Source organism: Sus scrofa, chromosome 12, assembly GCF_000003025.6.
Source record: "Sus scrofa isolate TJ Tabasco breed Duroc chromosome 12, Sscrofa11.1, whole genome shotgun sequence".
NCBI lineage: Eukaryota > Metazoa > Chordata > Mammalia > Artiodactyla > Suidae > Sus > Sus scrofa.
Window position 1 is genome coordinate 21,302,461 of NC_010454.4, and position 70,698 is coordinate 21,373,158.

The 70,698-nt window shown below is 44.2% G+C and overlaps 7 protein-coding genes across 8 annotated transcripts; 5 read left to right on the plus strand and 2 right to left on the minus strand.

The window, feature by feature from the left end:
* LOC100517674 (keratin-associated protein 9-7) lies at positions 1,899-15,203 on the minus strand. Of its 2 annotated transcripts, XM_021067005.1 has the most exons (2): positions 14,533-15,190; positions 1,899-2,898 (listed from the first exon to the last, which is right to left on the minus strand). In XM_021067005.1, the coding sequence occupies exons 1-2, from the start codon at positions 15,154-15,156 to the stop codon at positions 2,404-2,406; spliced, it is 1,119 nt and encodes a 372-aa protein (XP_020922664.1). In that variant the 5' UTR covers positions 15,157-15,190; the 3' UTR covers positions 1,899-2,403. The 2 variants fall into 2 exon arrangements, with proteins under 2 accessions (XP_020922664.1, XP_020922663.1); XM_021067004.1 differs by lacking the exon at positions 1,899-2,898 and having other exon boundaries at positions 13,863-15,203.
* LOC100518576 (keratin-associated protein 9-2) lies at positions 20,947-22,025 on the plus strand. Its single transcript, XM_005668843.2, has one exon. It carries the CDS (start codon positions 20,994-20,996, stop codon positions 21,552-21,554), a length of 561 nt encoding a protein of 186 aa, XP_005668900.1. The 5' UTR covers positions 20,947-20,993; the 3' UTR covers positions 21,555-22,025.
* On the minus strand, positions 28,445-29,777 carry LOC100517492 (keratin-associated protein 9-4). The gene has a single exon (XM_003482988.2). The coding sequence runs from the start codon at positions 29,729-29,731 to the stop codon at positions 28,940-28,942; it is 792 nt and encodes a 263-aa protein (XP_003483036.1). The 5' UTR covers positions 29,732-29,777; the 3' UTR covers positions 28,445-28,939.
* LOC100522892 (keratin-associated protein 4-12-like) lies at positions 35,133-41,791 on the plus strand. The gene is made up of 2 exons (XM_021067006.1): positions 35,133-35,453; positions 41,020-41,791. Exons 1-2 carry the CDS (start codon positions 35,187-35,189, stop codon positions 41,509-41,511), a joined length of 759 nt encoding a protein of 252 aa, XP_020922665.1. The 5' UTR covers positions 35,133-35,186; the 3' UTR covers positions 41,512-41,791.
* Positions 48,385-49,293, plus strand: LOC100517119 (keratin-associated protein 4-9). Its single transcript, XM_013980973.1, has one exon. It carries the CDS (start codon positions 48,432-48,434, stop codon positions 49,029-49,031), a length of 600 nt encoding a protein of 199 aa, XP_013836427.1. The 5' UTR covers positions 48,385-48,431; the 3' UTR covers positions 49,032-49,293.
* Positions 55,848-56,834, plus strand: LOC100522699 (keratin-associated protein 4-8). The gene has a single exon (XM_003131475.4). It carries the CDS (start codon positions 55,915-55,917, stop codon positions 56,425-56,427), a length of 513 nt encoding a protein of 170 aa, XP_003131523.2. The 5' UTR covers positions 55,848-55,914; the 3' UTR covers positions 56,428-56,834.
* LOC100516932 (keratin-associated protein 4-6-like) lies at positions 65,388-66,383 on the plus strand. The gene has a single exon (XM_013980972.2). It carries the CDS (start codon positions 65,425-65,427, stop codon positions 66,088-66,090), a length of 666 nt encoding a protein of 221 aa, XP_013836426.1. The 5' UTR covers positions 65,388-65,424; the 3' UTR covers positions 66,091-66,383.

Sequence of the window (70,698 nt, forward strand, 5' to 3'; positions counted from 1 at the left end):
GTTTGTGGGCAATACTGCTGTTTTCCCGTAATTTCTTAAGCTGAGGTATTCAATGCATTAATTCTGAGGTCTTCCTCTTCTCTGATCCAAAGATTTCAACATATAAATTGTCCTCAAGACTTTGCTTTTGTTGCATCCGATGAGTTTGGATGTCATGCTTTATAATTCTCTAATTCCGTGCATTTGACAATTCCACTATAGATTCCATTCTTGCATATTGACAATTTATCTACCCCTTCCCCCACCGCCACCTTAGCTTCATATGACACAACAAGGAAGGGAGGCTACTGGCACCTAGAGGCCAGGATGTTGCTTCTCCCATGCTCACTGCACGGCCCCTCCACCCTGCCAACAAAGAATCATCTGGCCCCAAATGTCAACAGTCCAAGCTTGAGATTTAGATGAACTTGTCGTAGTAATTAACAGATACTCTTACCTCACCCTGTCTCCTTCCCCTGTTATGAACTAGGCAGTGTCTTCAGGGAATCCCAGACACGTCTGAATTTGATTCATGATTCAGTTTCATGTCATAAACCTCAGGATGATGTTTTATAGAGACTGGATGGCTCAATGGCAGAATTCCCATGGTGTGGTTGGCTCAATTCCCAGTTCCCCGTCCAGCCGTAATTTCCTTGATAGTATTCTGGTTTAGAGAAAAAAAAAAAAAAAAGAACTGAAGTTTAGAGGTACCTGATGAGCGTGTGTTTCACTTGATTCTTTTTTTTTTTTTTAGTTTTTTTGCTATTTCTTTGGGGCCGCTCCCACGGCATATGGAGTTTCCCAGGCTAGGGGTCGAATCGGAGCTGTAGCCACCGGCCTACGCCAGAGCCACAGCAACACAGGATCCCAGCCATGTCTGCAACCTACACCACAGCTCACGGCAATGCCGGATCCTTAACCCACTGAGCAAGGGCAAGGATCGAACCCGCAACCTCATGTTTCCTAGTCAGATTCGTTAACCACTGCGCCACCACGGGAGCTCCCACTTGATTCTTTTTTTATTTTTTCAAATGATTTTTATTTTTCCATTATAGCTGGTTTGCAGAGTTCTGTCAATTTTCGACTGGGCAGCAAAGTGACCCAGTCACCCATACATATGTATGTTCTTTTTCTCACATTATCTTCCATCATGCTCCATCATAAGTGATTAGATATAGTTCCCAGTGCTATATAGCAGGCTCTCATTGCTTATCTATTCCAAAGGCAATAGTTTGCATCTATTAACCCCAGATTCCTAGTCCATCTCACTCCCTCCCCCTCCCCCTTGGCAACCACAAGTCTGTTCTCCAAGTCTATGAGTTTCTTTTCTGTGGAAAAGTTCATTTGTGCCATATATTAGATTCCAGATTACAAGTGATAACTTGATTCATTTTTAATATCCCACACTCTAAGTATCCAGATGAAAGAACAGGTGTCTTGAGATGAGCTTCTGGCTTAAACATGCCAGCACAGTGCCAGAAATACAACTGATGCTTCAACACTGTGGATGGCTTTTAAAACCAGGCTATTGGCCTTATGCGTGCAAGTAGTCATTGAAGTTTTGGAAATCGGTGGGAGAAAACATGTTTAAACAGAAAAACAATCAGCATATGGAAACGTTTAGAATCAGTGGTACACAGGCAATCCAAAGGGCACGTTTCCCCAGTGCTCAGACCACTGTTTTCCTTGTGCTTGTAGTAAGATGTTACTGTATGACTCTGGAGCCAGAACCAGAGGCCCTAGCCCTTAGCTAAATTCTATCCCTGAGTAACCAAGCGAACCTTATTGGTTAATAAGAGGGAGGCAATCATTTTGGTGCTGCCAGTTGAAGGGTCCTGGCCAGACTCAGAACGGGTCGTACTTGTGAAAGGAAATATGAACGCGAGGCCTTAAAAGGAAATGCTGCCCAAAACTTCAAATCGCATTATATAGTGGAAGACAAAAAAGGCTTTATTGGGAAGGAATCAGAGAAGCTTGTTCACAGCTGGGAAGGTAACACAGGGTAATTAACAAGACGAGGAAGTAAAACAGAAGAATCAGGACTCCATTAGAGAAAAAAATGATAAGGAAACAGTAAACCTGGAAGAAACCTAAGAAAACTATCCCAAGGATGCATTTAGATTACTCAGGACAAGGGGTGATCATTTTCGCAAGGATAACACAATGACTGTAGGTCGAGGAGACCAAAGACTTGCTGGTAGCACAGAGGTCAACAGCAACTAAAGACAAAGAAAGTCAGGCTCGGGTTGCTTGAATGTTACCACGCCATCTCACAGAGCCTTGTAATCAGGCATATGACTAATAGAAAGATGGTGGCGACATGCTGGAGCCTAGTAAAGCCTAGGGATGAAGCTTGCGGCTGGAGCAGTCACAGGTTAGTTGTCTAAAGGTTGTTCTCTGTCCCCTGATTCCATGGTGGGAGGATCAGCAGCAGGAGGGCTGGCAGCAGGTGGACACACAGCGAGGGCGGCAGCAGGGGGTCTGACAGCAGACAGGGCGGCAGCAAGGCTGGCAGCAGCTGGACTCACAGCTCTGGGCTAGGCAGCCCGGCAGGCAGAAGCACGTGGGGTGGTAGCAGGTTCTGCGGCAGTACACAGCGGCACTGCAAGCCGGCTGGTAGCGGGGCTGGCAGCAGGGCTGGCAGCAGCTGGACCCACTGCAGGTTTGTCCACAGCTGCTGGACTCACAGCACGTGGGCTGGCAGCAGGTGGTCACACAAGTCGGTTTGCAGCAAGTGGTCCTGCAGCAGGTGGTTGGACAGCGAAGGGGCTGGCAGCAGGGCTGGCAGCAGCTGGACTCACAGCAGGTGGGCTGGCAGCAGGTGGTCACACAAGTCGGTTTGCGGCAGGTGGTCCTACAGCAAGTCGTTTGGGTGGCCTCATAGCAGACTGGGGGGCAGCAAGGCCGGCAGCAGCTGGACTCACAGCACGTGGGCTGGCAGCAAGGAGAGCAGCAAGAGTGGGTCATGGTAGCAGTGGTGGAGGGCGAGCCTCTGTTTAGTGTTGAGTTTTGCAGAATCTGATGACTCTTTCTGTTCTGGACTTTTTATACAGGTGGACCTCAAAGTTGGGGCCAATGAGCAGAACTTTCCTTGTTGTTGTTTACATTGTTCTTCGTAGTCACTGAGGGAATTTGAAAAAGAGGAAGTCATCTCCTATATGCTATGAGTCTTTAGACAATAAGTGTTTAGCGTGTTTCTTAATTGACAATAATTCATTGAAACTTTCAGGAAAAAGAAGGAAGTCCCATCGTCAGCATAACTTTTTGTTTTTTCTCTCCATCAGGATTGTTTTTGCTTTGATCGTGATCTCATCACATGATGTAGCTCCTGAGGGCATCATGAAAGTCATGTGTGGGTCTCTCCTCAAATGTATTCCTTTGGTCGTATTAGGACGTATCTCTGGGCTGAGGGACATGATGCTGATACTTCACAGTGACAAACTGGATCCCTGTGTGAGTCTAAGTCTGTTTTCCCACAAACATCTAATTCAAGACTACTACAGGTAGCCCTAGGTATCACCCTACCTGCCCTGTGTATCCCAGTTCTAACAAAGACACTTGGGATGAGGTGTGGGGCCCATGTCTTTCAAAGGGCAAAGAAGAACCAGAGCAGGTCGGTAGAGGTAGAAGCGGTGACTGGGAATAAGAAAGCATCAGTCAATTGACAACCTGGGGTGACCAGTAGTCCTAATGGTCCCAGGACTGTGGGTTTTACCAGGATGAGAGACTTTCAAGTGATACAACTAGGGAAGTTTGGGATAATCAGGAAGAGCCAGTGACTCTGGTTCTTACCTTGTTTATCAGCCAAGACAGTGACCTCATGTGATTGAACGTATATATACATATATATATTTTAAAATTATAGTTGATTTACAATGTCGTGCCAATGTCTGTTGTACATCAAGTGACTCATGTTGTACATCAAAGTGACTCAGTCAAATATATATTCATATATATATTCATATATGTAAATGAATATACACATTCTTTTTTAAAGTATTATTTTCCATCGTGGTTGATCCCAGGAGATTGGATGTAGTGGTGTGCAGTTGGACCTTATTTTCTATCATTCTAAATGTAAGAGTTTGCATCTATTAACCCCCAACTCCCAGTCTATTCCACTTCGCCCTCCCCCACTTGGCCACCACAGGTCCATTCTCCACGTCTGTGTGTCTCTTTCTGTTTTGTGGATAGGGTCATTTGTGCCATGTTTTAGATTCCATGTATAAGTGATATCATATGGTATTTGTCCTTCTCTTTCTGACTTACTTCACTTATGATAATCTCTAGTTGCATCCAGGTTGCTGCAAATGGCATTATTTTGTTCTTTTGTTGGCTGAGTAGTACTGCATCTTTAATCCATCACGTGTTGATGGGCATGTATGTTGTTTCCATGTCTTGGCTGTTGAGAATAATACTTCTATGCACCTAGGAGTGCATGTATCCTTTTCCAGTATAGTTTTCTCTGGGTATATGCTCAGGAGTAGAATTGTTTGATCATAGGCAGTTCTATATTTAGTTTTCTGAGGAACCTTGATCCTCTTCTCCATGGTGGTTGTACCAATTTACATTCCCACCAACAGTGTAGGAGGGTTCCCTTTTCTGCACACCTTCTCTAGCATTGGTTATTTGTAGACTTATTAATGATGGTGATTCTGACCAGTGTGTGGTGGTACCTCATTGTCGTTTTGATTTGCATTTCTCTAATAATTTGTAATGTTAAGTACATTTTTCACATGCCTACTGGCTATTCATATGTCTTCTTTGAAGAAATGTCTATTTAGGTCTTCCGTCCTTTTTTGATTAGGTTATTATTATTATTATTATTATTTTTGATATTGAGTTTTAAGAGTTGTTTGTATATTTAGGAGATTAAGCCCTTGTTGGTTGCATCATTTACAACTATTTTCTCCCATTCTGTAGGTTGTCCTTTTTTTTTTTTTAATGCTTTCATTACTGTGCAAAAGCTTGTAAATTTGATTAGGTCTCATTGGTTTCATTTGTTTTTATTTCTATTGCCTTGGGAGACTTACCTAAGAAAGTCTAGTTGATGTCAGAGAATGTTTTGCCTATGTTCTCTTCTAGGAGTTTTATGATGTCTTGTATTATGTTTAAGCCTTTAAGCTGTTTTGAGTTTATTTTTGTGCATGGTGTGAGGGTGTGTTCTAGTTTAATTGACTTAATATGCAGCTGTCCATTTTTCCCAGCACCCTTTATTGAAGAGATTGTCTTATTTTATTTTATATTATTGCTTCCTTTATTGATGATTAATTGACTGTAGGTGTCTGGATTTATTTCTGGGCACTCTATTTTTTTCCATTGATCCATATATCTGTTTTTGTACCAATATCACACTGTTTTGATTACTGTAACTTTGTCATATTTTCTGAAATCTGGGAGAGTTATACCTCCTGCTTTGTTTTTTTTTCCCCCTCAGGATTTTTTTTGGCAATTCTGGGTCTTTTATGTTTCCATATACATTTTTTATTATTTTTTTCTACTTCTGTGAAAAATGTCATGGGTAATTTGATAGGAATGGCATTAAATCTGCAGATTGCTTTGGGTAGTATGGCCATTCTAACAATTTTAATTCTTCTGATCCAGGATCATGGGATATCTTTCCATTTCTTTGAGTCTTCTTTAATTTCCTTGATTAATGTTTTATAGTTCTCAGCGTATAAGTCTTTCACCTCTTGGTCAGGTTTATTCCTAGGTACGTATTAGGCTGTTTCCCCTCCCTCCCTCCCTTTCTTTTTTTCTTCTTCTGTCATAACTTCCTCTTTCCTCTCTCTTCCCTCTTTCCTCATCCCTCCTCCTTCTCCATCTCTTTCCTCTTCCTCTAGTATTTGTCTGTCCATCACGTCAAATTAGCAGATACTGGAGTGGTAAATTTTGTACATTGCATATGATGTTTTAAATATCCTATGCATCTATGTGGATCATAGTGTGTCAGGCCAATTTCCATCTGCCTGATCTATATCTATACCTAAGGACTCTTTTCACCAAACTGCAGAAAGTCACACTGCCTCTGTTGCCACATTGAAAAAAACAAATGTCGGTGAGAATATGGAGAAAAGGGAACATTTGTGTGCTATTGCTGGGGGTGTAAATTGGTGCAGCCACTGTGAAAAATATTATGCGTTTTCCTCAAAAACTAAAAGCAGAACTACCGTAGGATCCAGCAATTCTACTTCCAGGTATTTACCTGAGGAAAACAAAGCACTAACTCAAAAAGATATATACATCCCCATATTCATTGCAGCATTATTTACGATTGGCAGGATATGGAAACAACCCAAGTGTCAACCAATGAATGACAGAACAAAATGTGATGGAACCTTAATAGGTTGATACTGATACTGTTATTCTGCTTTGGGGCTGATTTTCATCTGAAAAACATTGTGCAAACCATCATCTAGCTCAATGTCTCTGCTAAAATTGGGAAATAGTTGAGAAAGTTTCCATGGAGAGACATATGTACCATAGTCTTGAACCAGACTTTCTTTTTTCTTTTCCCTTTCTTTCTTTCATTCTCTTCTCTTTCTTTTCCTCTTTCTTTCTTTCTTTCTTCCTTTCTTTCTTTCTTTCTTTCTTTCTTTCTTTCTTTCTTTCTTTCTTTCTTTCTTTCTTTCTTTCTTTCTCTCTCTCTCTCTCTCTTTCTTCCTCTCTTTTTCTTTCTTTCTGGCTGCAACCACAGTACATCGAAGTTCCCAGGCTAGGGGTCAAATTGAAACTGCAGCCGCTGGACTAAGCCATACCCACAGCAACGACAGACCCAAGCCACGTCTGCGACCTACACTATAGCTCATGGCAGGCAACGCTGGATCCTTAGCCCACTGAGTGAGACCAGGGATCAAACCTGTGTCCTCACCTATTCAAGTTGGGTTCATTACTGCTGAGCCATGACAGGAACTCTTTGAACCACACTTTCTAGGGGATCAGCCATGGATGCAAGCAGGGCTGCCATCATCACGGAGGGCATCAGCATCCTGACCCTCTCCGCGCACTGCCCATCTAAGGACGGCCAGAGGAACAAAGCCGAGAAGGGAGAGCTAGACTGACTTCCACAGAGCCAGCCAGAGCCAGGAGCTCTATCCCAGGACCACATGATGTCACAGGACCAGATGATCCCTGACTCTCTCGCCTCTGAAACCGGTTCCTAGGAGGCAGCCCCAATTAAGGAAAAGATCAAAGGGCCATTGACAGAGGAGGATGTCCTCCTGGACCATTTCCCCATGCCTACACAAACAACCCACACGGCAAGGAAAGTCCTGCTCATTGGTCCGAAGAGTGGGGGTCCAGGGTATAAAAGGCCCAGAACGGAAGGAGTGATCCACATCTGAGAAACGCCCCTGGGAACAGGAATCCAGCCTCCACCGCTGACACCATGACCCAGTCGTGCTGCTCCCCTTGCTGCCAGCCCACGTGCTGTGAGTCCAGCTGCTGCCAGCCCTGCTGCCAGCCCCTTCGCTGTCAAACCACCTGCTGCAGGACCACCTGCCTCAAACCCACCTGTGTGACCCCCTGCTGCCAGCCCACGTGCTGTGAGTCCAGCAGCTGTGGGCAAACCTGTGGCGGGTCCAGCTGTGGCCAGCCCTGCTGCCAGCCGGCTTGCGGTGCCGCCGTGTACTGCCGCAGAACCTGCTACCACCCCACGTGCTTCTGCCTGCCGGGCTGCCTAGCCCAGAGCTGTGAGTCCAGCTGCTGCCAGCCTTGCTGCCGCCCTGTCTGCTGTCAGACCCCCTGCTGCCGCCCTCGCTGTGTGTCCACCTGCTGCCAGCCCTCCTGCTGCTGATCCCCTGGCCTAAGAACCCCTCTCTCACAAACCAACCTTCTCATCACCTGCCTTGGCAGTTGAGACAAGTTTCACTTCCACACGTTGCTGAAAGCCTGCGTTCCATCACCCAGTTTTTGGTTATTCGTCTGCCTCTTTGGAAGCTTGTGAATCAGCTTGATGGCGTGTGAGGACCCCTCATCCTCTTCTTCCTGTGTGTGGGGGTCATGCGCCAGCTTCCTGCATCTTTGATAGGAAGCGTTGGTCTCTGCCTTGAAATCACAAGCTTCCCCTTCTCGCTCTCTGGGTAACTTAGGAAAGCAAATCCTCTTGACTTCTTCTCTCGGTGCTGCTACTTCTCTTCATAAAAATCTTCATAATCATGTTTCTTCCTCAATGTCCTCATCGTTCTTGCGTCCTGCTTTCTTCCTTTCATGGTCACTGTGAGCTGTTGACATAGAGAAAGGGAGTCTTACCCCCATTTCTAAATAAATCTTGTGCCATCATTCATCTCATATGGTGTCTTGTGTTTTGTACAGCATTTACGATGCAGGGATTTATACACACGGCACATGACAGGCATTTTCACTCTGAGCTTTATAGTCACCCTCAGGCTATTAGCTTGGCGTTCCCATCGTGGCTCAGTGGTTAATGAACCTGACTAGGAACCATGGGGTTGCGGGTTTGATCCTGGCCCTCGCTCAGTGGGTTAAGGATCCGGCATTGCCGTGAGCTGTGGTATAGGTTGCAGATGTGGCTCGGATCCTGTGTTTGCTGTGGCTGTGGCGTAGGCCAGCAGCTACAGCTCCACTTGAACCCCTAGCCTGGGAACCTCCATATGCCACAGGAGCGGCCGTAGAAAAGGCCAAAAGACCAAAAAAAAAAAAAAAAAAAAAAAAAAAAGAAAAAGAAAAAGAAAAAAGAAAATGTCCAACTTGGTAGATTATCTCAAAGTGAACCCACCCATGTCACTATCACTGGGCTAAGAAATAGAACCTGAAGGGGTTCCCGTCGTGGCCCAGCAGAAACGAATCTGACTAGCATCCATGAGGACAAGGTTTTGATCCCTGGCGTCGATCAGTGGTTAAGCATCTGGTGTTGCTGTGGGCTGTGGTGGTTGCAGATGTGGCTTGGACCCTGTGTTGCTGTGGTATAGGCTGGCGGCTACAGCTCCAATTCCACCCCAGCCTGGGAACTTCCCTATGCTGCGGGTGTGGCATTAAAGGTAAAAATATAAAAAATAAAATAAAATAAAACTTCTCTGGCTTATATGGTTGTTTAAAAAAAAATAAAAGAAAGAAAGAAATAGTGGAGTTCCCATCATGGCTCATCGGAAACGATTCTGACTAGCATCCATGAGGCCGCGGGTTTGAGCCCTGGCCTCACTCAGGGGGTTAAGGATCCTGTGTTGCTGCAAGCTGTGGTGTAGGTCCCAGATGCGGCTCAAATCCTGAGTTGCTGTGGCTGTGGTGTAGGCCGGTGGCTACAGCTTCAATTCGACCCCTCGCCTGGGAACTTCCACATGCCCTGAGTGTGGCCCTAAAGAAAGACAACAACAACAACAACAACAACAACAAAAAAAAAAAAAAAAAAAAAGGAGAGAAAGAAAGAAATAGAACTTGCTGTCAAACCCTTCCAATTATATCTCTCACTGATTGCCAAAGGGAGGCAAGCTTGGGCTCTTTCAAAACTTGATGTAAATGAGAAACAATAGAACGGACCACTTTCTCTTTATGATTGTGGGACTCGACCATGTGATTATCTGTAGTTCGTTCATTCTCCTTGCTGTAATATCTTCCACTGAATGACTATGACACATTTTATTTATTTACTGTTGATATACCTCTGGCTTGTTTGCAGTTTGGGGCTAATAAAAATACTGCTGTTATGAATGTTTTTGGTACACTTAAGAAATATCTCTGTTGGATAAAAATCTACAAGTAGAATTACTTGATCAAAATGTTTATACTGTCCTCTGTAGAGATCTCCCCCCCCGTTTTTTTTTTGGTCTTTTTGTCTTTTCTAGGGCCATACCCACAGCATATGGAAGTTCCCAGGCTAGGGAGACAATCGGAACTATAGTGCCAGCCTACACCACAGCCACAGCAACGTGGGATCCGAGCAGAGTCTGCGACCTATACCATAGCTCACGGCAACGCCAGATCCTTAACCCACTGGGCGAGGCCAGGGATCGAACCCACAACCTCACCGTTCCTAGTCGGATTCATTAACCTCTGAGCCACGATGAGAATTCCTCTTTCCCATTCTTATTAGATTTATTTCTAGATATTTTATGTCTTATGCTATTCTAGGTTACCACTTAAAATTTTAATTTCTCAACATTTCTGACATTCTGAAAGTCACATTGATGTATGTTGATCTGATAAGCAAACTCTCTTATTATTTCTAAGAGTTTATCAACAGGCAGCTTTGGGGTAGGATCCTGTTTACATAGTCATAGGCAAACTGGATTGCCTTTCTAGGTTAAACTTATAGATACAAAACTAGAACCCATTTAAGCAAAGTCACAAAGTGTGATATCAGGAAGAGCACAATCTCCTCTAGCCTAAATGAGGATTTGAAAAATCAACGTGTGTTTCTTAAATGGGGTTGGGGTAGTCAGCCATGGAAGTTCCGGGTCAGAGGAGGCACAAGTGCCAAGGTTGGCACATAAGACAGGGACAAGGCACATGGGACTTCTAGTCCCTTAGGAAAGACCACATGTTTGACATGAATGCATGAGATGTCACTCAACAAATACTTCTTCTCACTCTTGGCTCACAGAATAACCTGATTATTGCTTAACTTCTATTTTAGGTATTCATGCATGGAGGAATGACTATGAAACCATAGTTATCACAATTATACTTGTGATTAATAAATTGACATATTAGTTTATGGAATGGATAAAATTGTCATTCCCCAAGAGAGGGGCTAATCCTTTATATGTATAGAGGTATAGATTCCTGAGTCTGCAAGTATCCATTCAGGCACTCGTAGAATTGTCAAAATAATCAAGATCAATTTGAAAGCATTTCGAGGGAGAACTTCTTTTGCCAAATACGATGGATAGCATAATTTCATGGTGCTATGTATTTTGAATGTTATGCCTTCGAGTAGTTGCAGGCTTCAGTGAATCACAGCAATGTCAGCCATCCGTCATGTAGAGTGCTTGAACAAGACAGAGAATTTAGGGACCTCGAAGCTATTCCGTGGTGGATAGGACACTTACAATCCTCTGATAGTAGTCACTCACAGAGGCTGCGCATCAAAGATACAATGTCCAGTCTGCTGTTTCGTTGTCTTTGGTACCTTCAGGCACGTGACTTCCCATTTCATTTTTGGGCATCTCCCTATGTAGACAACTATTCCCTCCAGGTCTCCCGAATATTTTTCTCATTGGGATCACTTATTAGAGAATTAGAAGAGCATTGCCGAGCAGTTCCTCTTCCCAGGAGAAGGTGTCCATGCTACAAAATCACATTCATTTCACTCTAATCCCTGACATGTACATTCCCACCCGGTGGGATCCTGTGCACAGCATTTCCCTATCGACTGAAAAATTTTAAGAGGCTCATTTCCCCCCGGAGGCTCCTGTCACTAACTTTCCAGCCAGATCTGCCTGGTTAAGATTGTGGCAAAATAGTTGCTCTAACTATGTGAGATGTTACTGGATTCTGGTCTAATGGGATGAAATATATAGACACATGGATAAAATGTATGTACATAGGTTATCATTCTTATTACTTGTATCTATGCCAGTTTTGTAAGATGCTTCTAGTTTGCATTATCCATTTTCTGCACTGAGCTCCCTCATAGAGTATGCATGTATTTATCTCCAATTTTGTCTTTGACCATCAGGTCTCTATGGTGGAAGAAGATAAGAGTGCTTAGTTATGGGTATTAAAATCTTATGGCAGAGTATTCAAATTCTAGTTCTATCACTCATAGCGTTGATTAGGAGAACATACAGACTATTTTTCAGTCACCCCAGGAATCATTCTCATATATAAAGTGTTATCATCCTTTAAATATCTATTTTCCCACCGCTTTCTTCCATATTATGTCCACTTATGGATCTAGAAATGTTTCTTTCTCCCCCACTTCTTTAATAGGATTGGCCAGTCTATACACAGATATCCTTTGAAAGGATCACAAGTCTTATATTTTTAAGGATAGCACGGAAACAAATCTATTCGTCATCCTTATGTGCAGAGAATTTTTTTGTTTCCCTCATTGTTTCACAATCATCTATGATTTTGTCTTGTTTGTTTATCTCTGTGATGATTAACACAAGCTAATTTCACATTTACTAATTATAGATTTCCAAGCCAAGGCATTACTGGGAAGCTATAGCAGATCCATGGAGAACAGCAGAATTTAGTACTGCCCTCAATGACTAAAGAATCCATGCGTAATAATTACCAGTACAATTCGATTCCTGCACAATCAAACTGATTATAATACATGAGCATGCAACACCTTAATCTTCATCAATCAGCAGCCCCAACAGACTCTTTTATGCCTGATGGAGAATTTTGACTACAATGGATAACATGTCTGTTATCCAAAGGCAGTGGAGAGAGAAAATAGAATGAACAGGGAGCAATAATACATGGCCATTATATCTATTTCTTTTCGGAGAAAAAGTGGCCTGAGGACATGAGGTTCGTTGGCTATTTGCAAGTGATGGAAGTCCTTTCTGATTAGATTAAGCCATGGGAGGAACAAGATTGGAACATAAGGAGATTTGGAGAAGAATTATTTGGATGGATATAGGTATGTGGCAGAAAGGGTTTCTTCCTTCCACTGACCACCAGAAAGGGCCCACCCCTCAGGAGGCACTGGGCAACTACAAGTCAGGGATAAGTCATCTCATCTTCCGAAGCATCAGTCCTTGCAGAAGAGAGCATGAACAAAGTGGCCATGGTGGCAGGGATAGAGGATTCGTGTGGACCCAGCAGCACAGGCTCCCTCTCACCATGGCTGCCTCTGCTGTCTGTGCTGTAAGAAGCAGAAATGTTGAGCCCTACTGGGAGTAAATCTATACATCCCACGTGAAGACAACTTTTCCTCTCAGATGATTCACACATGGAAAAGGAAGCAGTTTTTTATTAAAATTGCACATTCTAAATACGGATTCGTCTTCCCTATTGGCAGTAATATCCAGCCACTTAGAGTGTTATTGTCATCACTTTGGACCAAGGGACCACTTTATAATGAACAAGGTCAACAACATGGAACATAAGCATGGGATCTACTTATTCTCCCATCCATCACATGACAGAGACGGCTGCTCCCAAGGAAAACCAGAATGGTCTGTTATACGTGCAGCAAAGACACCAACGTGGAGGTGGCAGCCTGAGGCACTGAAACAGAGTCTTACGGTGTGGTGTATACCCTGACCCAAGAGCCGTTAAATGATTCACGCGTAGGTAGCAGCACATATACCCACAAGAGGTAGTATGTGTGGTTTCAGAACGGGATGGGTGGATGCACACAGGACTGAAGCCTCTCACTTGAACTCTCAGGGACATGCTTTGGAATCGGTGCTGCTCATCTCCCTGGATGAAGGCACTCCTGGACGAAAGGGTTTGGGCCTATGAAAGCCACAGTTCTGTCAGGGGGCACAGTCTAGTTTTACAAGCTCCCTCTGGTGGGTTTAGACGCCTCGTGTCAGGACATCAGCAGGAAACAGGGCAGTGACTCTTTAGGAAGGGATAGCTATCACGAAGGGAGAGGGACGGGGGAAGCACATCTGATCACAGGCTCTCCCTGGAGTGTCTCACGGTGTGTCCGTGCCCAGCGGTGCCCACACGAGCAATGGCCGCCGCCACATCTTGCCAAGGGCACAGTCACGGAGGCTCAGACATCTATGTCCTTGGGACGTAGATGTAGGTGCCTGGGAGCCGGCACAGAAGACTCATCCGGGCTGAGTCTGCTTGCGATTAGCTACATGACATCCCCCAACAAAATGGTTTTCTGAAAACGGGGATAACACTTAGGTTCTGGGGCCACTATGCTGCTCAGAATGGACAACGCAGAGAGGAGGTAACATGGATACAAAATCCCTATTTCAGGAATGACGTGCAATAGACCAGACCCAATATGAGATGAGTTGGACAGAATTTATTGAGGAGCACAAAGGTAAGACTCTCTTTCTCTATGTCGACAGCTCACAGTGACCATGAAAGGAAGAAAGCAGGACGCAAGAACGATGAGGACATTGAGGAAGAAACATGATTATGAAGATTTTTATGAAGAGAAGTAGCAGCACCGAGAGAAGAAGTCGAGAGGATTTGCTTTCCTAAGTTACCCAGAGAGCGAGAAGGGGAAGCTTGTGATTTCAAGGCAGAGACCAACGCTTCCTATCAAAGATGCAGGAAGCTGGCGCATGACCCCCACACACAGGAAGAAGAGGATGAGGGGTCCTCACACGCCATCAAGCTGATTCACAAGCTTCCAAAGAGGCAGACGAATAACCAAAAACTGGGTGATGGAACGCAGGCTTTCAGCAACGTGTGGAAGTGAAACTTGTCTCAACTGCCAAGGCAGGTGATGAGAAGGTTGGTTTGTGAGAGAGGGGTTCTTAGGCCAGGGGATCAGCAGCAGGAGGGCTGGCAGCAGGTGGACACACAGCGAGGGCGGCAGCAGGGGGTCTGACAGCAGACAGGGCGGCAGCAAGGCTGGCAGCAGCTGGAGCCACAGTTCTGGGCTAGGCAGCCCGGCAGGCAGAAGCACGTGGGGTGGTAGCAGGTTCTGCGGCAGTACACGGCGGCACCGCAAGCCGGCTGGCAGCAGGGCTGGCCACAGCTGGACCCGCCGCAGGTTTGCCCACAGCTGCTGGACTCACAGCACGTGGGCTGGCAGCAGGGGGTCACACAGGTGGGTTTGAGGCAGGTGGTCCTGCAGCAGGTGGTTTGACAGCGAACGGGCTGGCAGCAGCTGGACTCACAGCAGGTGGGCTGGCAGCAGGTGGTCACACAAGTCGGTTTGCAGCAAGTGGTCCTGCAGCAGGTGGTTGGACAGCGAAGGGGCTGGCAGCAGGGCTGGCAGCAGGGCTGGCAGCAGGGCTGTCCGCAGCTGGACCCGCAGCAGGTTTGTCCACAGCTGCTGGACTCACAGCACGTGGGCTGGCAGCAGGGGGTCACACAGGTGGGTTTGAGGCAGGTGGTCCTGCAGCAGGTGGTTTGACAGCGAACAGGCTGGCAGCAGGGCTGGCAGCAGCTGGACTCACAGCACGTGGGCTGGCAGCAGGTGGTCACACAAGTCGGTTTGCGGCAGGTGGTCCTACAGCAAGTCGTTTGGGTGGCCTCATAGCAAACTGGGGGGCAGCAAGGCCGGCAGCAGCTGGACTCACAGCACGTGGGCTGGCAGCAAGGGGAGCAGCACGACTGGGTCATGGTGTCAGCGGTGGAGGCTGGATTCCTGTTCCCAGGGGCGTTTCTCAGATGTGGATCACTCCTTCCGTTCTGGGCCTTTTATACCCTGGACCCCCACTCTTCGGACCAATGAGCAGGACTTTCCTTGCCGTGTGGGTTGTTTGTGTAGGCATGGGGAAATGGTCCAGGAGGACATCCTCCTCCGTCAATGGCCCTTTGATCTTTTCCTTAATTGGGGCTGCCTCCTAGGAACCGGTTTCAGAGGCGAGAGAGTCAGGGATCATCTGGTCCTGTGACATCATCTGGTCCTGGGATAGAGCTCCTGGCTCTGGCTGGCTCTGTGGAAGTCAGTCTAGCTCTCCCTTCTCGGCTTTGTTCCTCTGGCCGTCCTTAGATGGGCAGTGCGCGGAGAGGGTCAGGATGCTGATGCCCTCTGTGATGATGGCAGCCCTGCTTGCATCCACGGCTGATCCCCTAGAAAGCTGATTCAAGCCTACCTTCTTTCCTGCGTCTACTCTCTGGCAAGGCACTTGAAAAATGTCCTAGTTTTGTCGGATACATTTAGGTAGGGGATGCTGGGCACATTGTTTTTCACTAGCAAATCACCACCAAAGCTGGACTATAAGCCGAAGCTGTACCCTGTTTACAGACAACATCGACTCATTGATGTCCCATTAATTTCACTAATCTCATAGGGAAAGCCTATGGTCAACAGCTGTAGAAAGAATAAAATGGTGTTTCCATATTTCACTACAGTCATGTCATCTGCTCTCCCTGATATTGTGAGACTTCTGAATTTTACTGGTGTGTATCTATCATTTTTCTCTAAAATCAAATTATCATTGACATACCGTTGTATTATTTATGTGTTCAGCATAATAATTTGATATTCATAGATACAGCAATATAATTGCTGCAAAAAGTCTAGTCAATATGTCTCTCAATTCCTACTGTGCTAAGGAGGCGGGTTCTCTCAATTCCTAGTTACAAAATCTTTTTTCTTGTAATGAGCACTTTTAATATCTACTCTCTTAGCAAGAAATGTGTGACAGTAATATGAACTATTGTCACCATGCTGTACATCACCCATGACATTTATTTATAACTGGAATTGTGTACTTTTTGATCATATTTATCCGTTACCCTCACCCCTCACCTCTGACAGCCATTGATGTATTGTCTGTATCTATGTGATCTGCTTTTAAATATATATATATTTTTAGATTTCACACGTTAAGTGAGATCATAGGGTATTTGTTCCTATGATTTGTGTTGCTCTGTCTAACTTATTTCATTGAGCCTAACATCTTCACGGTCCATTCACTTTGTCACAAGTGGGACTATATCCTTCTATTTATAGCTGAATAATTTTTCATTGTGCAATATATACCATGTTTTCTTTCTTTTTTCTTTGTTTAAAGTCTTTTTTTTTTTTTTTTTTTCTAGGGCCACACCCACAGCATATGGAGGGTCCCAGGCTAGGGGTTGAATCGGAGCTGCAGTGGCTGGCCTACAACACCACAGCTGCAGCAACTCGGGATCTGAGCTGTGTCTGCGACCTACACCACAGCTCACGGCAACGCCAGATCCTTAACCCACTGAGAGAGGCCAGGGATCGAATCCGCCACCTCACGGTTACTAGTCAGATTTGTTTCCACTGTGCCAAGATGGGAACTCCAGTGCCACATTTTTTTATCCATTCCTCCACTGATGGACACTTTGGTGGTTACCATATCTTGGCTGTTGTTAAAATGCTATAATGAACATATGGTTGCATATTTCTTTTTGAGTTAGTTTTTTTCTTTTCTTTCAATAAATTCCCAGAAGTGGAATTGTCGGATCATAGAGCGGTTCAATTTTTAATTTTTGAGGATGTTCCGTAATGTTTTTCATAGTGGCTGCACCAATTCACTCTTCAACTAACAGCACCCATGCGTTTCTTTCCTCTATAGTCTCACCAACACTTGTGATATCCAGTCTTCTAAAAAATTTTTTTATTTTATGATTTTTATTTTTCCGTTATAGTTGATTTACAGTGTTCTGTCAATTTCTACTGTACAGAAAAGTGACCCAGTCATACACACACACACATACACACACACAGGTGAATATATATAAGAATATTTATATGTATACATATACATTCTTTTTCTCACATTATCCTCCATCATGTTCCATCACAAGTGACTGGATATAGTTCTCTGTGCTTTACAGCAGGATCTCATTGCTTATCCACTCCAAATGCAATAGTTTGCATCTGTTAACCCCAGACTCACCGTCCATCCCACTCCCTCCTGCTTCACCTTGGCAACCACCAACCTGTTCTCCGAGTCCGTGAGTTTCTTTTCTGTGGAAAGGTTCATTTATGCCATATATTAGATTTCAGATAAAAATGATATCCTATGGTATTTGTCTCTTTCTGACTTACTTCTCTCAGTGTGAGAGTCTCTAGTTCCACCCATGTTGCTGCAAGTGGCATTATTTTGTTCTTTTTATTGGCTGAGAAGTATTCCAATTTTTTTCCTTATAGTCGTGCTAAACCGGTATGAACGGATATCTCATGGTTTTGATTTGCATCCCTGTTGATTAGTGATACCAAATACCTTTCCTTGCACCTGTCGACTATTTGTACGTCTCCTTTGGAAAAATACTATTCAAAGCCTCCGCCCACTTTAAAAGAGATTGTTTTTTTGCTATCGAATCATATGAATTGTGTAGGTATTTTGTGTAGCAACTCCTTAGGCAATATGATTTACAAACATTCTTCCCAATTTCGTAGATTTCCTTTTCATTTTTTGATGATTTCCTTTGATGTGCAGAAGCTGTGTATTTTTCAATCTCGTAACCTTATTTTATTATTTTTATCTTAAGCTCTATTAGAGAATAGTTGCCTTACACTTTCGTGGTAGTTTCAGGTGTACGGCAGAGTGAATCAGTTATACATATACATATATCCATCCCTTTCCAGATTCTTTTCCTATGTGGGTCACTACCGAGTGTTGAGTAGATTTGCCCGTTCTGCACGGCAGGTCTCGTTGCTCATCCGTTCCATGTATAGTGTGTGTGTCAGTCCCAACGTCCCATTTTATCCCTTCCCCCAACATTTCCCTTTCGGTAACCATAAGGTTTGTTTCGAAATATTTGAGTCTGTTTCTTCTTTGTGAACAAGTTCCCTGTGTATTTTTCTTTATTAGATTCACATATTAGTGACGTCATATGATATTTGTCTTTTTCTCTCTGACTTACTTCACTCAATATGATAATCTCTAGGTCTACCCATGCTGCTGCAAATGGCATTATTTTGTTCTCTGAGTAATAATAGTCCGTGGTACATATGCACGATATCTTCTTTATCCATTGCTCTGTCAATGGACATTTAGGTTGTAAATCGTTCTGCAATGAACGACTGGGGTGCATGTATCTTTTCAAATTATGGTTTTCTTGGGATATATATCCAGAAATGGCATTTCTGGGTCATGAAGTAATTCTATATTTAGTTTTTTTAAGGAATCTCCATACTGTTCTCCATAGTGGCTGCACCAGTTTACATTCCACCAACAGTGCAGGAGGGTTCCCTTTTCTCCAAACCCTCTCTAGCATTTATTGTTTATAGACTTTTTGGTGATGGCCATTCTGAATAATGTGAAGTGATACGTCATTGTAGTTTTGATTTACATTTCTCTAATAATTAATGACTTTGAGCATTTTTTCACATGTTTTTGACCATCTGTCTTCTTTAGAGATATGTTTATTTAGATTGACCATTTTCTGATTGGGTTGTAGTGGTTGGGTTTTGCTTTGTTTTGGTTTGGTTTGGTTTGGTTGTTTGTTTTTGAGCTGCAAAAGCTGTTTGTATATTTTGGAGATTAATCCCTTGTCAGTTGCTCTGTTTGCAAAGATCTTCTCCCATTCTGTGGGCTGTCTTTTTATTTTATTTGTGGTTTCCTTTGTTATTCAAAAGCTTTTAAGTTTAATTAGGGTCCATTGTTTGTTTGTTTGTTTGTTTTTATTTTCATTACTCTAGGAGGTGGATCCAAACATACATGACTGAAGTTTATGTCTGAGAGTATTCTACCTCTGTTTTCCTCTAGGAGTTTTATAGTGTCCAGCCTTATGTTTAGGTTTTTAATACATTTTGAGTTTATTTTTTTTGTATGGTATAAGAGAATGTTCTAATTTCATTTTTTTGCCTGTAGCTCTCCAGCACCACGTATTGAAGAGGCTGCCTTTTCTCCATCATATGTTCATGCTTCCTTCGTCATAGTTTAATTGTGTGCATGGGTTTATCTCTGGGCTTCCTATTCCTGTTGCACTGATCTAGATTTCTGTTTTTGTTCCAGGACCATACTATTTTCATCATTATGGACAAGCTGTTTATTTTTCAGTAGTCCCACTTTTAAATTTTGTTGGCTTTGCTTTTGGTGGCAAATCCAAAAAATCAACATTAAGGCCAATGTCAAGGACATTACTGCCTATTTTTTCCTTCTAGGAGTTTTATAGTTTCAGGTCTCATGTTCAAGTCCTTCATGCATTTTAAGTTAATTTTTCTGTATGGTGTGACATAGGAGTCTAGTTTTATTCTTGTGCACGTGGCTGCCCGGTTTTCCCTACATCATTTATTAAAAAGACTGTCATTTCCTAGTGGTATACTCTTGGTTCCTTTGTAGTAAATTAATTAACTATGTAATGTGTAGGTTGATTTCTGGGCTTTCTATTCGATTGATCTATGTGTCTGTGTTTTTTTCCCAATCCATACTATTTTGTTTAATACAGCTTTGTAATATAATTTGATGTCAGGGATCATGATGCCTCAAGCTTTGTTGTTCTTTTTCAATATTGCTTTCGCTATCAGGGTATTTTGTGGTTCTACACAAATTTCAGAATTTTTTTCTTATTTCTGTCATTAAAATTATAATAGGGAATTATAATATTGTTTTCTTCTCTCTACTGCTGCTAACTGTATGTTTCCAATGACATGGCAATTACACTCTTAACTATGTACCTAAAAGAGAGAGAGAATGGGGCAGAGAAAAACTTTTAGAAATTCTGGCTGACACCCTCAAATTTGTTGAAACATAAAAATTTACAAACTCAAATATACCTTACTGTCCTCTCATCTAACCTATTTGTCACCATATATAAAGGAAAGTGGGTGTAAGTTAGGATGTCTCACCAGAGATCACAGACCCAGCTGGAAAACAGCAAAGGAATATTAATGAATTGATGCTGTCTGTAAACAGGGTACAGCTTCTGCTTCTAGTCCAGCTTTGGTGGTGATTTGCTAGTGAAAAACAATGTGCCCAGCATCCCCTACCTAAATATATGCGACAAAACTAGGACATTTTTCAAGTGCCTTGCCAGAGAGTAGACGCAGGAAAGAAGGTAGACTTGAATCAGCTTTCCAGGGAATCAGCCGTGGATGCAAGCACGGCTGCCATCATCGCAGAGGGCATCAGCATCCTGACCCTCTCCGCGCACTGCCCATCTAAGGACGGCCAGAGGGACAAAGCCGAGAAGGGAGAGCTAGACTGACTTCCACAGAGCCAGCCAGAGTCAGGAGCTCTATCCCAGGACCAGATGATGTCACAGGACCAGATGATCCCTGACTCTCTCGCCTCTGAAACCGGTTCCTAGGAGGCAGCCCCAATTAAGGAAAAGATCAAAGGGCCATTGACAGAGGAGGATGTCCTCCTGGACCATTTCCCCGTGCCTACACAAACAACCCACACGGCAAGGAAAGCCCTGCTCATTGGTCCGAAGAGTGGGGGTCCAGGGTACAAAAGGCCCAGAACGGAAGGAGTGATCCACATCTGAGAAACGCCCCTGGGAACAGGAATCCACCCTCCACCGCTGACACCATGACCCAGTCGTGCTGCTCCCCTTGCTGCCAGCCCACGTGCTGTGAGTCCAGCTGCTGCCGGCCTTGCTGCCCCCCAGTTTGCTATGAGGCCACCCAAACGACTTGCTGTAGGACCACCTGCCGCAAACCGACTTGTGTGACCACCTGCTGCCAGCCCACCTGCTGTGAGTCTAGCAGCTGTGGACAAACCTGCAGCGGGTCCAGCTGCGGACAGCCCTGCTGCCAGCCCGTTCGCTGTCAAACCACCTGCTGCAGGACCACCTGCCTCAAACCCACCTGTGTGACCCCCTGCTGCCAGCCCACATGCTGTGAGTCCAGCAGCTGTGGGCAAACCTGCGGCGGGTCCAGCTGTGGCCAGCCCTGCTGCCAGCCGGCTTGTGGTGCTGCCGTGTACTGCCGCAGAACCTGCTACCACCCCACGTGCTTCTGCCTGCCGGGCTGCCTAGCCCAGAGCTGTGGCTCCAGCTGCTGCCAGCCTTGCTGCCGCCCTGTCTGCTGTCAGACCCCCTGCTGCCGCCCTCGCTGTGTGTCCACCTGCTGCCAGCCCTCCTGCTGCTGATCCCCTGGCCTAAGAACCCCCAGCCTCACATAACACCTGTGGGTAATGGACTTGCCACCTGGAGGACAAAATCACTTCGGAGACTTTGCCGACAACCACCATGCTCTACCAAATTTCTGCCTGTTGCACAGCCTGTGAGTCAGCCTGATGGAGTGCAGAGAACTCCCCGCAGTTCTCATCCTCTCATGTAGGAGGATCATGTGCCAGCTTCACGCAGCCTTGATAGGGAGTTTTGTCTTGGCTTTGACTCTGAAGATAGGACTGGCCTCCTCGTACCGCTAAGGACCTCAGGAAAACAGATGTTCATTACCTGCTCATAGGTTTCTGCAGCTGATCCTAAGCTTCCTGATCTGATGTCCTCTATCCATAGACTCAGATTTCTGTACCCAGCTTTCCTCTTGTGGGATCACCTGGAGTTATCTTCCAGGATGCGGGAGTTGCTCCTCAATAAATTCTGTCCAACTCATCTCATATTGGGTCTGGTCTATTGCACGTCATTCCTGAAATAGGGATTTTGTATCCATGTTACCTCCTCTCTGCGTTGTCCATTCTGAGCAGCATAGTGGTCCCAGAACCTAAGTGTTACCCCCATTTTCAGAAAACCATTTTGTTGGGGGATGTCATGTAGCTAATCGCAAGCAGACTCAGCCCGGATGAGTCTTCTGTGCCGGCTCCCAGGCACCTACATCTACGTCCCAAGGACATAGATGTCTGAGCCTCCGTGACTGTGCCCTTGGCAAGATGTGGCGGCGGCCATTGCTCGTGTGGGCACCGCTGGGCACGGACACACCGTGAGATACTCCAGGGAGAGCCTGTGATCAGATGTGCTTCCCCCGTCCCTCTCCCTTCGTGATAGCTATCCCTTACTAAAGAGTCACTGCCCTGTTTCCTGCTGATGTCCTGACACGAGGCGTCTAAACCCACCAGAGGGAGCTTGTAAAACTAGACTGTGCCCCCTGACAGAACTGTGGCTTTCATAGGCCCAAACCCTTTCGTCCGGGAGTGCCTCCATCCAGGGAGATGAGCAGCACCGCTTCCAAAGCATGTCCCTGAGAGTTCAAGTGAGAGGCTTCAGTCCTGTGTGCATCCACCCATCCCGTTCTGAAACCACACATACTACCTCTTGTGGGTATGTGTGCTGCTACCTACGCGTGAATCATTTAACGGCTCTTGGGTCAGGGTATACACCACACCGTAAAACTCTGTTTCAGTGCCTCAGGCTGCCGCCTCCACTTTGGTGTCTTTGCTGCACGTGTAACAGACCATTCTGGCTTTCCTTGGGACCAGCCGTCTCTGCCATGTGATGGATGGGAGAACAAGTAGATCCCATGGTCGTGTGCCTCATCTTGACCTTGCTCATCGTAAATTTGGTCTCTTGTTTCAAAGTGATGTTATTTGGCATCTTGTGACAATGATACTATAAGTTTCTGGAGGGTTCGCTAACAAGGAAGATAAAGCCATATTTAAAATATCCAACCCCAGTTAAGATGAGCTGTTGCCTTTCCATGTGTGAGTCGTCTGAGAGGAAGACTTGTCTTCACGTGGGATGTTTAGGTTTCATGAGTCATCATACTGGTTAGGGCTCAATGGCTAATGTCACAGACAGCAGAGGCAGCCGTGGTGAGAGGGAGCCTGTGCTGCTGGGTCCACACAAATCCTCTACCCCTGCCACCACGGCCACTTTGTTCATGCTCTCTCGTGCAAATACTGATGCACCCAAGGAGGGAAATGAGGTGAGTTATCCCAAACTCATGCTTGGCTGGTGCCTCCCAAGTTGTGGGCACGCCGGGGGGCACTGATGTGGGGCACAAGGACGAAACACTTCCTGCCCCACCCCTGTCTCCATCTATGTAATTTTTCTCCAAAGTTTTTATTTTCCAATATTATTTCTCTAAGCTCAGCCTAATCAGTCAATCTTCCACCACTTGCAAATGGATATCATTTCCTCTGATTAGTTTTTTCTCCAAAAAAAAGGGGGTGGGTGGTTTACAATGTGTGTGGCTCACAGATTTTTTTTTTCTTTTTTTTGGTATCTTTCTCTTTTCTAGTATTTTCTAATATGCCGTGAGACCAGAAACTCTTGATCTGTTGTAGTAAACATTCTAACTGGCATAATTTTCAGGAACTTGAATGGACTTGGAAGGCATTATGCTAAGTGACAGAAGTCATAGAATGACAAACACCATATGACATCATTCATTTGTGTAATCTTAAAAATATAACAAAATAGTGAATAAAACAAACAAAAAAAAAGCACACTCATAGGTATAGAGGACAAACTAGTAGTTACCAGTGGGGAGAGGAAATGGGCAGAGGGCAATACAGGGTTAGGGGAAAAAGGGTTATTATGGAATTACGTGAAATCATCTGTGTGAAATGTTGAAAATAGGGAAGCACTATAGAATTTAAAGAACCTTTTGTTTAATAAAAAATTAATTTAAAAATATTCTATTTGGCATAAAAGATGCTATTGGCGTGAAATTTAAAGCATTCCATGTTTGTGTATTATATAGGTTTTTGCAGGAAGCAAATGGAATTGTGGTGGGAATTATCACTCGTCTTTTTTTTTTTTTTTTTTTGTCTTTTTGCTATTTCTTGGGCCGCTCTGGCGGCATATAGAGGTTCCCAGGCTAGGGGTCAAATCGGAGCTGTAGCCGCAGGCCTATGCCAGAGCCATAGCAACGCAGGATCCGAGCCTCGTCTGCAACCTACACCACAGCTCACGGCAATGCCAGATTGTTAACCCACTGAGCAAGGGCAGGGACCGAACCCACAACCTCATGGTTCCTAGTCGGATTCGTTAACCACTGCGCCACGACGGGAACTCCATCACTCAAGTCTCCTTTAGTCAATGTGGTCAGTGCTAAAGCCACTGTTATCCACAAACATGCTGTAGCTTTTTATCAGTACCTTGCTTTAGATATTTATAATTTGTATATTCAAGTTTTATTTGTGCTAATTCAGCCATACAGAGGTAAACAATAGAGAAAATCTTAGATTATCGAGGAAAAAGAAAGGGAAAAGAAACAATTCTCTATTAAAAATAAAAGTGAAAAAAAGATGTGTTTCTGTGATATTCTTTAATAATATATGAAAACACCCATCTGAAAAGATGTATGCACCCTTATATGGTATTATTACAATAACCAAATAGGGAAACAACCTAAGTGCCCATCTATGGCTAAATGGATAAAGCAGATGTGTCTCTCTATATTCCATTATATATATATTATATTTGTAATGTATATTTATATATTATATGTCATATGTAATGTAATTAATAATTATATAATTACATATTTTATGTGAACATATAATGATAATATAATATGTATAATGGAATATTACTCAACCATACTGAAAGATGAAATCCTGCCATTTGCAACATGTATGAAGCTTAAGGGTAGTTTTCTAAGTGAAATACATCAGATGAGGAAAGAAAAATCTCTTATGACTTCACTCATATGTGGAATATAAAGAACTATGATATACATAAGTCAATAAACTAAACCAAACTGAACTAAAACAAACACGTGGATACAAAGAAGACAGTGATGGTTATCAGAGGAGGGGGTGATGGGGAGGAGGGCAAAATGGGTAAAGAGGATTAACTTGGTGGTGACCAATGGAAACCAAAGTTTTGGTGACGAGCACATTGCAGGTGTACAGGATACGATCAGGTTGTACACACGACAAAAAAGAATCGTGGCCTTTTCAAGAGGGTATCTGCTTGTAGAGTGGCTCACCCAGGAAAAGAGTGGAAAAAAGAGAGAGAAAACACTTTCAGATGACTCCATGGATGGACATGGTGTGGAAGATAGTAGTGGGAAAATAAAGAAATCTTTAAGGATGAAGAACCAATATATATGAGAAGCAAAGTATACTCCCCCAATCAATAGCTGGTGACTAGCAGAACTGGAATTTGAATAATCTTGTATATGATTTTATTTTATTTTATTATTTTGTCTTTTTAGGGCTGCATATCGAGGTTCCCAGGCTAGGGATCAAATATGAGCTGTAGCTGCCGGCCTACGCCACAGCCACAGCAATATGGGATCTGAGCTGCATCTGCGACCTACACCACAACTCCTGGCAAGGCCGGATCCTTAACCCAGTGAGTAAGGCTGGGTAATGAACCTGCGTCCTCATGGATACTAGTCAGATTCATTTCAATGAACCACAAAGGGAACTCCTTGCTTATAATTTTAATTCCCATAACTAAGATCCATTGTCTTCTTCCACCATGGAGAGTGTGTGGTCGAAGATAAAAGCAGAAAAGAATAGATGCACACTCTATGAGAGGGCTCAGGGCAGAAAGGGGAAGATGCAAACTAGAGGCATCTTCCTAAACTGGCACAGATACAAGGAATAAATGATAACAAATGCCCATACATTTCAAGGTTATTTCATTCCACCAAATCAGAACCTGGAAACATCTAGAATATTTAGAGAGAGCACTCTGAATTTAATCTGAAGGATAAAGATCTAGTTGTCCTTGCCAGGGGCTTTGGGAAAAATAAGCATCTTAAATTTCAGGCCATCAATAAACAGCAAGATCCTACTGTATAGCTAGGATATATAGCACAGGGAACTATATTCAAAATCCTGTGATAAACTGAAAAAAAAAACAAGAAAAAGAATGTTATATATGCATGTACATTTTGCTGTATGGCAGAAATTAACACAACTATATTTCAATAAAATAAATTTTAAAAAATTAAATTTAATGCAGTCAACAGAGAAATACTGTGCATAGTCAGAAGTACATCCAATGAAGTGGAAAAACCCTTTCCAAGGGTTAGAGTGAAATGAATATGATTTTGCAGCATGGAATATTAGAAGACAAGATTTCTAATGAGAGGAGGAACTGCTCAGAAATGCCAGTCTGATTGTCTAACCACAAGTGACCCTCAGCAGGAAAAGATGCTAGAGATGCAGGGTAGACATCTCTTCACATAATCGACCTCTACTTATGGGAGATACCTGAAAACGGAGTGGGCTGCCACATCACCTGGGGTGTTGAAGCAGCTGGCAGATGGGATGCTGTATCGTTTGTGTGTGTGTGCGTGTGTCTTTTTAGGGCCACACTATGGCATATGGAGGTTGCCAAGCTAGGGATCCAGTCGGAGCTGGAGCTGCTGGTCTACGCCACAGCCACAGCAATGCAGGATCTGAGACACATCTGCGACCTACACCACAGCTCACAGCAACGCCGGATCCTTAACCCGGGATCGAACCTACATCCTCATGGATACTACTTGGGCTCGTTACAGCTGAGCCTCTGAGCTCCGGTGGCAACTCCGGGATGCTCTGTCTTTGATTTTCAGCCTCTGTGTGTGAATTCTCCCAGCGGCTTTGGAGAAGCCTTCCATTACCGAGCCTTTCTGAGGTCCCTAAATTTTCAGTTTTGTTCAAGCTCGTCTTGATATGTGATTTTCTCTAAAGTATCTTTGCATAAATTGGTTCTGCTCCTATTTATGCCCTCTAAGTTAGACCTGGGAAGGGCAATGCCATCAACTTAGTTGATATGACTGTTCATGCAAATTAAAAAAAAAAATCTATTGACAGCCACATGTCTGTTCTCTGTGAGCCTGTTTCTGTTCTGTAGATGGGTTCATTTGTGCCATATTTTAGAGTCCACATATAAGTGAATATTCATATGTATTTGTCTTCCTCTTTCTGACTTACTTCACTTAATATGATAATCTCTAGTTGCATCCATGTTGCTGCAAATGGCATTACTTAGTTTTTTTATGGCTGAGTAGTATTCCACTGTATATATGTACCACATCTTAATCCATTCATCTACTAATGGACATTTAGAATGTTTCCATGTCTTGGCTAATGTGAATAGTGCTGCAATGAATATAAGGGTGCATTGGGAGTTTGGGGTCAGTAGATACAAACTATTTTTATTTTATGGCCTCCCCTATGGCATTTGGAAGTTTGAATTGAAGCTGCAGCTGCCAGCCTACACCACAGCCACAGCAACACCAGAACCAAGCTGCATCTGCAAACTTCACCGCAGCTTGTGGCAATGTCCATTGAATCCTTAACCCACTGAGAGAGGCAGGGATTGAACCCACATCTTCACAGACACTATTGGGGGTTCTTAACCTGCTGAGCTACAGTGGGAACTCCCAAACTATTACATATAGAATAGATAAGCAATGAGATCCCACTGTATAGCACAGGGCACTATATCCAATCTCTTGGGATAGAACATGATGGAAGATGAGAAAAATACAGAGTTCCCTTTGTGGCTCAGTGGTTAATGAACCTGAATAAGATCCATGAGGATGAGGGTTCGATCCCTGGCCTCAACCCTTGGGTTAAGGATCCAGCGTTGCCATGAGCTCTAGTGTAGGTCGCAGGTGAGGTTCGGATCCCGTGTTGCTGTGGCCGTGGCGTAGGTTGGCAGCTACAGCTATGATTAGACCCCTGTCCTGGGAACTTCCTTATGCTGCAGGTGTGGCCCTAAAAGCCAAAAAAAAAAAAAAAAAAAAAAAAAAAGAGAGCGAGAGAGAAATGATGTGTGTGTGTATATATGACTGTGTCACTTTGCTGTACAGCAGGAATTGACACAACATTATAAATTAACTATACTTTAATAAAAATCTGTTGAATAACTACTAGAAATAGTAAGGGAGTTTGATTACAAGCTCTATATGTAAAAGAATTACTATTCTATATGTTAGAAACCGTGAAAAATGAAAATTTAAAATTGTCACCTACACTAACACAAACATAAAACACCTAGAAATAAATTTTATTTTATGTTATTGATTTTTTGTGGGGGATGGTATGAGCTCAGAATGAATAACGCATATGATGCACAGGTGTAAAAATCCTCACAGCAGGAATACTGCATAATAACACAAAACACAGTATGGGGTAAAGAATGGCACAGAATTTATTTAGAAATGTGGGTACGATTCCCTCTTTTTAGGGAGACAACTCACTGCGATCATGAAAGGAAGAAAGCAGGAGAAAGGAACCATGAGGACATTGAAAAAGAAACATGATTATGAAAATTATCATGAAGAGAAGCAGCAGAAATAGAAGAAAAAGACATGAGGGTTTTTTCCCTAAGTTGCACGTAGAAAGAGGTGCAGGTCATGATTTCAGAGTCAAAGCAGAGACAAACACTCCATATAGAGGATGCAGGAAGCTGGCGCATGACCCCCCCACACAGGAAGAAGAGGCTGAGGGGTCCTCACACGCCATCAAGCTGATTCACGAGCTTCCAAACAGGCAGATGAATAACAAAAATTGGGTGACAGAATGCTGGCTTTCGGCAATATTTGGAAGTGAATTTGTCTGAGGGATGGCAAATCAGGGGATAAGAAGTTTGGCTGTGAGACAGTGGCTCTTTGGCCAGGTGATCAGCAGCAGGAGGGCTGGCAGCAGGGGGTCTGACAGCAGACAGGGCGGCAGCAAGGCTGGCAGCAGCTGGAGCCACAGCTCTGGGCTAGGCAGCCCGGCAGGCAGAAGCACGTGGGGTGGTAGCAGGTTCTGCGGCAGTACACAGCGGCACTGCAAGCCGGCTGGTAGCGGGGCTGGCAGCAGGGCTGGCAGCAGCTGGACCCGCTGCAGGTTTGTCCACAGCTGCTGGACTCACAGCACGTGGGCTGGCAGCAGGGGGTCACACAAGTCGGTTTGCAGCAAGTGGTCCTGCAGCAGGTGGTTTGACAGCGAACGGGCTGGCAGCAGGGCTGGCAGCAGGGCTGTCCGCAGCTGGACCCGCAGCAGGTTTGTCCACAGCTGCTGGACTCACAGCACGTGGGCTGGCAGCAGGGGGTCACACAGGTGGGTTTGAGGCAGGTGGTCCTGCAGCAGGTGGTTTGACAGCGAACAGGCTGGCAGCAGGGCTGGCAGCAGCTGGACTCACAGCAGGTGGTCACACAAGTCGGTTTGCAGCAAGTGGTCCTGCAGCAGGTGGTTTGACAGCGAATGGGCTGGCAGCAGGGCTGGCAGCAGCTGGACCCGCTGCAGGTTTGTCCACAGCTGCTGGACTCACAAGTAGGTTGGCAGCAGGTGGTCTGGCAGCAAGTTGGGGGGCAGCAAGACTGGCAACAGCTGGACCCACTGCCAATGGGCTGGTAGCAGGTGGTCCTGCAGCAAGTGGTTCTGCAGCAGGTTGGTTGGCAGCAAGAGGAGCAGCAGGAATGGGTCATGGTGTCAGGTGTGGAGGGTTGATTTCTGAGCAGAGACACACTTTGCAGAATCTGAAATCATCTCCTCTACTAGGCCTTTTATACTCTGTTGCCCAAATCTGGGGCCAATGAACAGAATTTTCCTTGTTATTATTTATCACATTTTCATGACCCCCAGAAAATTGCCTAAGGAGGAAGAGTTCCCTAAATATTATGAATCTTCTGCAAATGAGATTATTGTCCTAGGTACTATTAAACCATAGGAACTTATTTCCCCCAAATGGGAGAGGCAGTCAACACCCACAGCCTCATGTAACTATGAATCATCAGTTCTCAAGACCAAGTATATCCTTTCGACACCTTTCAGTTCAAGATAATCCAGAGAAGAGGACAGAGCCAGGGTCACCACCTACATTTTCCCACCGGAGCTGCTTATATTGGGATTCACCTGTAAAGACAGGTGAAAGGAATGATAAATTCAAATTGAATTTTAACACTTTCTAACTTACCGCCACATTTTAACAAGGATTTCATATATGTCACACCAAGTTCAATGATAGATTTATCTCTTAGGAGGATGCTTCTCCACGTGGGTATTTGGATACATCATTTCCTGTGACAGCAGATCGAACTGTCCACAGCAGACAGAATGTTTCTATGCTGAACTCCTAATATGGTGACGGATCTGATAACAAAATTACCCCAAGGTAAGTTTGAACAATCTTTACATTTACTGGTACAAAATTTCAAAGCAGTTGGTTTGACCACTAAATACAAATATTTTGCTTCGAATTGGAGTTTAAAAGAAAGGCAGGGGATGAAGGGCAAAACAGGTGAAGGGGGCAACTGTATGGTGATGAACGGAAACTAAGCCTTTGATGGTAATCACGCTGTGCCGTATACAGAAGTCAAAATAGAAGATCATAGGAAACTCATAAGGTTATAAACCAATACACATATACAAAGGCCCATCAGTGTATTAAAATGCAGGAACAGGGAGTTCCCTTTGTGGTGCAATGGAAACAAATCCAACTAGTATCCATGAGGATGTGGGTTCAGTCCCTGGTCTTGCTCAGTGGGTCGGGGATCTGGTGTTGCCATGAGCTGTAGAGTAGTTTGTAGACGTAGCTCGAATCCCGTGTTGCTGTGGCTGTGGGGTAGGCTGGCAGCTGCGGCTCCAATTCGACCCCTAGCCTGGGAACTTCCATATGCCATGGGATAAACCAAAAATAAAATAAAATAAAATAAATAAAATAAAATAAAATAAAATAGTAAAATAAAATGCAGGAACAAAAGTGACAACAATGATCCCATCGTGTGTCTCAACAGAGCAAAGCGGATTGTTTTGGATACTTAGCCATTTTCCTGTGGGTAACCTTTTCAAAGAAAGAGTCTTTTCTTGCCCTGGTGACACTGTGGCTCCTAATACAGCTTCATTTGCCCTGACTTAACTGTGACTATGGACTTCTGGTGCCTCTGCTGTTGAGGCTACCTGATTTGGGCTGCAAAGGTGGATAGATATCCCTCTACACCTGAGGATGCAGGTTCGATCCCTGGCCTCACTCAGTGGGTTAAGGATACAGCATTGCCATGAGCTAAGGTGTAGTTTTCAGATGCCACTTGGATACAGCCCTGCTGTGGTGTAGACTGGTAGGTACAGTTCCAATTTGACCCCAAGGCTGGAAAGTTCCATATGCCGCAGGTGCGGCCTTAAAAGAAAGAAAAAAAAAGTGGCAAGTGTGCTATGCTGATTCTGCCCCCAGGCATTTTGCTATACATACTGTGGTCTGATTATTGGTGCTTTAGCTTATCCATGTTTGTTTGTCTATTTTTTTCTTTTTATGGCTGCACCTGTGGCATAGGGAAGTTCCTGGCTAAGGGTCAAACCAGAGCTGTAGCTGCCGGCCTACACCACAGCCATGGCAACCCAGGATCCAAGCCACATCTGCAATGTATGCCATAGCTTGCAGCAATGCCAGATCCTTAACCCACTGAGTGAGGTCCAGGATCGAACCCATATCCTCAGTGAATCTATATCAGGTCCTCAACCCGCTGAGGTTGCCTTTGATGTAACTTCTCATTGATGTATTAAATTATGCCTCCATAAACATTGGCTTTCTTGTAGTCATAAGCATTTTGAACCATGTTGAAACCAAGGGGGAAAAATTGTTATATAGAGAGAAAAAGTGATAAAACCACTATCATAGCAGGCTTTAACACGCTATTTCAAAAATGGTCTTTTGGAGTTCCCGCCGTGGCTCAGTGGTTCACGAATCCGACTAGGAACCATGAGGTTGCAGGTTCAATCCCTGGCCTTGCTCAATCGGTTAAGGATCCGGCATTGCCGTGAGCTGTGGTGTAGGTCTCAGATGCGGCTCGGATCCCGCATTGCTGTGGCTGTGGTGTAGGCCAGCAATTATAGCTCCGATTCAATCCCTAGTCTGGGAACCTCCATATGCCGTGGGTACGGCCCTAGAAAATACAAACAAAAACAACAAAAACAAAAAATGGTTTTTTGAAGGAGAAAAATAAATAAGGAAATAGAGAATGTGAGTAGGACCTTTGATGTGATTGATATTTATATGCAATCTTATGCCTGATGAACTATTTTTTAAAAATTTTCATGTATATCCAGAATATTCACTAAACATATAGGCTACAAAGAAAATCCTACAGCAGAATAACAAGATTTTTTCTCTTAAGAAAATGAAATGAAATTAGACTTCAATAACTGGAAAACAGCACAACCAAAGATATTCTTATAGCTTTGCTTCCTTTCTTCCCTTCTTCCCTCCTTGCTGGAAAATTTTGTCTAAAAGGGATGAAGGAGTCTGTATGGGATAGGGATGGCCTGTTTTTACTTAAAAAGTGTACTTCGTTTCCCTTTTTTCTTTCTTTCTTTCTTTTTTTTTCTTTTTTTTTTTTTTTTTTGACCACGCCGGTGGCAAGTGGAAGTTCCCAGGCAAGGGGACCAAAGCAACCCAAGCCACAGTAGTGACCCAAGCCACAGTAGTGACAAAGCCAGTTCCTTAACCTACTGTGCCGCCAGGGAACTCTTCACTTCCTTTTTTATTAAGATAATTTAAAGTTATAGGAAAGTTGCAAGAATAGTTCAAAGAGTGCTCTACTTCATGATGAGATGATGCGCCATCACTCCTGAACTCCCTTGGTGTTTCCTGCCTCCAAGACATTCTCTTCTGTACCACAGCGCAATTCAACCTCAGACTTCTGCGCTGACAAACAACGCTGCAAAGGACATCTTGAGTGTATGTCTTAGAGCTTGTGTGTATGTGTTTCTGTCAAATGCATTTCTAGAAGTGAAATTTCTCAATCAGAGAACATGCACACTTATAAGTCTCATAGTTACTATTAAATTATAAAGAATTTGCCCCCCCCATTTTTTTTTTTAGGGCCGCCCTTGTGGCATATGGAGGTTCCCAACTAGGGGTTGAACTGAAGCTGTAATTGCCAGCCTACGCCACAGCCACAGCAACGTGGGGTCTGAGCCGCACCTGCGATCTACACCACAGCTTACGGCAAGGCTCGATCCTTAATCCACTGAGCAAGCCAGGGATTGATCCTGCCTCCTCATGGATACTAGTCGGGTTCGTAACTGGATGAGCCACAATGGGAACTCCATAATTTGCCCTATTTTAGACCCCTGCCATTCTGTATATGGGAATGTCTGTTTCCTTATAACCTCTCCAATTTATTAGAGTTTTAAAATTTAGATATTTTATATTTTTCATTTCAAATTATTTATCATTGCATCCCCAGAGCCTGGGGTGGACCTCACACATAAAATGTGTTCAGTGTTTTGTTTGATGAATGGATAAATTGTTCAATTAAGAGTTGGGATGGACTGGGAGTCTGGGATTAATAGATGCAAACTATTGCCTTTGGAATGGATAAGCAATGAGATCCTGCTGTATAGCACTGGGAACTATATCCAGTCAATTCTGATGGAGCATGATAATGTGAGAAAAAGAATGTATATATGTATGTGTGACTGGGTCACTTTACTGTGCAGTAGAAAATTGACAGAACACTGGAGTTCCTGTCGTGGCGCAGTGGTTAACGAATCCGACTAGGAACCATGAGGTTGCGGGTTCGGTCCCTGTCCTTGCTCAGTGGGTTAACGATCCGGCGTTGCCGTGAGCTGTGGTGTAGGTTGCAGACGTGGCTCGGATCCCGCGTTGCTGTGGCTCTGGCATAGGCCGGTGGCTACAGCTCCGATTCAACCCCTAGCCTGGGAACCTCCATATGCCGCCGGAGCGGCCCAAGAAATAGAAAAAAGACAAAAAAAAAAAAAAAGATAATGCTTTAAAAAAGAAAATTGATAGAACCCTGTAAACCAGCTATAATGGAAAAAATAAAATCATTTAAAAATATTTTTTAAATTATAAATGAGACTGAATATCTTTTAAAATCTTAAAAAGCACTTATATTTCTTTTTCAGTAAAATAACTGTTAATATCCTTATTCAATTTTTTATTTTGTTGTCGGCCTTTTTTTCTTATTAGGTATAGGATGTATTCATGCATTAAGAAAATTAGGTCCTTTTCTGTTATATTGGCTAAGGCATTTGTTAATTACTCTCAGTTTGCTCTTTAGTAGCCTTCTGGTTTTGTTTAAAGCTTAAAAAAAAACTAATTAGGCATTTAGGAGTTCCTGTTGTGTCTCAGTGGTAAAGAACCCAACTAGTAACCATGAGGATGTGGGTTCAATCCCTGGCCTTCTCTGGGTTACTGTTTTGGCATTGCCATGAGCTGTGGTGTAGGTCGCAGACAGGGCTTGGATCCCCCATTGCTGTGGCTGTGGTGCAGGCTGGTGGCTACAGCTCCAATTTGACCCCTAGCCTGGGAACTTCCATATGCCCTAAAAATAAATAAATAAATAAATAAATAAATTTCTCTGCTGTAAAATTTTTCAGTCTTTTTCTTTGTCACTTTTAAGCTTTCTGTCTTGGAAAAGCCTTTCCATTTCAAATGTTTTAAGAAAAATTCTTCCAAGTGTTCTCATAGTATGTTCAAAGTTCATTTTCCTCAAAAAAGTCTTTAAAAAACAAGATCTAATGTTTCCCCTGTCTCACTTGAGGTCTGGTGTGAGTCACGAAGCTTTAAGGCTGACTGACACATAGAGTGTTGATCATCCAATGTTGTGTCACATGACAAGCAATCTGATGAAGAGTCTTTGAAATGTGATGATGCACATAAGAAAGAAGATGAGATGAGACAGGAGGAGAGACTGGATTGGAGAAACCATAACACAGAGAAAGGAAAAAATGCATTCTACCCCAAAAATAACTAATTTGATAATTGCCTGTCTATTAAGACAGACAACAAGGAAATAGCCATTAACCTGGTGACTGCACTCCCTCAGCTGGGTATAAAAGGGGACATGTGGCAAGGAGACTCCCAGACTTAAGAAGCTCACTCTTCTGGAAACCCACCTAGATCCTCCACCCTCAGACACCATGGTCAGCTCCTGTTGTGGCTCCATCTGCTCTGACCAGGGCTGTGGCCGAGGTCTCTGCCAGGAGACCTGCTGCCGCCCAGTCTGCTGCCAGACCACCTGCTGCAGGACCACCTGCTGCCGCCCAGTCTGCTGCCAGACCACCTGCCGCCCCAGCTGTCCTGTGTCCAGCTGCTGCCGTCCAGTCTGTTGCCAGACCACCTGCCGCCCCAGCTGCTGGCAGACCACCTGCCGCCCCAGCTGTCCTGTGTCCAGCTGCTGCCGTCCAGTCCGCTGCCAGACCACCTGCTGCCGTACAACTTGCTTCCGCCCCCGCTGTGGTGGATTCTCTTGCTGAACTCATACTTGACTATCAACCATGAGCCAGCCACCATCACATCCGTGTGAAAGTGTCTTTCATTTTAACTTTTCCATGTTATAAATGACAACCAGCTTTATCATTCTGTGATCTACCAAGCCCTAGGTTCAAGCACCCTCATCTGCATTCAATACCATTCCTGCCTCCCCCAGATCCCTTCCCTATATTTAGCCTCATGTGCACAATGCAGTTGGACTAAACCCCCAGTTCGCCGACTGTTACCCTTGCCTTGACCTTCACAATTACATGTTAACTGTTTCTCAATGATATTATCATGATAAAATAAATTCGTGACTCCTTCTTTAGTTATTTCTGAGAGTTTATTTTCAGTTCATTTTCCAGCATGCTTTCTCTCAAGGTGGAAAAAGTGTGGTTTCTGTGGCCAGGAAAGAAAACTGATTTTTCAAATATTACCTAATGCCCATATTATAGAAAAGAATGTCTTTATATATTTTTCAAAATAATGTAACCCGCCTTACCTAATAAACAATAGCTTTCTTGATCCATCAGCTGGCATGTTCATTGCACCACTGGGCTCTGGGGATCATTCCAACACACGTGAGGCACAGTTGATTCTACTAGGAGCTCACAATCCAGTCTTATAGGATAGGAGGACCATCCATGGTAGGTAGAATATGTTGGGTAATGTTGATCAGAAGGGTGAAATTTCTGTCTGGGAGAATGTACTATAGAAAGAAAAATTTTTATAAATAAAATTCAAAAGTCAGTAAATTTAGAGGAAATGTGTAGGTCACAATTCCATAAGATAAAGAGGAGGTAGAGATGGGAAAGTGTTTATCCTGTGATGACAAGAGTGACATGAGCTAAGAAATCAGTTGCCATTGACCCAACACAGCAGAGACTAAGCCTCGATTGCTTTTCCCCAGCCTCCTGCATGTTAATGATGTCATCATGTTAAAAAAGTCATCAGCAAACGAGGAGGCTAGCAGTCAGAGGTGGAGCACATGTGGACAAGTAGCTCTCCTCCGCGGAAGGTCTGGGGACCAGGTGGGGAAGGGTCGGAAGGGGCGCCAAAATGAGATCCTCAAAGAAAGGAGTTAGGTTGGGCTTGAAAGCTGTGCAATGAACCTACACCCGTGAGATTTTCCTGGCTACCTCTCTTGTACCTCAGGCAGACCTGGTCATGTTCAGGTAAACAAATGAAATGTCTCCTGCAGGAGTTCTGCGACACAGTGGGTTAGAAGATCTGGCATTGTCACTGCAGTGGCTCGGGTCACTGTTGTGGCACAGGTTTGATCCCACAGGCATGGCCATAAAAAAAAAAAAGAAAGATGCTTAGATAAATGTCTCCTATAGCTATACTGCTACATGTGTCCTGTCTGATTGCCACCTCCACCTGAAAAGAAGTTACTTGAATAAGAGCAAAAGAAATGAGTCAACAGAATATGCAATTATCCCGAGAAAGGGACCAAGCAACAATTACAGACACTCTAAAATGGGGATAGCCGGAGTTCCCGTCGTGGCGCAGTGGTTAACGAATCCGACTAGGAACCATGAGGTTGCGGGTTCAGTCCCTGCCCTTGCTCAGTGGGTTAACGATCCGGCGTTGCCATGAGCTGTGGTGTAGGTTGCAGACGAGGCTTGGACCCCACGTTGCTGTGGCTCTGGCATAGGCCATTGACTCCAGCTCTGATTCGACCCCTAGCCTGGGAACCTCCATATGCCGCAGGAGTGGCTCAAAGAAATAGCAAAAAGACAAAAATAAATAAATAAATAAATAAATAAATAAAATGGGGATAGCCTATCCTTCATGGCAAAGCATCCTTAGGAGGGATCATAGGATGTAAACAGGGCTGCAACAAGCAGCAAGGCCAGGCATTTCAAGGGGAAGCACAGAAGCTGTAAAAATCTACTGAGAACGATTAGTGAGTCAGGCAGCTTGTGGGTAGGATGGCAGGAAGTTAAGGTGAGACATACTGGCCAACCTCTAATTTTGAAGGGCTTGATTGCCATCATAATGTGTTTATACTTATAATTGTCAAAGTTTGTCTGCAATGGGCCAAGAAACTTGTCATGTTCTCCACTCCAGCTCCACTCAGTCCAAGTTGCAGTGTTTACCTTGGCCCCTTAACCAAGACACTTAAGTTTTGGAATTACCGTCTCACCTAAATGGAGTCTGGCACAAAAGCAATCATCTATCTGATTGGTTTCATCTCTGTTCTTTAATGGCAACTTCCTTTGTCTTTGACGGAATTTCTGTTTCGTAACAAAAGCAGATCAATGGGCCCAAGAGCTGAGGATATTAGTTCTAATGGAAGTTCAGTTGAAAAAAGTAAAAAAAAAAAAAAAAAATCAAAAATTAAGCATCATTTTCAGATATCTATAGAGCAATATAGCCTTATTGTCATAAATAAAATCACACCCTTAAACTCAGTATTTTATTATTAGATGTTTATGTTAAGACAATCATTGCTCTCGTGAAGATTCTCATTGTAGCATTTCTGTTCTGTTAACACATGTGAGAACACACACATCTGTTTCAAGTCCTGACTAAGAAATCTGCTAAAGCAAACTCAGTAGATCTGTGATTTTGTTCCTCTATTTCTAATATAGTATTAAAAAATTACCTCTGTGGTTTTGCTAACTTTTATTATAATTCTGTGACTCCTTACGCCCGTGGCATCAACCAAGACACAGAACATTTCCAGCCCCACGAAGATTGCCTAGGATTTTTTTTTGTATCGCTACCCACATTCCTTTCCCTCCTTCCCCCAACCGCCTCTTTAAGCTTTAACAACCGTTGATCTGTTCTTTGTTTCTACAGTTTTGTCATTTTGAGAACTTCATTATCAATGCAAATGTACAGTACATAACTTTTGGGGATTGCCATTTTTTCACTAGACATAGTTTTCTATCGATTCATCCAGGTTGTTGGGTATATTAATAGCTCCTTCTCCTCTACTGCTGAGCGGTATCCAAAGGGTAAGTACACCACCATTTGTTTACCGCCTCACCCAATGAAGGACATCTAGGTCATTTTCATTCTGGGGCTCTTTTGAAAGAAATTGCTATAAACATTCCTGAACAGGTGACTGTGTGAAAAAAAACTCTTCACTTCGCTGGTATACATGCCCAAGAGGGCAATCTCCGGAGTGTAAATGCCAAGGAAAATTCAATTCACAATGACGTTAAGAAGAAAAAAAGAGAATTTTTATTACAGTCAAACAGAGGATTACGACCGGGGAGACAGAAGCTCTGAAAATGCTTCCACCTGTTAGAAGTCAAAGGCACAGGCGTATACATTTTGAGACACAGGCTCATACATCAAAATGACACCCTGACATTTTACGTAAAATTCACTAAAGATACACAGTTCAGGTAAGAGCATGCAAAGTGAACAGCAAATCCCCGTGATCCTCTGCAGCGTTGGAGAAGAATGCTAGTACTTTACAAAGTTATATGCAAATTATTCCGGTTAGAATGAATAAGCAAGGGGATCCTGCTCTGTAGCACAGGGGTCTATATCCAGTCTCTTGAGATAGAACATGATAGAAGATGTGATGAGAAAAAGAATGTGTACATATATGTAGGACTGGGTCACTCTGCTGTACAGCAGAAATGGACACAACACTGTAAAGCAACTATACGCTAATAAACATTAAAAAAAATTTATGATAAAAAAGCAGAAGTTACGTTGCTAGCGTGATCTTTGAAGCTGAGCAGGCATTCCGACCCTGGGTTAACGGATGGTGTAGATGCGCATTGTACACTGAAGCAGAAGGAGGAAGGGCTAGTTCATAGCAAAACTCTTTCCTCTGGCAGAGCTTTGATTTCCTGCCTACAAAGCTTCCTATTTATTGGTTGAATGCTCTCACATGGAAGGTATCATTGTGCACCCTTGGGTTAGTGAATTGGCATTCCAGGGCAAGAACGAGATTCAAAATATTTAAAAATCAGTAGTGCAAAATCACCAACGAATCAAAATAGATATCAGGCTTAGCCCTAGAGGAGGATCCCTCGGTAGATGCTTGGTTTTACCTATTTCTGGATCGCAAGGATGCAGCGTTGGGGGTGGGAGGAACTTGGGGAGATCAGGGCATTGGCTGTTTCCCAACAGGATGTCAGCATCCTAAGAACCAGTACAGCTGAACTGAGGCTGCTGTCTGAGTATTATGCTGGCCTGGAAGCCCCAGTGGTCCAACCCCAAGAGGGTAACAGTACAGATCTCTAATGTAATGGCACAGCACAGTTTTCTTTAAAATTTTTTCTGTTTACAAAAGAAAAACAAATTGCCAAAGAAAAAGTAGAAGATAAAAGTGTTCCGATGAAAATTGAGTTAATAGACTCTCAAACAGAGATAATTACTCTGCATATTTCTTTTTTTATTAAAGTGTAGTTGATTTACAACGTTTCCTCAATTTCTGTTGTAGAGCAAAGTGACCCAATCACACAAAGTTAGTTCCCTGTGCTGTATAGCAGGACCCCATTGCCCATCCATTCCAAATGCAATAGTTTTGTACCCAGTCCCCAAATGCTCCTTCTATCCCACTCCCTTCTCTCCTACTATGCATATTTCTGGTAATTATATCCATATTTTTTCTATATGCTTTTTTACATAATTAAGGTTGCACTGCATATTCTATTTTTCACATAAATATATATTTTTTTAAAATAACATGGGCAATGGTATCCATTCCAGGGATGATTCCTGAAGGGCTCTGTCCATTGCAAACATGTATTTGTTCTTTAAAAACAAGACATCTGCCAACATTTTCAAGTCTAGGAAATGGGAGGAAGATCGAATCTCAGTGTCCTGGGGTTTCTTCTCTCTGTGCCCATTGGTCATTTTTCCTTAGGGCTAAACACAGATAGAGTTTACCTTGATTCCCCATGCTAAGATTCCATCTTCTGCAATTTCCTTATATCTGGATTGGACCTGTGCCTTTTTCCCAAAAGGAATGGTACAAAAGTTGTGGGCATGTTAAGACCCACTGGTGGGGAAGAGTGACATGTGGACGGCTCCATGCTAAAGTCCACCAGACAAATGCTCCATGGAAGGAATTGCAATATTGGTAAACAGAGAAAATACCTGCAAGGAAGGAACAAGGAGATGATTCAGGAGGAAAGAGCACATGGCATGAGAGTCAATGCATTCAGCTTAGAAGGTGAAAATAGTATCGGAACCAAGATGACAGGTACAAAGCAAGACAACCAGATACGAGGCAGGAAGAGTCAAGTGGATAGATGCTAATCCATCAGGAATAGGAAACTGTTTTCCACTCAATTTGGCAAACATAATTGCCTAATTTAACAACTGCTTACTAATCAGAGTAAACAATAACAAGGGAAGAAATCGCTCAGCAGGGTATAAAAGAGGACCTGGAACAGGAAGGCATTAAGATTCAAGAAATACACTCCACTGGAAACCCTCCCAGAACTCTCTGACACCATGGTCAGCTCGTGTTGTGGCTCCGTCTGCTCGGACCTGAGCTGTGGCCGAGGTCTCTGTCAGGAGACCTGCTGCCACCCCAGTTGCTGCCAGACCACCTGCTGCAGGACTACCTGCTGCCGCCCCCGGTGCTGCCAGTCTGTGTGCTGCCAGCCCACTTGCTGCCACCGCACCTGCTGCCGCCCCATCTGCTGCAGGCCCCGGTGCTGCCAGCCCAGCTGCTGCAGGACCACCTGCTGCCGCCCCAGCTACTGTGTGTCCACCTGCTGCCGCCCCATCTGCTGCATTTCCAGATGCTGCCGCCCTAGCTGCTACATTTCCAGCTGCTGCAGGCCCCAGTGCTGCCAGACCACCTGCTGCAGGACCACTTGTGTCCAACCCAGGTGCTACCTCTCCAGCTGTTGCAGGCCCCCTTGCTGCCAGTCTGTGTGCTGCCAGCCCACCTGCTGCCGACCCAGCTGTTGCATTTCTAGTTGCTGCCGGCCCCCCTGCTGCATCTCTAGCTGCTGCCGCCCCACCTGCTGCCGCCCAATCTGCTCTAGTGGTTCTTGCTGCTGAGCGCCCTGTCCTGCTCCGTCCACCAACCTTCCTGATGTAGCCCCAGTGGGAGCTGAATCATGAGAGGCCCGTCGTCAAACCTCTAGTGCAACCGATTCTTCTCACTTTGGCCTCCAAATACATTGCCTTCCCCGTCATGTTCCGAACTCTCTCCCCAAAGAACACAAAGTGTCCTGTTTCTCTGAAATCTGTCAACCAGCACATCCCACATGTATATTTATTTCCTGACAAATTTTCTCATACGGTATTTTCCTAAATCTTAATAAATATTATTTCCCAGACAAACACACCCATTAGCATCGTGTCTCCTTATTTTTTCTTCTTGAATTGTCATTCTTACCAGCCAAATGTTCTGTAGTTCTCTGCAGCAAGAGCAGTCTGTAGCCAGTGATTTCAGGATTTGCACCTCTACCCCTTAAGCCCTCCTCATTCTAATACGGGGGTGGGGGTGGGGGAGGGTTTCTTACAGCGAAGCACCTGAAACCCTCTACCTGAGGACTTTCTCTGGGTGAAGGAGCAAGCTCTGGGCAGGTTCCCAGAGGAGAGTTAAGGCTCAGAGCAGTGCTGCCCAAGGGATAGGAGTTTGGGATAAATGTCCTGGCTTCTCTCCCTTTGAGTGGGGGCCCATCCTACTGGTTCCCAGAGCCCCTATTGGGCTTGTAGCCCAGCTGCCTACAGGACTAATTTGATCTTTTTCTTTTTAGGGCCCCCATTTGTGGCATATGGAATGTCCCTGGCTAGGGATGAATTAGAGCTGCAGATGCTGGCCTATGTCACAGCCACAGCAACACCGGATCCAAGCCACATCTGCAACCTACACTGCAGCTTGGGGCAATGATGGATCCTTAACCCACTGCAAGAGACCAGGGATGGAACTTACATCTTCACAGATATTAGTCACGTTATTACTAAACTGCTGAACCACAATGGCAACGTCAGGAGTAATTTGATCTTTAAATTAGTCTATACTGGAGTTCTCACTGTGGCTCAGTGGGTTAAGAACCAGACATAGTAACCATGAGGATGTGGGTTTGATCCCTGGGTTTGCTCAGGGGGTTAAGGATCCAGACTTGCCTCAAGGTGTGGCGTAGGTGGCAGATATGGCTCAGATCTCATGTTGCAGTTTCTGATGTGTAGGCAAACAGCTCCAGCACCAATTCAACCACTAGCCTGGGAAATTCTGTATGTCGCAGGTGTGGCCTTAAAAACATTATTCTATACTGGTTTCTGTCCATTCATGGAATAACTTCCCAGGTTGCCCAAAGCCTTTCTTAGGCTTATCTTCCACATCAACAGCTTGCTTTCAAATTCCTGGGTTTAGCTCTACGTCTGAGCACACCTTTTCTAAGACACCAGGGCTCTAAATCTCAGTATCAATGCCCTTCAAAACCTATTTCATCCAATATGAAAAGTCGTTCTGTTGTTAAAGTCAACTTGTGAATTTTGCTGTCCATTGAACCTCTAAACCTTTGGACATTTTGCTATTTATTCTAACAATTTTTGCATGATTGTTTTTAGATGAGTAGTCTTCAGGCTATTTTTTTGTTCTCATATCATTGCATCTGAGGGCTAGGTCCCACCCCCACAAGTAGCTTGGCTCACCATGCCAGTAACTCTCATTCTAAAGGAGGCCGTGTTGAAGGGGGCACACCTCCAGGCTGGGCATCTTATGCTGGATGGAATAAAAGCAGAGCCTGGAACAGGCATGCTTGCCTCAGTGCTTTAGAAGGAGGGGCTCTCGGGGGAAATTGGTAAGACATTGGAGGAAGCAGGATCAGGTCGTCAAGGAAGCTGAGCCAACACAAGGTTCCAGGTGAACCCTGTCCTCATCTGACTCCACAGAGGAGGGGTGTGAATGGGCCATGGATCTGTCCCTCCTGGAGACACGGTGGTTGGCCATCCATTGTCCCTAGCTGTGGGCTGCCCTCGGTGGGGAGAGGGAAGAGAGAGGGCAGAAACCTCCAGGTGTGGTGGCTCCTTTCTGCTGGGAGCAGTTCCCTGGAGACCAGTGTGGGGAAGCGTGTGAGCTGCCCCCAGTCCATCCGCACACGAGCTGGGGGATGGGGACCTTGATGACATAGCCTACCCCTGGCACTGCTCAGGTCCATGCATTTCTCTCATTGGGCTCATTCCCACAGGTTGGTCACATTTTCTAGAGAAACTTACAAGGGGAGTGCTGGTGGGCAGTACCTGTGCGGGTCTAGGTGACTTGGCTAGTGGATTAAACTAGAGCTTTATCCCCGAAGTGTTCTGAGCCCTTGGTTACTATGTCCTCCTCAGATTCTAGAGGTTAGACTTGCCCACTTGCAGTTAAAGCCAGAAGTAGGAATAGTAAGAATGCCCCTAGTGAACCACCTGCATGCTAGATAGATTCACTCTTGGCCCTGCTGTCCCCCTGACCCTGGAATCCTAGAATGACCAGGAGACAGCCATAGCCTTTGGTCCCATCAGAACTTTGTCTCCTGGAGGAACCTTTCCTCTCTTACAGCTCGGACTTCTAGATACACAGAGCCTACAAATTATTTGGGGAGGCATAGATTCTCAGCCACATGGATGGCTGGGAGGGGTGAGTGGGGCAACTCCTCCTCAACCCTCCATTCTAGCTTGCTATATGCCCATGAGAGACCACGTTGAGATTTTGGGCATCCAACAGTCAGTGTCAATTCAGATCTAGTATGGAAAAACATCCTAATATATGAGTTTTCCCATTCCCTGGAATAACTTGCTGAACATTCCTAGAGGAAAAGACTGGAAGGTCACTACTGTATACACTTGCTGAGGTTCTGCCCCAGAAGACTGGCCTCTCTTTTGATAGGTCAGTGAGTTCCAGGTCTGAGCAGTGGCTCAGGTCGGGAAACGGGAAGAAGATTCAGGACTTTCCCTTGAGATCACTGATAGGCTTTATTCTTCTTATTATTACTGTAGATTTATAGTGTTGTGTCCGCTGCTGCTGTGCCAAAGAGTGACCCTGTCATACACACACATGCATTCTTTGCCTCAGACCATCTTCCATCATGTTCTACCCCATGAGATAGGACATAGTTCCCTGTGCTGTACAGTATACCCCATGGCTTATCCATTCCAAATATTATAGTTTGTATCTATTGTATCTACCAACCTCAACCCCCCTTCCATCCCACTTCTGTGTGTGTGTGTGTGTGTGTGTGTGTGCGCGTGCGTGCATGTACGCACCCACTTGAAAGAGCTTACGAAAAACCAGTGAAAATCCTGACATTATACAAAAAGAGAAAAGGTTATGCAAAAAAAAAAAAAAACCCAAATCTAAAAAAAAAATTAAAAAAAACCCAAACCAGTGTGCTCTTTGTAGTCTTTTCCCCCCATTCCATTCTCTTCCATGTAGGACGTTGGCTTTGGTTTTAGAGGGATCTAAAAGAGTCAAGAGATTTATACGTATTTCCATCTGAAATTGCTCAAAGTTCAGTGGTTCACATTCAGGGTCATTCCCTCTATGATTTAAATACCAATTATATTTTGATATTTTAGCTACTTTTTCTTCGGATTTAACATTATACAGATACATGTAATATAGTGTGAGGAGGTGGGTCTTCAACTTGGCTGTACATTAAGATCCCCTGAGGAGCTTTAAAAAATTTTGACACCCAGGCTTTACACTGGACCAGTTAAATCAGAATTTTTCAGATCAGAAGCCATATAGCAGTGCTTTTGTTTATTTCTTTTCTCACTCTCCAAGGGATTCCAATATACAGCCAAATTTGTGAACCACTGGTCTAGGAATGTGGTTCTTTGCACACATATCTATAATGAGGATGAATCCTGCCTTTGAGCCATTGCAAAACCATTTTCTTGGTTTCTTTGTTTTTCTTTTTATAGCCACACCTGAGGCTAAGGCTCCAATCACAGCTGCAATTGCATGCCACAGCCACAGCCACAACAATGCTGGGTCCCAGGTGCACCTGTGACCTGTGCCACAGCTTGCAGCAACATCAAATCGTTAATCCACTTTCTGAGGCCAGGGACCAAACTCCATCCTCACAAATATGATGTCGCTTCTTAACCTTCTGAGCTACAAAGGGAACTCCTGCTGCAAAATGGTTTTCTTAATCTCCCTGAAATATTCAGAAAACTCTAGTAATCAAAACTCTTTTTCATTTCTTTTTTTTTAATCTTTTTTCTTGGCATCTCATATAGCCAATCAAGTGAAAATCTCTTTGTGTTGCTTCATGATGTAATTGTTTAAGTTTCTCATTGTACTTCAGTTCTGCAAACACAAACCTATAGAAGAAAAACCTATAAATCAAGTGTTTGCTAAGCAAGTTATTGAAGTAAAAATATTGCAAGGAGCTTAGTCTTCAGAGGGTCGAAATCCAGACATTTAAGGATGTCATCGGAGGAAAACCAGCTCACCTCTGTTCCCCTGGACTTTCCTGGTTTAAATACTGCAAGTCCTGAGATCTGGAGCCCACTCAGCCCTGGGCAAACAGGGAGTGTTGGCACCTTACCATGAAACGGATTGATAGTAGTGAAAATTAAGCCTTGGGATGTCACTAGTACAGTCCTGAAGCTGCTAGTGACACATGCAGCAACATCAGCAAATCTCAGACATATACCAAGCAAAGGGCCCGACATAATAAGTTATACTCCATATGTACCTTTTGTTTCAAGTTCTAGAAAAAAACCAAAAGAGGGTGAAACATGTGGGAATTCTCTGTTGTAACACAAATTTGCTCTATCTTGATAGCTATGGGGGTTGCATGGATGTTATCCATTTACCAGAACTCATCAAATAGCATTCTTAAGAGTTGTGTGCATTGATGTTTTACTTAAAATGTAAAATAAATTGTATAAGGAAGTGAACAACGATGACTAGAAATATTTATTTATGAATAAATCTATGTCTTTACCAAACTGTCAGGTCGGCTAATTTGCCTTAAGCACAATTCTTTTAGTTAAATTTACCTCATTATGAGCTCCTTTGATGTTGCCTAACCATACTGCATTACAATTGTGTGTGTGTGTCAGTGTGTGTGTGTGTGGTCCTCCCAGTAAACTGTAAATTCCCCAGGAGGAGACTCTGAATCACATTCGTGTCACCAATGATTGGCAACGTGTGTCTCCTAGATCATCCGGTGAACAAGTCTGCTTTGAAAACAAGGCAGGGATGTGATAGGCACAACTGCCAAACGTAAATGAACACAGCAAAGCCGTACGGCTCCAAATGTGGTCCTTGCCTCCCACGTCAATATACATCAATGTCAGCTGGGTAGTTGTTAGAAAAGCAGAACCTCAAGTTCAACCTGCAAACAGACACCCAGGGACTAGTTCCCACCATCCTTTAATAAGCCCCCCGATGATTCGGATGCGTGCACAAGCTGGACTATCATGAATAGAGGATAAGTAGAAATAGCAATTAAAAAAGACTGAATGGGGGTTCCCGTTGTGATTCAGTGGTTAACGATTCTGACTAGGAACTATGAGGTTGCGGGTTCGATCCCTGGCCCCAGTCAGGGATCCGTGTTGCTATGAGCTGTGGTGTAGGTCGCAGACGCGGTTTGGATGCCGAGTTGCTGTGGCTCTGGCGTAGGCTGGAGGCTACAGTTCTGATTAGATCCCCAGCCTGGGAACCTCTGTATGCTGGGGGTTCGGCCCTAGAAAAGGCAAAAAGACATAAAAAAAAAAAGACTGAACGTACTAAAATCTATTCACATTTATATTTGTGCATAAAACTTGTCCTTTGCCTTTCCCAGCTCTGGATGTAAGTTCTGTAGAGAAACATTCTCTGATCGGTCAACATCTTTTTGCTACATCGAAGAAATGGTTTTAATCAGAATGAGATAAGGGAATAACCATCATGGCTCAGTGGAAACAAATCTGATTGGTATCCATGAGGATGCAGGTTCAATCCCTGGCGTCACTCAGTGAGTTAAGGATCCAGCATTGCCCTGAACTATGGTGAAGGTCGCAGATGTGGCAAAGATGTGGCTCAGATGTGGCTTTGCTGTGGCTGTGGTATAGACCAGTGACTATAGCTCTGATTCGACCCCAGCCTGGGGAACATCCATGTGCTGCAGATGTGGCCCTAAAAAGACAATAAATAAATAAATAAATAAAAATAAAAATAAAAATAAAAAAATAAAAATTTAAATGGGGCTATTTCTTCCAGAATCTAAGAGCCCAGCTGGAGAACTATGACACAAACTTTTAAGACCACATGGTCACAACTTAATAAGCTCTATGACCGGGTAGTAGCAAGAACCATGCGGATAAATTGTCTCCCAGGGTTTTTTAGGATACAGACACCCAGGGAGTATTTCCCACCATCTTTAATAAGCCCTCCAGGTAGGATGAATCCAAAGCTTAAAACATGCAAGGAAATCCATTCTGGTGGCAAAGGGGTCATCAGTGTCACACTGATGCGCTGTCCCTGCATCATTGCTCCAAAGTGACCACAACCAGGGCCTTTTCCTCCTGCCCCAGCCATGGGCCATGCAGGTGGGATTTCTATCCCATTGGTCATGGGGAGAAATGCACAGCCAGAAATACCACTGCCCACATCCCATCCTGGTGGCAGAGAAGGAGGGGACGGGAGGCAAGAAAGGGAATTCCTCATCCCAATGTCACCGGACAGCCCTCCAAGATGGACCAGCACGGGAATGTGGTCAGAAGATGCCAGGCGTTTGACTCAGAAGGCCAAGCAGATTGGATAGAACTGATCAGCCCTGGAAAAGAAATTTTGCTTCCAACAAGTTCCAACCATTAAATAGACAGACATTATTGGGTCTTCTGGTAATTACTGCAGTATTGGGTAAACAAAAACAAGGAAAGGTGTGGACAGCTCACCCAGTTCGGGTGGTATATAAGAGGCCGGGGCACAGGGAGCCTCCCAAACTCAGAATCTCACTGTCCTGGAAACCCAGCCAGAACCTCCACCCTCGGACACCATGGTCAGCTCCTGTTGTGGCTCCGTCTGCTCTGACCAGGGCTGTGGCCAAGGTCTCTGCCAGGAGATCTGCTGCCGCCCCAGCTGCTGCCAGACCACCTGCTGTCGGACCACCTGCTGCCGCCCCAGCTGCTGCCGCCCCTGGTGCTGCCAGTCTGTGTGCTCCCAGCCCACTTGCTGCCGCCCCATCTGCTGCCACCCCATCTGCTGCAGGCCCAGCTGCCACAGGCCCCAGTGCTGCCGGACCACCTGCTGCCGGACCACCTGCTGCCGCCCCAGATGCTGCATCTCCAGCTGCTGCCGCCCCCGGTGCTGCCAGTCTGTGTGCTGTCAGCCCACCTGCTGCCGCCCCTCCTGCTGTGGTTCCATTTGTGGTTCTAGCTGCTGCAGGCCCAGCTGCTGCATCTCTAGCGGCTGCAGGCCCCCGTGTTCCCAGCCCTCCTTCTGTGGCTCTAGCCCCTGTGGCTCCAGCTGCTGCCACCCCTGCTGCTGCCTGCGCCCCGTCTGTGGCCGGGTCTCCTGCCACACCACTTGCTACCGCCCCACCTGTGTCATCTCCACCTGCCCCCGCCCCACGTGCTGTGCCTCCTCCTGCTGCTGAATCTCTGCCTGTAATCTTGTCACACTGAGCATGTTCTCAAAAGTCATTTAAAATGTGTCAGAGCCAACCAGTGACTGGGGAAGGGCTTCTCAGTGGCCACCTCTTCTTCTTCGGATTTGGCATTCGGAGTTGGCACTCAGTTCTAGGAAATGACGGCTGCAAACAAATTTGCCACATGTTTTTAACTCAGACCCCAAAGCATCTGTTTTTAGACCTGCAGTCTTCATCCTAAGTATCCACTGATTAAAATGATCTCGAAAGACATCGCTTCATATGATTTTTTAAAAAATGTTTTTATTGAGATATAGTTGATTTCCAATTGTGCCAATTTCTGTTGTACAGCAAAGTGACCCCATCTCATACATACACACACACACACACACACACACACACACACACACACACACACACACACACACACATATGCATTCATTTTGTTATATTATCTCTCATCATGGTCTATCCCAAGAGACTGGATATAGTTCCCTGTGCTGTATAGTAGGAGCTCATTGCTTATAGATTCTCAATGTAATAGTTGGCATCTACGAGCCCCAAACTTTCCATCCATCCCACCCCCTCCCTCCTCCTCCTTGGCAACTTCTATGTTCTTAATAAAGAGCCATTTCCTTGATGCTGAAATCTCCTGATTTGTTGACGATTCAGCGTGTGTGTGCCTTTGTTCATGTGTGTCTTTAGCTGTCTCTTCACACCAAGGACCCTCTTGCTTCCAATGCAAGAGAGCATGTCCAAGAGCAGTTATCTGTGGTGGAATCAAGACCCCAGGGGGCATCTGTTGGGTGACATGGTCAAAGGTATCTAACTTCTTCAAGCCTGTGTCTTTTCTCTGTGAAATGGGGATGATACCTTCTTCAAAGCTTCAAAGACGTAACCCCTCGCACAGGATGGGGTGCATAATGTGAGCGCTCAATAAATTTTTTACTGTTCTTTTTTTCCGAAGCACTACCCCGGGCTAGAACACTCTCTTAGTAAAGTGTCCTCTTGGACAGCAGAGCAAAGAAAGCACGCACGGTTGCTTTGGGTGCCCTTTATAAAGCACGGTTAAGGTTTGTATATCCCTTAAAGGTCCCATAAAAACTCCAGTGAGTGGACCCTCATCAGCTAAATTTCACTTGACTGCAATTCTAGTTCCATCCTTGGTTGGGTCGAGGGCTCTACCTACCTCAAGTACTTTTTTCCCTTTCTTTCTCTCTTCCTCCCTCCCTCCCTCTCTAAACATAACCCTCTTTCAGAATACTAAGTATACCTTCTAAACTCAGATTTCTGGAAATGCAAGAAGTCCATGATAATTTTTCCATAGAAATTTTGAACCTTTTTTTTTTTTGGCTGCACCTGCAGCTTGCAGAAGGTCCCAGGCCAAGGATTGAAGCCCAGCCACAGCAGCAACCCGAGCGGCAGCAGTGACAACATCAGATCCTTAACCTGCTGTACCACAAGGGAGCTCCAGAAACTTCTTAAGAGATGCTCCAAATTTTAGTATTATGAGACTGAAACCCCTCTTAATTTTAGGCGCTCGTGTTATTGGGCTTTCTTCATCTTCTTTGTGGTTTCACTCTCCCATTTTGGACTTTTATCCCCTCGCTTGGTCTTAGTTAAGAGCACATGGTCAGGATACTTCTTTGAGATTCAGGTTTCTCATCGCTGAAACTCAGGTGAGAATGATCCTTCTTAGCTGTGAAAATATGTCACAATGTACACAATAACGTGATTTCTATACAACCATGAGTCTCTGAAGTTTGGGTTCCTAATCTGAAGTATCTTAAAAAAAAAACATGTTAAATTCAAAATTAAATTGCTTCTATTAGCTGTGTTATATTTCCAAATAACATGCATAATTAATGGACTACCCATTGTGGCTCAACAGTAACGAACTGGACTAGTACCCATGAGGACCCGGGGTTCAATCCCTGGCCTTGCCCAGTGGGTTAGGGATCCTGCGTTGCCATGAGCTGTGGTGTGAGTCGAAGCTGCAGCTTTGATTTGGCATTGCTGTGACTGTAGCATAGGCTGGCAGCTACAGTTCAGGTTTAACCCCTAGCCTGGGACCTTCCATGTGCTGTGGAGTGGCCCTAAAAAGACCAAAAAAAAAAGCGTAATTAAGAGTTTATTGTTCTAAAATTAAAAAAAAAAATAAGGTGTTAAGAAACAAAGCCAGAGTTCCCTGGTGGCCTAGTGGTTAAGGACCTGTCATTGTCACTGCTGTGGTGTAGGTTCTATCCCTGGGCTGGAAACTTCCACATGCAGTGGGTGCAAGCCAAAAAAAAAAAAAAACAAAAAAAAAAGAGAGAGAGAGAGTTCCCATTGTGGCTCAGCAGTAACAACCCCAGCTAGTATCCATGAGAATGAGGGTTTGATCCCTGGCCTCGCTTAAGGACCCCATGTTGCTGTAGCTGTGGCATAGGCCGGCAGCTGTGGCTCGGATATGCGACCCCAGCCTGGGAACTTCCATATGCCGCAAGTGTGGCCCTGAAAAGCAAAAAAAAAAAAAAAAGCAGAGCGAGACAAAACAGATAGAGGTTGACATCACGTGGGCTTCACCCTGACATAGGTTGGGAGCTACACAGAAACATCTCGCATTTTCAAATTCACCTTTTTCAACTTAACTCTGAGATGGCCTGCTGAGTACAGTCCTGTCTCTTCACACACTCGAATCAACAAGTCTTTCATCCTCCTTTATCTTTCTCTTTGATAAGTGCTAATTACAGAATACAGGCTCTGGTTTTAACATCGGGTTTTAGTAGCTAGAACTAAATCAAAGAATGGGGCCATAGACTGTCTTCTTCAATATTAAAGTATCTGAGCCTTATAATTTCCCGTTTTTACAACAAGAACTGGGACCAAGTGGGAATGGGATGGCAGGCTGTATCTGGGTGATAAAAAGATGTATTTGCAAAGGTGTAGGCAGAGTTTAGGGAAAGCAGCAAGGAAGAGCCCAGCACCCAGGGCTCATGATAGCAAGAAGCAGCTACCCCTCAGCTTAGGCGATGATGTGGGTGAGGTAGCAAAGGGCTGGCATGCAAGACTTCCTAGGATGACTGTATAGAGATACTCCAGGTACAGATCTTGTCATGAGAGAGGGTTGCTCTAAAAGATCCAAAGTGATGCAGGAGAGATCCTGGTCAAGAAGACCACCGAGTTATGAATGGGAAAGTGTGGCTGGAGTGATTATTCTGCAGCCCCATCAACTTTCCCTAAGGCATAGCTGGTTTCGATTTTACGTGAAGAAGGCATCAACTAAGTCTACCCTTCACTCGGTATTGTTTTAAAAATATACCAACCGTTAAACTGAGATATCTTTTAATAACTTGAATGAAGACCCCTCCTTATAGCTGTTTTCAGTGTGGTCCAAGTCTCTGCTGATACTTTCTTTGCAATAACTCTGTGATGCTCATTGCCATCACCTAATGCTGTGAGCCCACCTCTCACGCTGCCCCACTTTAACTTTTTAAGCAATGTCTCCCTGGAGTTCCCTTGGTGGCTCGGCAGGTTAGGGATCCAGCAGTTATTGCTGCCGTGGCTCAGGTCACAGCTATGGTGCAGGTTCGATCCCTGGCCTCGGGACTTCTGCACGCTGTGGGCAATGCATCCCTCATTTTGGCATTTCTAAAGGAAGATCAGACATGAACATGATTTGTTGGACTTGGGAACAGACTTGTGGTTGCCAAGTCGGGGGGAGGGAGTGGAATGGACGGGGAATTTGGGGTTAATAGGTGCAAACTATTGCCTTTGGAATGGACAAGCAATGAGATCCTGCTGTATAGCCCTGGGAACTATATCCAGTCGCTTATGATGGAGCGCGATGGAGGATGATGTGCAAGAAAAAGAATGTATATCTGTATGTGTGACTGGGTCACCTTGCTGTATGGCAGAAAATTGATAGAACACTGTAAACCAGCTATAACGGAAAAAATAAAAATCATTAAAAAAAGAAATTAACATGAATTGTAAATAGCATATATATTACCTATTAAAAGTCTCTTAATAGATCTACTTTTTTTTTTCTTCTAGAATTCAAGGCTAAACACGCTCTCTCTTATATTCCGGGAATCTCAACTTATCTTTTTACTCTTAAAATAGATTTTCCAGACCTCTCCCTTTCCACATCACAAACCGGGATTATGCCCGTCTCATCTGTGGCTCCTCTTCTGAATCTCCCTGCCGTCCAGCGACGTAACATGTGTTCTCAAGGCCAGTGTGGCTTCTCTGATGGTCTAGACAAAATCTTCACTCATTGCACAGACATCTCCTGCAAAATATCAAAAACCCACTGCATTTCAGGCCGTGGGGACATGAAGCTAAGTGAAGCAGAGTCCTAGCCCTAATGGAGTTTATTTTCTAGAAGGAGCCAGATACATGAGCGCATCCCTGGGAGAGAAGTGCCGTGGAGGGGGGACTTGACTTTTCGTGGCATCAGGAAGGATCCTGGAGGAATATGGCCATTGAACTTGAAAGGCCAGTAAAAGAACAATCCCCCTCGTCCGGGCTCGGAAGAGGCGACACCCCAAATCACTCACGAGAAGCGGTCTTGATGCAAACAGCAAGAGGATTTTTATTCCAAGCGCGCTGGGGCCCACAGTCGTACGCCACGCAGGGGTAGAGGACTGCGGCCCCGAGTGCGGAATCGGGACAGCTTTTATGGGGTTCACAACAAAGCCTGTGCGTCGCAAACCAATCATTTTAAAATAGCTCCGGAGGTCCGCATCTGCGTGGGCTCCTGGGCAGAGTGACAGATTGCAGTTGAGATAGGTCAATAGGGCTTTCAATGCGTATTCAATTCTTCTATGGTGCCAGTCAGTTTTACAGAATCCAGATAAGCGATTAGTCAACTCATTTCCTGTTATCTTACTTAGGCCAGGATAGCAGGCCCTGGAACAATAGGAAGTGTGACCTTCTACCTATTTACTGGCAGCGAGCAGGGTCTGGAATTCGGAGGCATTTAGAGCTTTTTATTAACTTCCTGGGTTCTGGGAGGGTTAGGTTGCATTTTCATCCTTTCAAACTCACTGGCAAAAAAATCATCAGGAGAATACTGAGCTCGTGAGATTTGCGGGGAAGAGGGAATATCATGAAGGTAATTTGCTATTTCCTTGAATGTTGTTTTTCTCTGAATGCCTAGGGCACTAAAGAGACCTCTAATTTAGGAGCATAATCCTAGGTGGCTTTGGTTATAAAACTCTTTATGGGTAAGTACATGTAAGATAATAAAACTTCTTGATAATCCCCTTAATGCGTCTAAGAAAATCTTACGTGTAAGTGATACTACAAAAACTGCTAGGCATTTTAGCTCAGAATATGGGAAAAAGATGTTAATAAAATGTCCATAAAGCATTAAGTGGTGGGCTGCACCCTGCAGGCCTGCAAGCTCTGTACTTGCCCAGCCTCAAGATGAAAGAAAAAGCCTGGAGTCAGGAGCAGAGACATCAGGAGTTTAATGGGGGGGGGGGGAATCTTTTTTAAAATAAATTTTTAAATTGTAGTTCATTTACGGTGTTGTGCCAATTTCTGCCTTGACCCAGTTAGTTATACCTCATCTTTTTTTCATACTATCCTCCATCCGTTCGCTCCCAAGAGATTGGATACAGTTCCCTGTGCTATACAGTAGGACCTCATTGCTTATCCATTCTCAGTTTGCATCTCTGTCCAAACTCCCTGTCCACCCCACTCCCTGCCCCTCCCCAACAAAATCAAAAAATAGATGGGAAATCTTACAGGTCTGGGGCAAAAGGGTCCTGGAGCGACGCCCACAGTGGACAGCAGACAGCAGGCTGGAAGAAGCCGCAGTCTTTCCTGGGGGATGGGGTGGGGAAGGGGAGATGGCCAATTATAGGGAGAGTGCGGTCAGGATGGCTCACTGATTACCAAGGAAATCAGCAAAGGGGAAGCCCTCCGGTTGAGTGCCTTCCGGGTGAGGAGGTCTGCCCTTTGTTAGTCTCTCAAAGATGAGCCATTCTGATCTAAAGATTAAGACACTCACTAGCGGGAGCCAGGGGGCATGTATGCATGCTCTTACTGATTAGGCTTTCCCGTCAAGGGGGAAGCGGTGAAGGGGAGGCGGGGACTGGTCCAGCAGCAGGATGAACAAAGAGCCAGCACACAGCCATCTTGGGCTGCCTGATTACACGATAACCCTGATACATTTTGATATTTCAAACGACAGAGCAAAACGATTGTCTCAATCACTCTGTGTCAGCCTGGAAGACATTTCTGAAAATCGATACTGATCTATCTCAGACGACTCTTTGCTGCTTAAAAACACCAAGTCACTGCTAACTGTTTCAAAGTGCCTCAGGATGATGGGAAATAACACAGCTTGGGATGTCCTAGGAATTTAATTAGTTCAATGACCACCCAGAATACACACAATGAATCATAAGTTTTCTCGTTTCTCACACTCAGCGAGGAGGAGATCACGCCCTCTTTCCCTACCAGCATTCCATCTGATTGAAACATGAATTTTCTACCAGAGATCCTAATTCCATCAGAAACGCTCCCCAAATCAATTCAAAGTGAGAAGTAGACAACAGTGGCCCACCTGTGTCACATGTTCCCCAGGGACTGAAGTCTTGTGACAGTGCAAACAAAAAAACAAACACAGGAGGTGATTCATGTGGGAACATTGGGGAACTTGAGAAAAGGGAAATGATTATTTCCTATATATGAGGAATTATTTTTTTACTAGAAAAATACACGCTATTACTTTACTAATTGTATTCATAGTCATGTAAACAACAAGAAGAAAATAGTATCTCCATAATCACAGGAGTCCCTCAGCTGAGTATAAAAGGGGCCACGTGGCAACAAGACACCCAAACTCAAGAAGCTCACTCTTCTGGAAACCCAGCCAGAACCTCCACCCTCGGACACCATGGTCAGCTCGTGTTGTGGCTCCGTCTGCTCTGACCAGGGCTGTGGCCAAGACCTCTGCCAGGAGACCTGCTGCAGCCCCAGCTGCTGCCAGACCACCTGCTGCAGGACCACCTGCTGCCGCCCCAGCTGCGGTGTGTCCACCTGCTGCCGCCCCAGATGCTGCATCTCCAGCGGCTGCAGGCCCCAATGCTGCCAGTCTGTGTGCTGCCAGCCCACCTGCTCTCAGCCCCGCTGCTGCATCTCTAGCTGCTGCAGGCCCCAATGCTGCCAGTCCTCCTGCTGCCAGCCCTCCTGCTGCCGCCCCAGATGCTGCATCTCCAGCGGCTGCAGGCCCCCGTGCTGCCAGCCCTCCTGCTGTGGCTCCAGCCCCTGTGGCTCCAGCTGCTGCCACCCCTGCTGCTGCCTGCGCCCCGTCTGTGGCCGGGTCTCCTGCCACACCACTTACTATCGCCCCACCTGTGTCATCTCCACCTGCCCCCGCCCCACGTGCTGTGCCTCCTCCTGCTGCTGATGCCCCTCCCTGCCCCCCCATCCGTCTCATCCCAGAAGCAGACCCAGAGCATCAATGAGGCACCTGAGGAGGGGCCTTTCCCACCAGCGGTGTGTCCAAATCCTGGCCTTGGGCCAAACTCTCTCCTTTGTTGACCTTACCCCCAGGGGGACCCAGGGCATGAAATGAGGTGGTATTTACAGCAAGAAATTAATAGACTTGCTCCAGTTCTACACCCGACCTTTTGATTTGGAGGTACCCAGGCTTCCTGACCCAAACACGGAAATTCCTGCAGGGCCTATGGGGGCTCTGATGTCACAGCCTCAGATCTAAATGTCTGAGGTCTCCGTCCTGTACTTCCTTTTACAGGGATGTTTCTGTATCTTATAGTTGCTGCTTCCGAATAAAGCTCCTGGCCTAGAAACACAGTGTTCTTGTGTTTGCTGCTTTGTATTGATATTGAACTAATGCCTCTCCTCCTTTCCTGGAAAATTATATTCAACCTAGAGTTGAATCGGGCTTTCCAATTTCTACTCAAAACCTCCAGGACAACTCCAACATGTCATGACATTAAATGCAAACACACAAACCCAGAAATAATGTAATACACAGATGTCTCCAAGAGTATTGAAGAATAACACAGATTTTTCTTTTTCAAAATTAAGGTTATGGAGAAGGGTTTTACCCCAGACCAAATCTTTCTTAAATATTTTTTTAAAAGTATCTATTTCCCTCCAATTCTGTTGTCGGGTGGCTGTCAGGTGAGAATGCTGACCTCTAACTACTCAAGGTAGGGTCCCCAGAACTTTGCCCCTTTGGAGAAAGAATTTGGCCAAGAGACTGAGGGTAGTGAGGCAATGACGCATTTATTTAAGAAGAGAAGAGAGAGAGAATAGGTGTGGAAAAGATGCAGGCACAGCCAGTGGCGGTGGTGTGGGCGGAGAAAGAGGGAGAAAGACAGACATAGAGAGAAAGAGCAAGAGAGGAAGCGGGGAAGAGAGCAACACGTGCTTTGGAAGTCCTTTAAATGACCTGTCAGGGGGCAGTCCTTCCCGGCTTCCTCTGGCCAATCATCTTGCTTCGTGTGGCTCTGGCCTGACTCAGGGCTCTGCCCTTACGATGGATTTGAGCCCAGGGGTCTCTGGGAAGTTGACGGGATATACTACGATTGGGTGCCTCTCCTTTCTCGGACCCCGAGGAAACTTTCTGTGACATGTGTAGTTCCGGAGGTCTCCTTGACCTCAGGAATGAGAAATAGATGGTCTCTATCTTTTATCTAAGCAGGATGCAGCTTTTATCTTCAGGTTATCTGTCCAACAGGGAACAGATTACAGTTGCTCAGCCTGGGACCCATCTACCTCCTGCTTCAATTCCACTCCTCTTTTGGCAGCCTCATCCCTCCTTCCTCTTTCTCTCTCCTTCCCTTTCCCCACATCCATTGTTCTGCCTTGTCTCTTTTTTAAAGTATTATTTTAGGAATTCCTGCTGTGGTGCAACAGGATTGGTGGCATCTCTAGAGCGTTGGGAAGCAGGTTCAAGATCCAGCCCACTGCAGCTGCAGTGTAGGTTGCAATTACGGCTCAGATGCAGAGAACTCCATATGCCACAGGGCGGCCAAAAAAAAAAAAAAAAAAGTTGTTAAAAATTATTATTCTTTTTAGGGCCACACCCACGGCGTATGGAGGTTCCCAGGCTAGAGGTCCAATTGGAGCTGTAGCCACCAGCCTACTATAGAGACACATCAGTGTGGGATCCGAGCCCTGTCTGCAACCTACACCGCAGCTCACAGCTCAGTGGATCCTTAACCTACTGAGCAAGGCCAGGGATTGAATGCACGTCTTCATGGATGCTAGTCAGGTTCGTCAACTGCTGAGCCACGACAGTAACTCCTAAAAATTATGTTTTAATTGCAGATTTGCAATACTACACACACACACACACATATATAAAGATTTTAAAATCTTTTCGAGAGATTTTTAGACTCTTCAGAATCTTTTCCTTTATAGGTTATTACAAAGTTTGCATATAGTTCCCAACAGGAAACTATACTATTGGGTATGTCCTTATTGGCTGTCTATTTTATATATTGTAGTGTGTATATGTTGTATATGTCAGTCTCAACCTCCTAATTTATCTTTCCCCCACCCTCCTTTTCCCTTTGATAACCATAAGTTTGTTTTCTATGTCTCCGAGTCTCTTTCTGTTTTGGAAATAAGTTCATTTGCATATATAAACATATATATTCCACATATAAATGATATATAATATATGTCTTTCTCTGTCTGGTATAATTCTAATATGATAATCTCGAAGTCCATGCATGTTGCTGCAAATCACATTATTTCATTCTTTTTATGTCTAGAGTAAGAGTCCATTGCATGTATATACACAATATCTTCTTAATCCATTACTCTGTCGATGGACATTTAGGTGGCTTCCACATCTCGGCTATTGTAAACAGTGCCACTACGAACATTAGGGTGCATTATCTTTTGAGTCCTTGTCTCTTTTTCTTAGAAAATCAAAGGGTCCTCCTTTGGATTTATTCATCCCACATTAACCCAGTTTGTTACACCCTCAACTTCTCTAATTTCATCTCCATCCATTGACAACAAAATAATTACCTTTTGGGAAAATCAACCTTCCTGAGAAGCTGGGGAATAGCAGAAGATGATAAATATCCAAATTTTAATATTTTCTTATCTTAATGACTTTTCTAGGATATGCATTTGACAGCATGGTCTGGAGCACCTTGTCAACAAATTCTATTAGGAATGTGGGAACTGACAAGGAATCAATTAATGGACTAGTTTGGTTCTTCAGCAAACCCATTTCCAAATTCCTATGAACTCCATCCTAGGAAAAAAAGATAAAAACAAATTTTGATGAATTTATGCTAGTGAAAGTAGGAGACATATATAGAAAGCTTTGTACTATTTGCATATTCTAAGAGTTGTAGGGTTTATAATTAATTTATTGGTATTGAGTCTTGAATGTGTTTGACTTCCATAAATTCTACACATAAACAACAATGAAAAAACAATTTAACTTGTGTAGGGCCATTATTCTTTACCCTCACTCAAAGCACAGAATTTCTAATCCATCTGAAATGGTAGATGAGAATAGGTTGCACCTTTGATTGGTCTCAGCACAAAAAAAATTTTTTTTTCCTTGGGCAGGGGAGCTCTGTCAATACTTTTTTTCACAATGAAAAAAATATTTAAAAATGGGAGTTCCCTTCATGGCACAGAAGAAAGGAATCTGACTAGTGTACCTGAAGATGTGGTTTTGATCCCTGGCCTCACTCAGTGGGCATTGCCATGAGCTGTGGTGTAGACTGCAGATGTGGCTTTGATCCTGCATTGCTGTGGCTGTGGCATAGGCCAAGTGCTACAGCTCTGATTTGACCACTAGCCTGGGAACTGCTGCATGCTGAGAGTGTGATCCTAAAAAGAAAAAAAAAAAAAAAGAATTGAAGAATTGGAAAGAAAATGAACAAAAATATCCTTGTCATTATTTGCAGACAATATATTTATCTTCATGGAAAATGCTAGAAAATTTCACCTATGTAGAATTGGTATGTTAATTATCTAATGTTGGTTAACAAGTTATCCCCAAATTTAGCAGCTTAAAACAAACAAGCATTTATTATCTCACATAATTTCTGAGGGTTAGAATCAGAAATAGCACGTCAGGGTCTCTCATGAGGTTGTAGGAAAGTGGTTGGCTAGGGCTGCATTCATTTCATAGGAAGAGAGGACAATCCACTTCCAAACTCACTCACATGGCTGTTGGCAGAGGGAGTCAATTCTTCACCAAGGGGGCTGCTCACATGAAGTGGCAGCTGGCTTCCCCCAGAGTCAGTTCTCTAAGAAAGCCAGCAATAGAAAGAAAACCCAAGAAGGAAGAAGCCACAGTCTTCAGATAAGAACCTAATCTTGGAAGGTAATAACTTAATATCTTCACTACTGTTGTATTCCATTCATTTGAAGTGAATCACTGTGTCCAGCTCACATTCAGAGGGAGGGGGTTGCCCAAGGACATGAGTACCAAGAGGCAGGGATCACTGAGGGTCATCTGAGATGCCACCTACCACAGTATGTGAGCAAGGTGTTTACAGATCTAAAATGGTTTTTAATGTCATGGACTTTTCAGTGTTTTCCTGCATCATAGGAAGTTAAGTGTCTACAGAGGTGGTATCTATGACTCAAGCTGTGGGAATCTCCAACATTTGTAAGTTGAAAGAGGAGCAACAGTAACCACAAGGGACAAGAAAGGAATAGTCAGAGAAGTAAGAAGACAACCAGTAGAATGCAGGGCCCAAAAGAGGGTGGCTCCTTGAAAACTTAAAGGACAGAATTCTACTGCCAGCTATGACAAAACAGATGATGTCATACCAGACCTCTCAATAAGGATAACTGTGAAACTGGATAAAGTTAAGAAAACTATTGTTTGAAAGCAATAGTTTACAAACTGGGAATTGACTGATGCAGGCAGGGTTGAGCGCCCATAGTCTAAGAAGAAAATTAAATCCTTTCGGGTGGAAGTTAAAAATCAGCTGAAGCCTCTACAGTTTTTCATATATAATATATGGCAATCAATTTTAAAAAGCACACTGTATGCCAGAAAAAAAGGACCAAGTTATTAAAAACAAGGACAAGATAAGACAATAGAAATAGACTCAAAGAGGAACTATATGTGGGTGTTAAAACTAACTTTAGGATAACTATGATTAATATTTTCAAAATAATAGATGAAAATGATAAATTTCATCAGAAAACTGGAACCTGTAAACAAAAACAAAAGTCCAGTGAAAATCTTGGAAGAGAAAAGCTCAAAAACTGAAATTCAGAATTCAATAAATGGGTTTAGCAGGTTAGACCAAAGAGAGTAAGGGTAAATTGGAAGTAGAAAATATCTACATTGAAGTATAGAAAGAAAAATAGGTTAAAAAAATACACACAGTCAGGAGCATGGGACACATAGGGAGCACTGTGAAAATGGCTAACATACATGTAAACTGGAGTCCCAGAGTGAAGAGAGAACAAGGCAGAAGCTAAAAATGAAACGATAGTGCTGGGCAATATGAAAAGTGGATGAAAAACTTCAGGCCACAGAGTCAAGAACCTCTTTGAGCCCCAATTAACTTATTGTCTCCTTCAGAATCCTCACTTATCTCAGTTCTTAGGAGCTATATTCCCTTTCCCCATATTACTGTGCCATTCATACTGGATTTGGAGTATATTTTGTAAGTTTTCCCCAATGGACATCTCATGCAGTCTAGTTTCTTAGAGGTATATTTCTCCTTGTGGTTAATGTTACTTTATTTTGAGATTTTCTTTTAAGGGGATTATGTCTGTGTGTGCTGTGATTTTTGCTTTTGTTCCGGATGATTCCAAGGACATTCACTATTTTGTAAGAGTTTCTCACCCTGAGATTCCTTCACTATGCATTTAGTGTGAATTAGAAAGCTTTGGTTTTTATCATGGGTGCTTTGATTACCACTTACAATCCTTTGTAGGGAGACTGAGTTCTTCCTGTCCCCATCTTACTCACAAGGTGCCGTTTTCAGAATACAAACTTTTGGGAGTTCCTGTTGTGCTGCAGCGGAAACAAATCCAACTAGTATCCATGAGGATGTGGCTTCAATCCCTGGCCTCCTCGCTCAGTGGGTCGGAGATCCAGCATTGCAATGAGCTGTGGTGTAGGTCATAGAGGCATCTTGGATCCTGTGTTGCTATAGCTCTGGCGTAGGCTGGCAGCTGTAGCTCTGATTCAACATGTAGCCTGGGAGCTTCCATCTGCCACTGGTGCCGCCCTAAAAAGCAGAAGAAAAAAAAATTCAATTTTTTTTTCTGGCCAGGCCCCAGCATGCTGAATTTCCCTGGACGGGCATTGAACCTGCGCCACGGCAGTGACAACACTGGATCCTTACAACACTGAGTCACCAGGAAACTCCAAGAATACAAACCTCATATGGAGCTCTCCCTTCCTGGACCCTGTCTTGTGACAGCTTTTAAGTCCCTTTTCTTGCACCTGCCTGGGTTTCAACTACCAGGCTCTCATTCTGAAAACCTATAACTAGATACCAAATTCTCATAGGCCACAGGACATTAGCTATTGTTTGCAATTCAAGTTCCCTTTTACATTCTGGAAAATGATCATTTTTCTTCTCTTTTTTCAAGTGCAGCTGTGTAATGGAAGTATTTTTAAAATATTTCTCAAGCATTTCTCTTTGCTTGAACTAGAAGAACTTGAGTCTGTCTATACCAACTCAATCAGCCATGTTGCCAAAAGGTTTATATTTTCCGGGACCTAAGCTGATAAAACATTACAGCACTGGACAGAAATATAAGAAAGGATTCTTATAGCAGAAACTCCTATAAAGTAAAATTTATTATATCCTTGAACATTTCCCCTAAAAGACACAAATGACTTATTCTTAAATGCTAACACAACAGAAAAAGTTTAAATCCAATACCTTTTGATAGTTTTTAATGTTTTATTTTAAAGAATATTTCAAATTTACAGAATAGTCCCAAGAGTAACACAAAGAAGTCCCTTATACCATATAGCCTTTACCATATATTCAACATTTTGCCACATTTTGCTTTTATACAATGGATGGATATGAGTGGTTAGGTAGATGAATGATAGATAGATTAAAAATGATATGAGTTAGATAAAGGTAGACTTAGATCCTGGAGCTTCCGTCGTGGCTCAGTGGTTAACGAATCTGACTAGGAACCATGAGGTTGTGGGTTCGATCCCTGCCCTTGCTCAGTGGGTTAAGGATCCGGCATTGCCGTGAGCTGTGGCGTAGGTCGCAGATGCAGCTTGGATCCTGCGTTCTTGTGGCTCTGGTGTAGGCCGGCTCTGGTGTACAGCTCCAATTCGATCCCTAGCCTGGGAACCTCCATATGCCGCAGGAGTGGCCCTAGAAAAGGCAAAAAGACCAAAAAAAAAAAAAAAAAAAAAAAAAGATAGATTTAGATCCTAAGCCCAAGGACATTTTCTTGCAAAATCCCAGTACAGGTATAAATTAAATTAAATTAAATGCTGATATATCACTATTACCTAATACGCATTTAATATCTAAGTGTTAACAGTTGTATCAAAAACATCCCAAAGAGAAATTTTTATTCATATCCATGCACTTCATTTGAGTGTATCTCTTTGGTTTCCTTAAGCCTGAAACCCTTCCTTGGTCTGTCTTTGCGTAGGATGAGTCCGAGTCTGACATTTTCCAAGAGAACCAGCAGGTGGGATGTTCCTTAGTCTGTGTTTGTCTGATGTTTCCTCCAAAGATTCAGATAATATGTTTTGACAGGAATACTGCCTAAGTGATGGGTCTTTCTTGTTTTTATTTTGTGATTTGTATTTTTTCATTATAGCTGATTCACAGTGTCTATTGTACAGCAAAGTGACCCAGATGTGTCTTGTCTTTCCGAGCGTGACTTAAGGAGACCCATGCCAGCTTGTCCCATTATTAACGATGATAACTTTGATCCTACGGTTAAAGTTGCAGCCAAAAATTTCTCCACGGTAAAGTTAGCGTGTTTTCCTTTGCAACTAACAAACAATTGAGGAAATATTTTGAAAGTGTGCAAATATCCTAGTCCCCATCAAACTTCCACACACACTTTATAGCATCCATGGATGACATTTACGTGAATCAAGTTTTATTATGAGGGTTGTAAATGGTGATTTTTTTTTTCTTTTTAATGGCTGCACCTGTGGCATATGGAAGTTTCTGGGCTATGGGTCATATCCGAGCTGCAGCTGAGGCCTATGTCACAGCCGCAGCGACACTGGATCCGAGCTGCCCCTGTAACCTCTGCCGCAGCTTTCAGCAACGCAGGATCCTTAACCCACTGAGTGAGGCCAGGGATCAAACCTGCACCCTCACAGAGACTACACTGGGTCCTTAACCCACAGAGCCACAATGGGAACTCCGGAGGTGGTGATTTTTAACTCCTTCTTCCTTCTGCATTTATTAGTTGGCATTCTGTTGTCAAGGACAACATTCTCTTCTGCCTTTTTTCTTTCTTTCCATAATTAGTCTGGCTCAGTATGGACTCATGGATTTTAATTTTATGTAATAGGTTAAAATCCTTTCCTGTCATTATTCATTTTGTTGCTCACGTTGCTTCATATTGGGCCAGTGAGAGTCCCTTCAAGGTGCTCCAAATGACTTTTAATATTTATTGCCTTTGGAATGGAGAAGCAATGAGATCCTGCTGTGCAGCACTGGGAACTATAACTCGTCACTTATGATGGGGCATGATAATGTGAGAAAAAAGAAGGTATACATGCATGTGTAATTGGGTCGCCTTGCTGTACAGTAGACAATTGACAGAACACTGTAAGTCAGCTATAATGGAAAAAATAAGAATCATTATTAAAATACGTAAATAAATAAAAACCATGCGTCACTGGTAACTGGTAACGGTTTCAAATTGGTTACAGGAAGCAGTACTTAGCACCTACTTTGAAGCATCCAGGTCCACTGTCTAATGAACACCCATGACTCACGGATAGGATCTGTCTTCCTCATGGCACACAGGTAACTCACTCTCTCTGTGTGCCTCTTATAATTCTGCTTCCCTTTTGACATCAAAAGAGGTCTTGGCATCATGAGAACAATTCTTCTAAACAGGATCATGGCGTCATAGACGGATCGTGACGGTCTGATGTGTAAACAGATAAACACCAGGGAAAGAGTGCATGACGAATAGGGGAACCGCAAAGGAAAGGCTGTGAGAAAGACTAGACGGGAAAATCTTCACGCATCAGGAAAAGGAAGTCTTCTTTTTCCTCATCTTAAAATGTTTACCCGGAAAAACACAATGATCTACTTTGATGACTAATATTTCTGCAGGAAAAGAAACTAGGAAATGGCCCAGGACATGGACCCAGCAGCCTCAGCAGAGTATAAAAGAGGACAAGCAGCAGAGGAATCCTCAGTTCACTAAGTTCACTCTCTTACTAGTACCAGAACCTCCACCCTCAGACACCATGGTCAGCTCGTGTTGTGGCTCCGTCTGCTCTGAGCAGAGCTGTGGCTGCCCCAGCTGCTGCCAGCCCACCTGCTGCCGCCCAGTCTGCTGTGTGTCCAGCTGCTGCAGGCCCCAATGCTGCCAGCCCACTTGCTGCCGCCCCAGATGCTGCATCTCCAGCTGCTGCAGGCCCCAATGCTGCCAGTCTGTGTGCTGCCAGCCCACCTGCTCTCAGCCCCGCTGCTGCATCTCTAGCTGCTGCAGGCCCCAATGCTGCCAGTCTGTGTGCTGCCAGCCCACCTGCTCTCAGCCCCGCTGCTGCATCTCCAGCTGCTGCAGGCCCCAATGCTGCCAGTCTGTGTGCTGCCAGCCCACCTGCTCTCAGCCCCGCTGCTGCATCTCCAGCTGCTGCAGGCCCCAATGCTGCCAGTCTGTGTGCTGCCAGCCCACCTGCTCTCAGCCCCGCTGCTGCATCTCTAGCTGCTGCAGGCCCCAATGCTGCCAGTCCTCGTGCTGCCAGCCCTCCTGCTGTGGCTCCAGCCCCTGTGGCTCCAGCTGCTGCCACCCCTGCTGCTGCCTGCGCCCCGTCTGTGGCCGGGTCTCCTGCCACACCACTTGCTACCGCCCCACCTGTGTCATCTCCACCTGCCCCCGCCCCACGTGCTGTGCCTCCTCCTGCTGCTGATGCCCTGTGACCCCTGTCTCTGTTTACTTCTGTCCGCACGGGTGTAGACCCTCCTTTTGCGCTGACCCTTAGGACACCTGGGGCAGCACTGATGTTGCTCAACTGAACTGAGCTTCAGTGTTTCAAAGAGGAACCAGGTTATGCCATTTAAGAAGATGGGCATGGCCTGGAGATTTTACCTTTCCCCCCCGACCACTGGTAAAATCATTCTTCTAACTTCCCTTCCCTAGGACTTTTCTGTAACCTCATCTATTGCTGTGCCAAAATAAAGTTACACTTCCCTGCATTAAAAAGTCAGTGTGCTTTTTCTGCTCTTTTAAAATTTTGTGTATATATACCACATCTTCCGAATCCAATCATCTGTCGATGGACATTTAGGTTGTTTCCATGTCCTGGCTATTGTGAATAGGGCTGCAATGAACATGCGGGTGCATGTGTCTCTTTTAAGTAGAGTTTTGTCCGGATAGATGCCCAAGAGTGGGATTGCGGGGTCATATGGAAGTTCTATGTATAGATTTCTAAGGTATCTCCAAACTGTTCTCCATAGTGGCTGTACCAGTTTACATTCCCACCAGCAGTGCAGGAGGGTTCCCTTTTCTCCACAGCCCCTCCAGCACTTGTTATTTGTGGATTTATTAATGATGGCCATTCTGACTGGTGTGAGGTGGTATCTCATGGTAGTTTTGATTTGCATTTCTCTTATAGTCAGCGATGTTGAGCATTTTTTCATGTGTTTGTTGGCCATCTGTATATCTTCTTTGGAGAAATGTCTATTCATGTCTTTTGCCCATTTTTCCATTGAAAGATGTGGTATATATACACAATGGAATACTACTCAGCCATAAAAAAGAATGACATAATGCCATTTGCAGCAACATGGATGGAACTAGAGACTCTCATACTGAGTGAAATGAGCCAGAAAGACAAAGACAAATACCATATGATATCACTTATAACTGGAATCTAATATCCAGCACAAATGAACATCACCTCAGAAAAGAAAATCATGGACTTGGAGAAGAGACTTGTGGCTGCCTGATGGGAGGGGGAGGGAGTGGGAGGGATCGGGAGCTTGGGCTTATCAGACACAACCTAGAATAGATTTACAAGGAGATCCTGCTGAATAGCATTGAGAACTATGTCTAGATATTCATGTTGCAACAGAAGAAAGGGTGGGGGAAAAATGTAATTGTAATGTATACATGTGAGGATAACCTGACCCCCTTGCTGTACAGTGGGAAAATAAAAAAAAAAAAATTTTTGCCTTCAGTTCCTAGATGAGTGGATTTGACCTCCACCTGCAGGATACACAGCATGGTCTTGTCACCTTGCAGCGCACAGCTCCAATATTCATGGCCTGATCTTTTCCTAGGTGCCTCCTAATTTCATGGGCAAATCACCTACCACTATGAATCTGACCTAGGAAAAATGGAAGGTAGACGTTGAGAGGATTCCATGTGTATAAAAGCCAAAAGAACACAGTTTATGATTCACGCATCCCTTCAGCTATCACAGTCGTGCAATGCACTGTTTAACGCAGACCCCATGTTTGCATTTGAACTTGCACTCGATGATACTGGCGTCATCCATGTAGCAAATCAAGTCTGCATGGACTCTGCCCCTACGGACAATAGGACCTCAGTCTTTTGCTAGGAAAGTTTCAAATCCACACGCACTGCAAGACAGACGAGTAAAGCAGCTCCTTGATGAGCCAGTGTGTGCGGTGGAGACCGGCAAACCGCATCCTGCATGACCACAGCCAGGAGGAGCAGTGAGCTCCTGTGCGTTGTTTTGATGCGCAAATGGGGGCCCACGTTTTTACTGAAAAGAGAGTTGGTTCTCATTGATTGTTCCAGACACCAGTCTTCATTTGTTCATTTTTAAAGTATTTATTGAACATTTATGATATGGGAGACACTGTTAAAGGCACGGGGGTGACAGGGGAGACCAACACAAAAAACTCTCTGCCCTAATGGAGCTGACATTCTAGTGGAGTTGCTGAAAAACAAAGCAAGGTCTAGCAGCGTGGCGCGGTGGAAGGGTGCTGGGCCCATAAAAAACAAAGCAAAAACCAAAAAAACCCACCACTGATGCACTTACTTTGAAATATTTTTCTACGTATTTGTCCATTCAGGTTTGTACACAGTCGTTTTCTCCGTGCTTTTATTTATACAGATGAGATTAGCTCTGGAGCCCCTTTTAGATGCAGGTGTCTGTGAGACAAATGGAGACACAGTCCCCCAAAGAGCAGATTTACTAATGATGTGCCATTCACCCCTAGAGCCCAGCTACAGCTGCCCAGTTTGCAGAGGCCCTGGAGGAGCAGGCTGACCGAGGAGGAACAGAATGGAGACAAATCACTCGTTGTTTACTTGGGGTGAGAAACAAACAGGAAGTTGGGCTCTCACAGGACAAAAAAATTTAAACTTACTTATTTTTTGATGGTTATTACCCCCCTTTTATTTTATTATTTTATTGTTTTGCTGAAGTATAATTTACAGGTTGTGATAATTTCTGCCGTACAGCAGAGTGACCCAGTCATACATATACACGTGTCCATTCTCTCTGATTCTTTTCCCATGTAGATTATCACAGACTCTTGGGTAGACTTCTCTGTGCTATGGGCCGATGAGGTCCCATTGCCCAATCATTGCTTATACTTCAGGGTGCGTATGCCAATCCCAAACCCCCATCCATCCATTCCACGCCCCCCAAAATGTTTGAACTGAAATACTTACATGTAGATGTATTAAAAATTATCCAAAAATAGAGGGAAAGGCGAGACAATATACAAAGTAAAAAAATTTGGAGTATTGGCTAGGAGTTCAAGTCTGATGCTGAAAAAGTAGGAGGTGAAGAAGTAACGAGTAATTTCAATATTTCTGAAAGTAGACAATCAACTGACAGTAGCCAAGACATTGGGCTTACAGGGTATTACATAAAAATATTTATATAAAGGTAAACTTTAGTACAAAATACAAACTTTCCAAATATCAGACGATATTTACATTGCTTATTTGGTTTTGTGATATTGAGGTGCAGGAGTTGTTTTGTGTATTTGGGTGATTAATCCCATGTCAGCCTCTTCGTGTGCAAAGATTTTCTCCCATTTTTTGAGATGTCTTTTCATGTTTTTATAGTTTCCTTTGCTGTGTGTGCAAAAGCTTTTAAGTTTAATTGAGTTCCATTTGTTTATTTTTGCTTTTACATTCATTACTCAAAGAGGTGGCTCCATAAAGATATGGCTGCAATTTATGTCAAAGAGTGTCCTGCCTATTTTTTCCTCTAAGAGTTTTATATTATCCAGCCCATACATTGAGATCTTTAATCAACCATTTTGAGTTATTTTTGTGTATGGTGTTAGAGATGTTCTAATTTCATTCTTTTACATATAGCTCTCCAGTTTAGCCAGCAACACTTATTGAAGACCCGTTCTTTTCTCCATTGTATAGTCTCACCTCCTTTATTGTTACTTGACCATAGATGCATGGGTTTACTTCTGGGTTTTCTATCCTGTTCCACTGATCTATGTCTATTTTTGTGCCAGTATCATACTGTTTATATTATTGTAGCTTCATAGTATAGTCTGAAATCAGGAAGCCTAATTCCTCCAGTTCCATTTCTCTTTCTCAGGATGGCTTGGACTATTTGGGGTCTTTTGTGTTTCCATACAAATCTTAAAAATTTTTGTTCTAGTTCTGTGAAAAATGCCATTGGAAATTTGATAGGGAGTGCATTGTATCTGTAGATCTCCTTGGTAACATAGTCATTTTGACAATACTGAGTCTTCCAATCTAAGAACATTGTATATCTTTCCATCTCTTTGTGTATCTTTGATGTCTTTCATCCGTGTGTTATTGTTTTCAGAGTGCAGGTATTTTACCTCCTTTGGTAGGTTTTTTCCTAGGTATTTTATTCTTTTTGATGTGATGGTAAATGGGATTGCTTCCTTAACTTCTCTTTCTGATCTTTTGTTGTTAGTGTATAGAAATGCAAGAGATTTCTGTATATTAATTCTGTATCCTGCAACTTTACTGAATTCATTGATGAATTCTAGTAGTTTTCTGATAGCATCTTTAGGATTTTCTATTATAATATCATGTCATCTGCAAACAGTGACAGTTTTACTTCTTCTTTTCCAGTTTAGATTCCTTGTCTTTCTTTTCTCATCTGATTGCCATGGCTAGGACTTCCAAAACTGTGTTGATTAAAAGTAGTGAGAGGGAGTTCCCACTGTGTCTCAGTGGGTTAAGTACCAGACATAGTGTCTTCAAGGATACACGTTTGATCCCTGGCCTCGCTTAGTGGGTTAGGGATCCAGTGTTGCCACAAGCTGCAGTGTAGCTCGCAGACGTGGCTCAGATCCAGTGTTGCTGTGGCTGTGGCTTAGACCAGCGCCTGCAGCTCCAGTATGACCTCTAGCCTGGGAGTTTCCATATGCTGCAGGTGCAGGCATAAAAAGAGAAAAAGAAAAAATGGTGAGAGTGGACAGCCTTGCCTTGCTCCTGAGCTTAGCAGAAATGCTTTCAGCTTTTCACCACTGAGAATGATGTTAGTTGTGGGACTGTCATATGTGGCCTCTGTTATGCTGAGGTAGATTCCCTCTGT

Excerpts from the sequence above, each read along its gene's own strand:
- LOC100517119 (XM_013980973.1), top strand. The coding sequence starts at position 48,432 with ATGGTCAGCTCCTGTTGTGGCTCCGTCTGCTCTGACCAGGGCTGTGGC.
- LOC100518576 (XM_005668843.2), top strand. The coding sequence starts at position 20,994 with ATGACCCAGTCGTGCTGCTCCCCTTGCTGCCAGCCCACGTGCTGTGAG.
- LOC100522699 (XM_003131475.4), top strand. The coding sequence starts at position 55,915 with ATGGTCAGCTCGTGTTGTGGCTCCGTCTGCTCTGACCAGGGCTGTGGC.
- LOC100517492 (XM_003482988.2), bottom strand. The coding sequence starts at position 29,731 with ATGACCCATTCCTGCTGCTCCTCTTGCTGCCAACCAACCTGCTGCAGA.
- LOC100522892 (XM_021067006.1), top strand. The coding sequence starts at position 35,187 with ATGGTCAGCTCCTGTTGTGGCTCCATCTGCTCTGACCAGGGCTGTGGC. Across the intron at positions 35,454-41,019 it reads TGTCCAGCTGCTGCCGTCCA|ACCTGCTGCCACCCCAGTTG; the intron begins GTCCGCTGCCAG and ends CTCTGTCAGGAG.
- LOC100517674 (XM_021067005.1), bottom strand. The coding sequence starts at position 15,156 with ATGACCCAGTCGTGCTGCTCCCCTTGCTGCCAGCCCACGTGCTGTGAG. Across the intron at positions 2,899-14,532 it reads GCTGCCAGCCGGCTTGCGGT|TCCAGCTGCTGCCGGCCTTG; the intron begins GCCGCCGTGTAC and ends ACGTGCTGTGAG.
- LOC100516932 (XM_013980972.2), top strand. The coding sequence starts at position 65,425 with ATGGTCAGCTCGTGTTGTGGCTCCGTCTGCTCTGAGCAGAGCTGTGGC.